The 72,089-nt window shown below is 40.0% G+C and overlaps 2 protein-coding genes across 2 annotated transcripts; both read right to left on the minus strand.

Annotated features, from left to right (window-relative positions):
- Window positions 1–14,468: 14,468 nt before the first annotated feature.
- On the minus strand, window positions 14,469–15,401 carry LOC149452668 (olfactory receptor 11L1-like). Its single transcript, XM_089689328.1, has one exon. The coding sequence runs from the start codon at window positions 15,399–15,401 to the stop codon at window positions 14,469–14,471; it is 933 nt and encodes a 310-aa protein (XP_089545454.1).
- Window positions 15,402–36,372: 20,971 nt separating this feature from the next.
- LOC149452669 (olfactory receptor 11L1-like) lies at window positions 36,373–37,302 on the minus strand. Its single transcript, XM_089689329.1, has one exon. The coding sequence runs from the start codon at window positions 37,300–37,302 to the stop codon at window positions 36,373–36,375; it is 930 nt and encodes a 309-aa protein (XP_089545455.1).
- Between the last annotated feature and the right edge of the window lie 34,787 nt (window positions 37,303–72,089).

Here is a 72,089-nt window from a genome sequence, read left to right on the forward strand (position 1 = left end):
TTCGTGCGGCTGCTCGGCTCCGCCTCCTCACCGGTGATTGGCCGCCAGAACTGTAGCTCAGGAAAGGCACACAGGCGGCCAATCACCGGCGAGGGGGCGGAGCCGAGCGGCCCCGCGAAAATTGAGTGCCGGAGCAGCAGGTAAGTGTTCTGTGTAGAGGTGCTGCTGCAACCACATATGCTGGCTGCAGCAGCACCATACAAGAACAGGGTCAGCAAGTCTCAGTGGGAGGAATAGTGCCCCATCATTGGTGTCACTGATACCAATGATGGGGCACTATTCCTCCCACTGATACCAACGATGGGGCACTATTCCTCCCACTGACACCAACGATGGGGCACTATTCCTCCCCCCCACTGACACCAACGATGGGGCACTATTCCCCCCCCACTGACACCAACGATGGGGCACTATTCCACCCCCCACTGACACCAATGATGGGGCACTATTCCACCCCTCACTGACACCAATGATGGGACACCATTCCTCCCACTGACACCAATGATGGGGCACTATTCCTCCCACTGACACCAATGATGGGGCACTATTCCTCCCACTGACACCAATGATGGGGCACTATTCCTGCCACTGATACCAATGATGGGGCACTATTCCTGCCACTGATACCAATGATGGGGCACTATTCCTCCCACTGACACCAATGATGGGGCACTATTCCTTCCACTGACACCAATGATGGGGCACTATTCCTCCCACTGACACCAATGATGGGGCACTATTCCTCCCACTGACACCAATGATGGGGCACTATTCCTCCCACTGACACCAATGATGGGGCACTATTCCTCCCACTGACACCAATGATGGGGCACTATTCCTCCCACTGACATCAATGATGGGGCACTATTCCTCCCACTGGTGTGCATTGGAAGAGGGGTAGTCTTATACGGCGAGTATAGCCCAAACACTACATTTTAGCAGGAAAAGTAGGGGGGTCGTCTTATACGCCGGCAAATACGGTACTTAAAAATGAAAAGTCCCCCGATAGTAGTACCAGAGAATCCAAATGGTTAAAGAGATCTATTTATATGACTAGATTAATAGGAGGGGAAAGAGAGGATAAGATGAGATTGGACAGGGGTGTGTTGGGGTGGCGTATGTACTCTCCAGCGCCTCAGGATATGCACAGCCAAAAGGGGAGCCAAGGGTACCAGGACAGCGACAACCAAAGGAAATGCTTCAGGGGTGCAGCCCTCCTCAGACGGGGAAATCAGCCACTGGATAGAGAGAAAACAGGTGGTGCACACACCTAGTGCATTATCCAAGGTTTATTGTAGGAGTGAAAGAATAATAAAAACAGACTCACAGACGAAGCATGTATCTAAAAAGCATAGAAGAATGACGATAGCCACAGCGGCAGGCAAGGTGTTCTCACTGTCAGTGCGGTCAAATGGCTGACGCGTTTCGGGGACTAATCCTTTTCCTCAGAGCTGATGACCAACCTGTATGGAGGTCAAGTAGTAAATAACCAGGGCTAGATGCCTTGGGAGTAAAGCTCCACCTCCTCCACTTTTTATAAGATGAGGGGTTGGAGGGGGTTATTTAAAGTGCAATCTTTTGTAGTTTTTATAAACGCATATACAGTGGGGATCAAAGGTTTGGGCACCCCAGCTAAAAATTTGTATTAATGTGCATAAAGAAGCCAAGGAAAGATGGAAAAATCTCCAAAAGGCATCAAATTACAGATTAGACATTCTTATAATATGTCAACAAAAATTAGATTTTATTTCCATCATTTACACTTTCAAAATAAACGAAAACAAAAAAATGGCGTCTGGAAAAGTTTGGGCACCCTGCAGAGTTAATATCTTGTACTGCCCCCTTTGGCAAGTATCACAGCTTGTAAACACTTTTTGTAGCCAGCCAAGAGTCTTTCAATTCTTGTTTGAGGTATCTTTGCCCATTCTTCCTTACAAGAGTCTTCCAGTTCGTTGAGATTTATGGGCTGTCTGTCACGCACTGCTCTTTTAGGGTCTATCCATAGATTTTCAATTATGTTGAGGTCAGGAGATTGTGAAGGCCATGGCAAAACCTTCAGTTTACGCCTCTTGATGTAAGCCCCCGTGGATTTCAAGGTGTGTTTAGGATCATTATCCATTTGTAGAAGCCATCCTCTCTTTAACTTCAGCTTTTTCACAGATGGCATCAAGTTACAATCCAAAATTTCCTGAAATTTTATTGAATCCATTTTTCCTTCTACTCGTGAGATGTTCCCTGTGCCACTGGCTGCAACACAACCCCAAAGCATGATTGATCCAACCCCATGCTTAACAGTTGGACAGAGGTTCTTTTCATTAAATTCTGTGCCCCTTCTTCTCCAAACGTACCTTTGCTCATTCCGGCCAAAAAGTTCAATTTTAACCTCATCGGTCCACAGAACATGTTTCCAAAATGCATCAGACTTGTCTATATGTTCATTTGCAAAGTTCAAACGATGATTTTTGTGGTGAGGACGTAGAAGAGGTTTTCTTCTGATGACTCTTCCATGAAGACCATATTTATACAAGTATCTCTTTATGGTGGAATAGTGTACCACAACTCCAGTGTCTGCCAGATCTTTCTGGAGGGATCGTGCAGTCAAACGTGGGTTTTGAATTGTTTTTCTCACAATCCTGCGAGCTGTTCTGTCTGATATTTTCCTTGGTCTTCCAGATCTTGCTTTAACTTCTACTGTTCCTGATGACTGCCATTTCTTAATTACATTCCAAACAGAGAATATTGACATCTGAAAACGCTTTGCTATCTTCTTATAGCCTTCTCCAGCTTTGTGAGCGTCAACTATTTTCAGTTTCAGTTTTCTAGACAACTGCTTAGAAGAACCCATGGTGCTGATTGTTGGGGCAAGGTCAGATGAGTCTGGGCATTTAAAACCTTTGAGATTGACATAACCTGGTCTTCCCAGACAATGATTGAGAACAATCCATGACACTGGCAGGTCTCAGCTTTGCAAAGGGGGCAGTGCATGCTATAAATTCTGCAGGGTGCCCAAACATTTGCAGACGCCATTTTTTTGTTTTCTGTTATTTTGAAAGTGTAAATGATGGAAATAAAATCTAACTTTTGTTGACATATTATAAGAATGTCTAATCTGTAATTTGATGCCTTTTGGAGATTTTTCCATCTTTCCTTTGCTTCTTTATGCACATTATTACAAATTTTTAGCTGGGGTGCCCAAACTTTTGATCCCCACTGTACATACATATATACACATGCATATACACATATACAAAGATACATACATGCACTAGACAAAGCAAATAAAAAATTATTAAAAATACATAAATATAGACCTGCAAATGTAGATAAATAAAAAAAATTTTCAAAATAAAATGTATAAAAATACTCATAGTAATAACACTATAACAATAAATTTTATTAAAATTTAATAAAAGATACAATGAAAAAAAAAAGTAAATTACCTGCTGATCTTGTTAGCCACTCATCTTTCCCTGTTCTTGGCAGACGTATAGAGCCTTTGCTGCTTTGCCACCACAGTGAGCATGCTCTTCTTTTTTTTACAAAGTAATCCATGTCCGTGGCTTACCAGTAATTCTCCTACTTCCTATGTCTGCATGGCCCAGGTTGGGGAAATTGGACTAAGCTGCTGAGAGTCAAATGCTTTTTCAGGCCCCCCAGGCCATGCAAAGCAGAGCTGTTGGTAAAACATCAGGTCTGCCCCATAGATTTTGCTGATTGTGGGATGGATCAGATGCTCTTTACAGCTCCAATTAGCTCTACATGGTCTACTGGAGAGGTCCTGAAAAAGCATGTGATTTTAAGTGCTTTAACCCCGCCTCTGACGCAGTCCATGACAAGATTAATGAAAGAAAAAAGTCATGTGACCCTGAACCAACAGATTCAATTAATTAAGTGCTTACTCTGTAAACTAACTGAAGGTGATGTACTCTATGCTTGACGTGCTCTATGGTTGAGATGTGGGCAAACAATCACTTTAAGTTCCTGCAGTCTCTCCTGATATGTTTTATCCCTCTGACGTTCACCATATTTTTTTGCCCATCTTTGGATTTGTTCTATCTCATCATAACATTTTGTCATTTTTCAAAGAATATACTATACTATATATGGAATCTCCCAGAAGTGAGTCCACCCCTCACGTTTTTGTAAATATTTGATTCTCTCTTTTCATGTGACAACAATGAAGAAATGACACTTTGCTACAATGTGACGTAGTCAGTGTACAGCTTGTATAACATGTAAATTTTCTGTCCCCTCAAAATAACTCAACACACCGCCATTAATGTCTAAACCGCTGGCAACAAAAGTGAGTCCACCCCTAAGTGACAAGGTCCAAATTGGGCCCAATTAGCTGTTTTCCCTCCCTGGTGTCATGTGACTTATTAGTGTTACAAGCAGGGGCGGACTGACAACTCATGGGGCCCCCGGGCAATAGGGGATCATGGGGCCCCTGTGTCCTTGCCCAAACTCAAAAAAGCCTATGAAAAAGGTACCAGAGGCATCTCATGGGGCCCCCTACTGACCCTGGGCCCTTGGGCAGTGCCCAAGTTTCCAAATGGTCAGTCCACCCCTGGGGATGTATCAGCAAAACTCAGCTTAGTAATCATCTTCCCTTATAACACTGTTCAACAAATTTTTATTTTTTGCCAGTTTTGGAAACAAAAGGATCCATTTCTTAATGAATTTCACATTCTGAGTTCAAATATAACAATGAAATTTGTCAATTGGCTCTAGTTTTTCTGTAAATGGAAAGTTTTCTACTATAGGCGTAATGACTACATAATGCACAATAATTATATAGATAGATGTCTTTCCACAAATATAAAGCAAGTGATATTGACTACATAACAAAGCCTAAATGGCATAATATATTGCATAGGATTACCAAGAAAAATTATAGCCATAAGCTAAGTTGAATCATTTTAATACTTAGGATTCTCACTAGTTTTGTCTTCAGTTTGTGTCGGTTTTGCTTCTCTTGGCTTTTCTCTTGTATTCGAGGAAAGGGCTATCTCTTACAACTGCACGTGACTACACGCTTCAGGTTCTTCCTCACTTGACTCAACCACGAAGGATTCTGGTGCTTTAGGAATTGGTAGCCCCTCTCCATGAGGAACTGAACGTATTGCCGATGGAATATTTGGATAGTGCACAGATAACTTTTTCTTCTTATTTAGCCCTTTTGTTGGAGGCACCATACAAAAGTAACAATTACTAACATGATCTGTTGGCTCTCTCCAAATCATTGGCACAGCGAAAGGCATAGATGCCTTTTTTCCATTCAACCATTGCTCCAGTGCCGTCCCACAAGAATTGCAGCCTATATGTGGTGCCCAGCTCTTGTCCTGATCTCCTATCTTGCAGCCAAAATACAAGTTGTGGGCTTTCTTAATCATTCCTGTTATCCTCCTTTTTTGTGAGATAAAAGTTATTTCACCGCAGATATAGCAGAAATTATCTGCTTTATTCACACAAGTTCGAGGCATTACTGAGTAGCCTATATAAGCATAAAACGAAATGTAAAGACGCTGTCGAACTACAATCAGCTACAGATACTGCAGCTTTTATGCAGTGAAGTGATGCAATTAAAGGCTAATATTGCATCATCTCAGTATACATGCAATTTTCTATTGGTCACCAGTATCAATTGCGCAATATGCAGCTGAAGTTGCATCATAATTTTGAATGGCTTATGTCATTAGATGGGTGAATATATCATGGAAACTAGAGCCAATCAACATTTTTTAGGGTCATTTTCGTTTTCAGCACCCCAAAATTATGTAAGATTAGCTAATTTTATGCCCAAAACTTTTTACCTGTTGAACAGTGTAATCAGTCTTACTACAATTCAACCAGTCCTAATGTGGTGGTAAAATATGGCAGCAAGCTCTGTGGTACAGCATGCACAACCTCAGTATGGGGCTTTCAACTTCCCCTCCTGTTCCATCATCCTTAACAAACCTAAAATGTTTTTAATACCTTGCGAGATATTTATATATATATATTGTTTTATGTTTATGTTAAATAAAAATGTTTAACAAGTATATGTGTTATGTGCCTATAAAGTCCATATTCATTGTCTCTTTCCCTTGAAAATGAATCAGGATGTGGCATGAGATAATCTAATACATGTATCCATGGTGCCACCCAGTGGTTACAATACACAGTAATATAATGCGTGGTTAGCCAAAAGAAATGTCTCCATTCTAGACACCTTACTTTGTTCGCTATGTGTAACATTAAAAATCAAACATTTATGAGCATTTTCCAAAAAAGAAAAAACAAAACAAAAAGGTATACCCTTGCAGCATAGTCCACTCTTACACCAAATAAAATTTAAGATTTCTTTTGTTTGAGAACTCCATCAATCCGTCAACAAAAAACATAAAAAATGCACTTTTCCTCTACTTTGATACAAATTTGGGTTAAAGGTGTTAATGTTATTCTATCATGTTTCTCATCTAAAATGACACTAGAATCGTGACTCTGGTACCAAGCAAAGTTATTTACAGATGAAATAATTTGTTGTTTAATTTTGCACTATTTAGATACTAATAGAATTAATGAAAAAAGCAATACAATTATTTAAATACGATTTACATATTAATGGTTGGAAAATATAAAATAAAAAAAATCTGAACAATAATAGATAAGTTGGTTGTAAACCTTGCAAACCTAAAAGAAGCTGATCATAGCATTATATAATGTGTACCTGCGTTGTGCCATTGTGGTTAATCTCAAAATTAGCCTTGCTCCCATTCTCTAGTGTGCCTGACAACATGGCCTGGCGGTATGGATTTTAGTTTGTTTATAGTAAGGTTTGCAACCATTTTAAGGAGAGACAAAAAAATAATGGGGGCCGATTAGGGAAAACAAAGGAGCAATAAAGGGTTAAATAGAAGCAAATTAATTAAAAAAAAAGTGTTTAAAATTGTTTTGTATTGAAACATGCATGATTATTGTAAAGGTGTTGATGGTATGCATAGCACCACATCCCAACCAATCACTGTCCAAATCCTGTAGACTTCACCTCCACAACATCTCCAAGATACGCCCATTTTTAACCTCGGAATCCACTAAGCAACTTATTCCCTCCCTTTTTATCTCTTGCTTTGACTATTGTAACTCCCTCCTCATTGGCCGACCTCATCGCAGGCTATCCCCTCTTCAGTCCATCATGAATGCTGCTGCCAGACTCATCCACCTTACCAACCGTTCCATATCGGTCATCCCTCTCTGCCAATCCCTCCACTGACCTCCATTCAGTGTCCTCCACCCATCTCTGCCAATCCCTCCACTGACCTCCACTCAGTGTCCTCCACCCCTCTCTGCCAATCCCTCCACTGGCCTCCACTCAGTATCCTTCACCCCAGTTTGCCAATCCCTCCATTGGCCTCCACTCAGTGTCCTCCACCCCTCTCTGCCAATCCCTCCACTGGCCTCCATTCAGTGTCCTCCACCCCTCTCTGCCAATCCCTCCACTGGCCTCCACTCAGTGTCCTCCACCCTTCTCTGCCAATCCCTCCAGTGGCCTCCACTCAGTGTCCTCCACCCCTCTCTGCCAATCCCTCCACTGGCCTCCACTCAGTGTCCTCCACCCCTCTCTGCCAATCCCTCCACTGGCCTCCCATTGCCCAACTAATAAAATTCAAAACATTAACAATAACATATAAAGCCATTTATAACTCTGCCCCAAATTACATCACTGATCTTGTCTATCATAGTCTTCTCCGCTCTTCCCACAACCTCCTGCTCCCTTGTCTCCTCCACCATTGCTTGTCTCCAGGACTTCTCCAGAGCCTCCCGCATCACTAATCTATCCTGCCTTCAGCTGATAACCGATATCTTCTATTTCTCTTATAAGTTCACCATACACAGTTATTACCTTTTGTACCACTAGCCCCTCCCTCTTAGATTGTAAGCTCCAAGGAGCAGGGCCCTCCTATCCCTCTTTTAATGAACTGTATCATTGCTGTATTGTCTCCCTTTATATTGTAAACTGTTGACGCTATATAAATGCTGTATTATAATAATAATATTAATAATAATAATAACATCCCACTTATATTTGAACAGAAAACAGGGAAAAATTTTTAACTTTTCAGGTGCTGTAGCTGCCAGATATAAATGCAAAGATAACACAATCTGTAAAATCAAATCATTTTATTATGTGTGTTGATAAAACAAGTACACACTAAAAATGCACTATAGTCAAAGTGCGTATATATCACCACTTGAAATAATGGAATTTGCACATAAATAACACATTGTGTATAACACCCTACCCCCTAAATATAATCGGCATATACCAAGCAAAATAGCCAAAGCATTTCACAAACAATATCATCTCTCTCCTATAATGGAGGCTGTTAATAAATTTAAATTATGATTCGGCACTTATATTGATGGCAAGCTTGCAAAATATTTGGTTTTTATGATTAGTCATAATTAATATTAATATGTGTAAATGGTCTTTTGACAAATGGTAGTATTAGTATTCTTCAATTAAACTGAGACTGAAAAAGATATGAATAAGTTAAGCTGAGACAGTAAAATAAGACAGGACAGCTAACCAGTAGAAGGTTGAGTATACTATATTTAGGCATAAAGTATCTGGTAGTATATGTCAAGGTTATTAGAAGTGACTTACTATTACATTATGTATTTTAATAGTATCTGTGTGTATTTAGTATACGTTTCTAACATTGATACATATATAGTTTAGTGATTATACATTGATATGTTCTTAAGCTATATTATTCTTTAAATATATAGCTAAGGGTTACATCATTAGTACATCAGCATACATATGTTCCTGTCCATCAAACATCATATGTATAGTATCCCCTCCCTTTTATGAAATGGCTTTTCTAAGCAGTAATAATTTCCTTACAAGGTATTAAGATCACTAACTATGACGTACATTTGCCTCATAAAAGACCATGAGACAACGGACAAGAGGGAACTCTCTCACACTCACTCACACGCTACATGACACTTGCATACACATACATACATGTCTGAGAAGCTGCAACAGGTGCATACTGTTACGAGATCACTTCCGGCTACAATATCGTCACGTCCGGCTTCTTCTTCACAAAGTCATGAGAAGGACAAGGACATGGATAACTGCACATGGCCAGGACAGCCATGACAGATAATGGTGACTTTTTCTTTAAACGTTTGCTTGTTATTTTCTACAGTAGTTTTATCTACATATGAACTGTTCATAATACGCTTTACATTGTTATTTTACACCATTGTGTGATAGAATAAAATCACACTTCATTTTTTATTTCAATGGCTCTTTCATTCATAATCGCCTCAAGACACTAGAAGAAGTATTATGTGTCTAAAATCCAACAGAGGCATAAAGATATGCACCGAAATTGCTAAAGTGCTATCTTGACAAGGGGTTTGGGAGGTACATCACAAAGTGTTTCACAGGAACAAGCTTTACCAGTAGACATCAAAGTGCTGAAAATAGAACATATTCAAGCAATATTATTCTCATTACACAATTTAGAAAGCTATTTATATAATATATTTGAATATAATTACTAATCACATTTTTGCTCACAAAATGGAAAATGCAAACCGTTATATACTCAATTAAAATGTGACGCTGTACGGTACAGAGTTAGGGGTGATAGGAGTGGCCCCAAATGGGAACAGACCTCAGAGGCAAGATAGGAATCTAGGAACTCAGGTCACCAGGCCACCATGTGCTCTACATGTACAGTACAGTGTCCTACATGTAAAATAAGGTTCATGTAATTCAATAGATGATAATTACTAGGGGCCCATTAACATGTACAGAAATGTACATACATAGATATGTGATATGCATAGGGTGAAGCAACATCTCACTGTAAGGAAAGCGTATGGTGTACCAACTGCTTTGCATCAGCAGGAGTATATATAAAGACAATATTAAATGTTATATTTAAGGCCATAGAAAAGCAAAGCTTGAAAAGCATTTCAAAACAAAAGAAGGGAGAGGAAAGGGAAAGCCAAACAAAGCCACAAACACCTCTGTCAAATAGCCTTTTACAGCATATGGAAAAAATGGCCAGCACAAATTATGCCCCAACCTGTATGCCAACCTGCTCCTGTGGTAGGGGAAAGTGGGTGGAGAAGTGTTTTTTTCTTTTTTTTTTTTATCAGGATTTGTCAAAATACCTGTGTCACATACTGCCATGGAACAGGTACATCGATGATGTGTTTATGACTTGGACAGGCTCACAAGGGGAGGAAATCAATTAATTTATGTTATGGTGTGGCAGTAATTATTTTAATTAAAAATTCATAATGAAGTGTGACCAGAAGAAGGTCACATTCCTTGATATTCAAATTGAAGTACAGGATGATGGCCATCTGGCCTCAGCCCTATACAGAAAACACTCATCTGCCAGTACAATCTTTCATGTGTTGAGTGCAGACCCCAGCTCTCTCATTACCAGCATTCATATGGACAAGGTTGAAACAAAACTGTAACAAAGAGGAGGCCTTTCTAGTTCAATCAAGAGAATTACATGATTGCCTGCAACACAGAGGCCATAATAGAAATTGCATAAAAATGGCTTTCCAAAAAACGAAGAGTAGAAATACAAAATCTCTTATTTGTGAACAGAAACATAAATCATCTGTAACTAATACAAGAATCATTATCTGATTCTTAAAGCAGCATTTGTAAACTAAATACAATTTTCAATAGGCATTGGCATCTGCTGACTGAGAACCCCCTAGTAGCCAATACGTAGGAAGCAGGCTTGAAATCACCTTTAGATGGGCAAAATACTTGCGTGATCATCGTACACTGAGTAATTTTTGTGACTGGTTTTTTGAAGGAACATTGGTCCCCGTGCCACTATATTAACTGTCAGATGATTGGGGTGGTGTATTTCATTCTCTGTTTATGCAATGACTTGTATGTAGGCAAGACCAAAAGACCCTTTTGGAAATGTAAACATGTATTTATTATTCAAAATGGCAAGCAGACATGTTGACCTGGTTTGACCCTTCTTTAATAAAATTATATGCATTAGAGCATGTTTAAAGCTCAGAAATAGGGGTGACATTAACAAACAGTTCCTACATCTGGAGATCAAATGGATCTTCAAATTGAAAGGCGCTAAACATTTAGGCCTTAATGGAAACATAAACTTCAAAATATTTCTATAAACAGAACTGTGAAACTAGGAGGGAATTGATTGTCTCACACTGATAGATTTCTGAATTTTACTACTATCTTTGTGAACTGTGACAACATGTTATAATGCATCAGTTCTTTTTACTATCCACATATAATCTGAAAATTATATATGGTTGTTATTGTATATATATGTTGTGTTATGAGACTTATATTTTGGTTATATTATTTTTGAATGTTTTGTTGGATATTTACACTTCATGATTATTTTCATTGATGTTGACGTGGTTGGCCCAGATGGTTTTGGTATCCCCAGGGGGGCTGGATAGACAAACTTGTGGACATGTTGACATCCTTGTGGCCCTTATAGGTTAGATGTTGTTGTCAGGCATTAGGTAGATTGTATAAGTAGCTTATCTTCATGATTTATTGACTCCTGCAATGTGGTAATATTTGGAGATGGTTATATTATAAAGGTTTGATGATTATTTGATGTAGTTACAATCCATCTGCACATGGTTTGGTCGGGAGTGACGCTTCTGTGTTTTGGTTTTCGTTTGGTTATTGTGTTGTGTGGACTGTATGCGGGCCAGAGGTTGGTGATTGATTCTTAGCAGGGCTAGCTGATCTCACCCTCTCCTCCTCCTTGTCCAGCTTGCTAGTTGTCTTGGTGATGGATGAGTCATTTTGCATACTCATGACTGCACATGACATCATCACGCTGGCTTCTAGTCATCATTGGTCATCAATAAATGGGGTGGTGTGAGATGTTATTAAAAGCTAGCATATAGAAAAATGTCACATTTCATATATCATCAGCTGTGTCTAACAGTTGCAAAACTAAAACCTTGGGAAGGGAGAGCGAGAGGAAGAGATAGAACTTTTAGGTCTGCTGTGTCTGTGTGGTAGGTGAATGGCACAGAGCACATTTCAACATTGCAAGCAACATAGCGTCCATGTCAATGGTGACCCCTACAAGTCACCTTGTCCCAATGTTGAAAGAAAATAGCCTCTTACCCACATTTAGTCCCCAAAAATGATTATGGGCTTGCTGTGGACAGACTTACAGGAATATGGAAGCCCTAGTTTTCATAAGTGGTCCCAATATATCCATACACTGGGGGTGGGGGGTGGGGTAAGTATAGGGGTAACTTAATATCAAATAATTTCCTGTAAATTGTATTTTTCATCTGAAAAGGCAGGACTTAATTAGCTCCTTAAAGGATATGTTCACCTTTTGGACAAAAATAATAAATGCACATTTTTTTGCAGGTTAAAAAATGTGCATTTATTGTTTTTGTCTAAAGGAGCCTGGAAAGCATTGCACCAGGGATCAGTAGATTGCAGGAGTAGACCTCCTGCAGACCTGTCAGAATATCTGCGTGCCATACAGGGATGTACAACCAAGCAGATATTCTGACAGGCAGCTTCAATGAACTACCATGGTGCTCCACAGCTCCGTGGTAGTTAATTGAAAACTAAAAGCCCACAGCCGCTAAGGCTGTCGGGACTTGCACTTCATTCGTTCATTTGGCCGTGCTGTATTCAAATCTGATTGTATGGGGAGACGTCTAGTGTGATAAGCCTTCTTAATGGTGCAATAGCAGCCACTACAGCCTCCAGAATGTAATGGCAGCAGTCTCAGATCCTACCATTGACACTAGAATGCGATGCGTGCACTCTCAGCCTCATTGTACGCAGAGATTTTCAAGCCAAAATCTCATAAGCTTTACCATGATTAAGTCACTTGAAGGGCCTATTTCTATATTAAACAATAGCTTTCATGAAAATTACAGCTTGGAAAATTGATATAAAGGTCTATGCTTTGGCACTTTCTGTTAGGGGGTAACAAAGCTCTGTCCCTGTCTCCCACAATCTCCTGCCTTTAGATCACTCTCTTACGTGCTCATCCAAAATAAACTATACATTTCTATGCTGATGCACATTTCCCTTATTGTAAAGGATCTTCAATGAAAAAAGAAGGTCTCCTCTACTGAAACCCCATCCGCCCCCAAAGTCAAATAGTCTGCAAAGAAAAAAAATGCCTAAATCAGTCCTGGCTAACAACCTTCTCCAATAGACACAAGTGGACTTATTAAAATGTCTTTGTAGGTGATCTGACTTTGGGGTTGAGGGCATTTCTATAGAGCAGACCATTTGTTTTAAAGGAAGGTCCATTATAAAAAGGGCCGTGTCAAAAAAAAATTGCAGACAGCAACAATTAGGAAATATGCTCTGTGAAAAAACACATGCAGCGTGTTGTTACTGTAGTACATGTGGACAGGAGATAAAGAGGCTGCAAGACAAATTCTCCAACATGCACAGATTTTTTCTACCCACAGGAAATTCAGTAAGTATTTACATATACTTTAGGAGACCAACCCGTGTCTACTAGCCCAACATCAATCTCTTTTTGTCTTTAACAATCCCTGTGCTTTCCCTATCATAGCTAAAATATATTGTTAGTAGTGAGAGGTCTGGCTTAACTAAAAGGGTTCTTATTGGCCCTTAAAGTGGTTCTAAAGTCTCAAGGTTTTTTACCTTCATTCTATGCATGAAGGTAAAAAACCTTCTGTGTGTAGAAGCCCCCCTAACACTTACCTGAGCCCCATCCTGATCCAGAGATGTCCACGAAAGCCTCGGTTCTCCAAGTAATCTTAAACCTGATTGGCTGAGGCAGCAGCTGGAGCCATTGCTGTCAATCACAGCCAGTGTGTGAATTCACTGGGAGACGGTGACAGCATACATAGAGTAGAGTTGTTTTTTCTACAAGCAAGAGCACTCTTTATGGTGGTGGATGGTCATTGATTTATCATATTTTTTTTTTTATTTACCTTGGTTTGCCCCATCTGTTTTTATGGATATTTACTTTTGACACTTTATATTATTAATATGCTTTAAGTAGTTTATCATTTGTTTAGCACTGCAATTCACGTTTTCTGTGTGTGAATAGACACACAGAGCCACGGCTCTGGAGCATGCCTGCTCGGGTGCCCTCATAGCAAGCTGTTTGCTATGAGGGGCAAACGGCAGGAAAGAGGGGCCAGGAGCGCTGGCGGGGGACCCAAGAAGAGGAGGATCTGGGCTGTTCTGTGCAAAACCAAAAAAAATCCAAGACATTAGTATCACTTTATCCCAGCTGAGCTATGTTCAAAGGCCAAGTAGTGCATTATAGTTATTATGGCAAATTCCTACATTTTTTTGCTTGTTCACAAACTATAAACATGCAAGCTCTACCTCAAATCCAAGGTAGTGGTGGTTCTGAACCTTATCCCTAGTTATTAAAATTTTTACAAAATTTTCATTCTTCTTGGGAGGATTATCTATGCTTCTTGGTGGTGTAAGAAATGATAAAGTCTTTGATGTCTTTATTCCTTAAGCTGTATATGATAGGATTCGTCAATGGAGTTACCGCAGTATATAGAAGAGAAACCACTTTGCTAATAGTTAGGGACAATCCTTTTGTTGGTAGCATATAAGTGACAATTAATGTCCCATAAAATATGCAGACCACAGTTAGATGAGAGCTGCAAGTTGAAAAGACCTTTAATCTGTCAATATTGGAAGACATTCTTAGGATAGCTTTGACAATACACCCATATGATGTTCCAGTTAGAACCAAAGGCAGAACAATCACAAAAACACACAAAAAGACTGACTCCATTTTCACAACAGATGTTTCTGAACAAGAAAGCTGCAAAATAGGATCAAAATCACAGAAGAAGTGATTAATAATATTAGGTCCACAGAAATCTAATGTAAACATGTTTAATGTTGCCACCAATGTAAAAGAAAATCCCAACATCCAGGAGAGAATAGATATTTTCACAAACAATGTCATGTCCATAATGGAAGAATATCGGAGGGGGTTACAGATGGCTAAATACCTGTCATAGGCCATCACTGTTAATATGAAACATTCTGATGCTTCAGAACCACCAAAGACATAAAACTGGGCTATACAGTCAGAAAAGGAAATAACTAGCCCATCTCTCAATATACCAGCAAGAGTTTTTGGGATGATGTTGGTGGTCAGCAGAATGTCACATATAGAGAGTTGTACAAGAAACATGTACATGGGGGAATGGAGGTTCTTACAGAAGGCCACCATTACGGTGATAAGGAGATTCCCGCTAATTGTCATACAGTAAACTATTAAAAGTATAGTAAAGAAAAATATTTTCCAGTCATTCAGACTCTGGAATCCAAGAAGATATATCTCAGTGATATGTGTTTGGTTTTTCTTAAACATTTCCTGAAATAGAAGGAAGAGATGAATGAAGGGAAGAGAAGAGAAGAGAAGAGAAAGGAAGGAAAGGGAGAAGGGAAATTAAGGAAAGGAAGTTAAGGAAGAATAGAAGGGAAATTAAGGAAAGGAAGTTAAGGAAGAAGAGAAGGGAAGGGAAAGGAAGGGAAGGGAAGGGAAAGGAAGATAAGGAAGAATAGAAGGGAAGAAAAGGGAAGGGAAAGGAAGATGAGGAAGAATAGAAGGGAAGAAAAGGGAAGGGAAAGGAAGATAAGGAAGAATAGAAGGGAAGGGAAAGGAAGAATAGAAGGGAAGAGAAGGGAAGGGAAAGGAAGGTAAGGAAGAATAGAAGGGAAGAGAAGGGAAGGGAAAGGAAGATAAGGAAGAATAGAAGGGAAGAGAAGGGAAGGGAAAGGAAGATAAGGAAGAATAGAACAGAAGAAAAAAGGAAATGAAGATAAGGAAGAAGAGAAGTGAAATTAAGTAAAGGACGTTACGGAAGAAGAGAAGGGAAGGGAAGGAAAGGAAGATAAGGAAGAAGGGAAGGGAAGGGAAATGAACGAAAGGAAGATAAGGAAGAATAGAAGAGAAGGAAAGGGAAGGGAAAGGAAGATAAATAAGAAGAGATGGAAAGGGGAGGGAAGGAAATATTATTAGAAATAAAAAGGAAGATAAGGATGAAAGAGAAGAGAACAGAAGAGAAGGGAAAGGAAGATAAGGAAGAAGGGAAGAGAAGGGAAATGAAGGAAAGGAAGATAAGGTAGAAGAGAACGGAAGGGAAGGGAAAGGAAGATAAGGATGAATAGAAGAGAAATGAAGGGAAGGGAAAGGAAGGAAAGGAAGATAAAGAAGAAGGGAAGGGAAGGGAAAGGAAGGAAAGGAAGATAAAGAAGAAGGGAAGGGAAGGGAAAGGAAGATAAGGAAGAAGAGAAGGGGAGGGTAAGGGAAGGGAAGGAAATATTGTTAGAAATAGAAAGGAATATAAGGATGAAAGAGAAGGGAAGGGAAGAGAAGAGAAGAAAAGAGAAGAGAAGAGAAGAAGTGAAAGAAAGGAAGGGAAGGGAAAGGAAGATATGGAAAAAGGGAAGGGAAGGACATTAAGGAAGAAGAGAATGGAAGGGAAGGGAAAGGAATGAATGGAAGATACGGAGGAAGGGAAAGGAAGATAAGGAAGAAGAGAAGGGAAAGGAAAGGAATGAAAGGAAGATAAGGAAGAAGAGATGGGGAGGAGAAGGGAAAGGAAAGGAATGAAAAGAAGATAAGGAAGAAGAGAAGGGGAGGAGAAGGGAAGGGAAGGAAATATTATTAGCCCCTTTACACTGCTTCATTTTGTTAAATATAAAAAAACTTTGTGTACTGAGCTTTATGCATGTCTTGATTTATTTGAAGAGGTTTTGAGCGGAAGGTCAACTGGGCGGTAAAAATGGAACTGTTTATATATTAATAAAAAGTGCCACATCTGATACCTATTGTCCATAATTCAATAAAGTCAAGGAACACTGACTTTATAGGTACCACTTCAACCACATATGTATGCATTATTACACAATGCATAAAATAGTTTAAGTCCTCTTTCACACGGGCGTTCCGTATGTCCATTTTTAATTTGTCCATTTATGGATGAAAAATGGACACCTATGTATTTCTATGGACTAGCGGTTATAAACGGATGATCATCTGTTTACATCCATTAATGTCCACATCTGTCAACATCAGTTTTTTTGAACGGAAGAAACCCCTATTTTTCTACCATTAAAAAAAACTGGAACAGACGAAAAACAGATGTAAACAGACAAAAATGGATGTAAACGGACAAAAAATGGATTTATCAGACACAAATGGATTTAAACGGATAAAAACGGACAAAAACCTGATGATATGGATGTAAACGGATGAAAAACAGATGTAAATGGATGAAAAAAAAAACATAAACTGATGAAAATGTGAACTTAACAGTTTTTGCTTGGAAAAAAATGTGACTGAACTGATGGAAAAAAAAGGGAACACCCGTATGAAAGGGGCCTAATACAATCAGGTACAAATCATTCTTAATTGCACCAGAAGATGATTGGTGGAGAAACTTCCTCGCTATGGAATATATACTTAAGGTTCAAACATTCATGCAGCATAATAGTGGGTGGGGGTTCCACTGTCCTTGCATACTGCTCTGCATGTTTTGCGGTTGCCCACTTTTTTAGGAGCGTAAAAGTGTGCAGTGACAACTTGTAATCTAGACATAAATAAAAGGAACACATGAACCTGGTATACTTATAATATTTCAACATCAATAATAACATTCTCTTATTGTGCTTACTACAATACAATATAATGCTTGACTGAATTGTGTGGTATTATGACAGCAAAAATGATGTCCCTGGGAGGGTGTGGGAGAACAACAAGCTTTTATTAAACTATTTTATATATTCTATAATAAAAATAGTTTTTTAAGAAAATGAATATGTGGTTGCAGTAAAGTCCATGTTCCTCGATTTTATTGAATAAGTGATGTGTCTTTAGTTGGTTAAAAATCAACAAGAAAACATATCAAATTTACAGTCATGATACACTACTATAATACGAGGGGTCTTCAAAATTTTCCACACTTTCATATACTGTATATAATAGAGTTTAAAAAAGCGTGTAAACTTTTTGAAGAATCCTCATACTAGTAAATAGGATAAACCTTATACCAAATCTAAAATCTACACAAAAAAGTTTAAAATGTAGAAAAAAAGAATTCAAATATTATTTTCTAGCAAAAAAATGCATTTAGATTCACAACTTTAAAAAAATTAGCATTCAAAATCTTGCATGAAGGTAACAATATAGCAAAATACATGCGATGTTATGTTGAGACGTTACATACCGGATTCTAGACCTTGTTTTACAGGAAGCTTCCAGTACTGACAGTAAAAGTGTTTCTGTGTTTTGTAATTATTTTATGAGAATATAATGTAAATCGACTCATGAAATAGTCCCACCTTAGAGTCAGCATGTGTAATATGTGCTTAGCTACTCTGTTATATAGCCATGTAGGAAATCTTTTGAGAATAAGTAACCTCTTGCATGCACTGGTAATTGGCCTTCTTGAACAAAGAAAATGAATCCTCAGAAGAATTAAAAAAAAAAAAACAATAAAAACATAAATTAAATAAAAAAAAAATATATATATATATATATATTTCCTCTTTCACTGCCTCCATTTTATTTTTATTTTTTTTGGTGTCCTAAAGCAATGAACCTTTTCTCCCTTATGTGGAAATCACTCTTAGCTTAACCACTCAGTCCCCAGAAGATTTTACCCCCTTCAAGACCCGGAAGTTTTTTTGCTATTCAACACTGCGCTACTTTAACTGACAATAGCAACACTGTACCCAAATTAAATTTATATCTTTTTTTTCACACAAATATAGCTTTCTTTTGGTGGTATTTGACCACCACTTTTTAAATTTAGTTTATTATATAAACAAAAAAAAGACCTCAAATTTTGAAAAAAAACTATATTTTTTTCCTTTTTACTATAAAATGTATTCAGTAAAAAAAAAATTTAAAAACTCAAATTTCTTCAAAAATTTAGGCCAAGATGTATTCTGCTACATATTTTTGGTAAAAAAAAATCCCAATACATGTATATAATGGAATTCAATTTTTTTTTTAAATACAGTGTCAGTGACTTACAACAGGACTGTGAAATTGTGGTGGGAAATCTGACGCTGACTAAAACTTTGTGAGCAATGACATCAACAGTGACATTAATACAGTGATCCGTGCTAAAAATATACACTGTCACTGTACTAAAGACACTGGCTGGGAAAGGGTTAACATCTAGGGGCAATCAAGTGTGCCTAGCAAGTGTTAATATGTTTACAGTGTGCTGCTTTGTACTACAGATCCCTCACTCTGTATGGAGCTCTGTGCTGTTTACTAACATAGAGCTCTAGGCTGTTATTTTGACACAGCCAATCAGCAGGTCCTGGTCATGAATCATTGGCTGAGATCTGTTGATGAACTCTCCTTGCATCAAACCACAGGGGAGTAGCTAGACACAACCTCAGTAACAACTTGAGAGCCATACCTGGGAACCATGCCATGATGATGGCCTGTAATGCTGCTTCAAGCACTGGATCCTGCTCACCTTGGCACATGGTGCAATGCATGTAGTCAGGCCAATAAATACTTTGTTTGTCCAACTTTATATCCCAGCCTGTGAAAACGGGAGACAATACAGTGAAAATACAGTTCAATACAAGAGGGATTTGAGGGCCCTGATCCTTGGAGCTTACAATCTAGGATGGAGGGGCTAGTAGTACAAAAGGTAGTAACTGTAGGGGGTGGACTGGTAGGAGGAGTAGAAGATTCCATTATTAGCTGAGGGCAGGATAGGCTTCCCTGAAGAGATCGGTTTTCATAACATGTAGTTGGCATGAATATATATACTTTGTCCATCTTCAACTGTCAACGCGTTTCACATTTAGCTGCTTCAGGACCGTATATTTGAGGAGACAAAAAATGAATACTGCAGAAAACATAATATACAATAATCTTCAAACCATAAACAATATGTACACGTGAAAACAGAAAAGTGCAAAGCACTATACTGTCCGCGTGTGCAAACAGTATAGTGCTCTGCAGCATGTACTGGAGTGCTGTCTGTGCCGGAACGCTGTGTACAGGAGCGCGAGCATGACGTCGGCACGCAACTGCTGGCAGGAAGCCAAGCACGTTCGTTCAACTGTTTAAAAAAACGTTGTTATTAAGAGTTAGGCAACAAAAACAGTGCAATCTTTTGAGGTACAAAATATCAAAAAAAAATTTTTAAAAGGCACATAGGAAATGGACAGTATTATAAAATACATTCATAAAGATATAAACGCAAGTACATGAATGAGGTAGTCAGTAAAAAATACAAAACAACCAAGCTGTTTAGAGACTCAAACCATGGTAGATCATCAATCAAACAATAGATGTCAATGTGTTTTCCAACCATCCTATTTTCTGTTAAATAAGTGCATCCTATCTAGCAACGTATAGTGTATACGTTCCATGAGCATAACCATATCAACCTTCCTCAAAACTGAGGCCAACGGAACTGTCGGTGGTTTCCAGTGAAGGGCAATGGCCCATAAGGAGGACACACAAATCATGTGGATTAGCCTCATTTTGTTGACTGGAACCCCCAATATAGGAGCACCCAATAAACAGATCTGCAAAGACATAGTTATCGGAGTATCAGCCAAGGCAGAGACCACCACCGAGACTCTATTCCAGATCAAGGAGAGACCTGGACAAGCCCAAAACGTATGCACAAGGGTACCAGCAAGGCTGCAACCCCTAAAACAGAGTTGTGATGTTCCTGGAAACATGATATGCAGTCTAGAGGGGGTATAATACCAACGAGTTAAAATGTTAAGGGCCGTCTCACGGACCAGAAGAGATCTAGATCCCTTCCATATATTATCCACCATGGAGTCCCGTTGATCATTGGAAAAGGTAATATCACAATCAGCCTCCCATTTCTGTCTATACAAGGGAGGAATGGGAAAGATGGCCTCCAAAAAGAAACAATATAAATATGAGATGAGACCCCTACATCTGGGACAGTCATGACAGATAAGCTCAAAAAACGTAATCGGAGATGAAGGTTGCAAACCAAAATGAAAAGAAAAATAGATCTGGCCTTTTAAAAAGTTTAAGACCCATCATTATATGAAGACATGGAGGCCAAGCTCAGGTCAGGTTATACTCTTTCTTAAATGTAAATTGATATTTTAACCCTTCGCCTACAGGGCACTTATACCCCCTTCCTGCCCAGGCCAGTTTTCAGCTTTCAGCGCTGTCGCAATTTGGATGACAATTGCGCGGTCATGCAACACTGCACCCATATGACATTTTTAGAATTTGTTTGAGACAGACAGAGCTTTCTTTTGGTGGTATTTAATCACCTCTGGGTTTTTTTATTTTTTGCTAAACAAACCAAAAACTACTGAAAATTTTGAAAAAAAAAATTTTTTCTTAGTTTTTGTTATAAACGTTTGTAAATAAGTGATTTTTCTCCTTCACTGATGTGCACTAATGAGGCTGCAGTGGCACTGATGGGCATTGACAGGCATCACTGATGGGCACTGAGAGACAGCACTCATATATGACACTGATAGGCGGCACTGTTAGGTGGCACTGATGGGCATTGATAGGTGACACTGATAGGCAGCACTGACTGGCACTGATAGGTGGCACTGACTGGCAGCACTGATAGGTGGCACTGACTGGCACTGATAGGTGACACTGAAAGGCAGCTCAAGTGGACACTGATATGTGGCATTGATGTGCTCTGGTAGGCACGGATATGTGGCATTGATGTGGCATTGATGGGCACTGGCAGGTGGCATTGATGGGCACTGGCAGGTGACATTGATGGGCACTGACAGGTGGCACTTCTGGGGCCACACTGATCATCAGGGCACACTGATCATAAGTGTACATGTCCCCTGCGAGGAATGCTGATTACCGGCTCTCCTCTCCTCTGTCAACGTGACAGCTCGTGAGGAGAGAAATGCCGATAACAAATGTAATAAGTTACATGTGATCAGCTGTGATTGGACACAGCTGATCACATGACCGAGCCACCATCTTCGGCTCTTTCTGTCGATCGGTGATCCGCTGTGTCCGAGGGACACAGCACACCAGCGATCGCCGCGTTGCGTGCCCCCGGAGCCGCGCATGCGCGGTTAGAGTGGGACAATGTCATATGATGGCCTCCCAGAACGAGAGAACCACCTTGCGCCCGTCATTGTACTATATGGTGGGTGGGAGGCGGTTAATCTTGTGAGCAAGTATAACCATCGAGCTTATAGTGAGAAGGGGCCCAAGGAATAAACACGTCCTCCAACCAATTACTGAGTAGTTCAATAAAGCATTAGAGTACATACCTACTCTAATCCATGTGAGCAAGCCCTTAGGGGTGAAATGGGCCTGGAGAGTGTGGTACATTGGGTGCAGACAGACTGTATGAATTCACATTGGCTTAATGGAATAAAACAACATGAAGAATTTAAGATAGAATGTGACTCCCAACCAGGGGCGGACTGACAACTCATGTGGCCCCCGGGCAATAAGAAATAATGGGACCCCTGTGTCCTCGCCAACACTCAAACCACACCCATAAAAGCCTATGAAAGGTATCAGGGACATCTCATAGGGCCCCCTACTGACCCCGGACCCTCGGGCAGTACCCAAGTACTCAAATTGTCAGTTCGCCACTGCTCCCAACTGTTTCTATAATTCTGTGGAAGTGGAGACTGGCTACAAATGTCTGCACCCTAACAGCTCTTAATTGATGAGTGTAAATGGTTGGTGTGGAGTTGAAGATTTTAGATATGTGTTTACTAGACTTTAAAATGTACTGCGCTGAATTTTATGTCACGTAATCCATAACAACTCAGTAACACAGTGGTCAATGTACCCAGATATTAGAAAAATGTTTAACAGCATGTTTCATGCCCTCATTTTTTAGACTGTATATTAAAGAATTGAGCATTGGTGACGCCATCATGTACAATATAGAAAAGACAAAAATAATCCTTTTGCTTGGAGTATATAAATCATAATTAGCATTGGGTGGAGCCTGACGTGATGTCACTACGTTGGGCGGAATTTTCTTTGAGTTCGATCAAGTTTTTCTGCAATTCCATCATAGCTTAATGTCTTCCTGATGCATATAGATTGCAATTGCAATTCTCTTTTTACAATAAATGTACTTTTAGAACATACTACCCTATTAGCCTTTATATATGTTACATGCCACTATTTGGTGGAGAATGCAGTGTTTGTGAGGAGCCAAAGGATTTTAATGCTGTGGGGTCGAACCCTTTAAGCATTTTTTGGCTTTTCATTACGTTGAAGGCCCTACTGCTCCGGTGAGGGTTTACACTCATCTGTGGTAAAGCACTTTGGAGTGTTATTGTATCTTCATGCTTATTGGAAGAGTGGATCCTCCCTTTTTCTTCACTTTGGTGGACATTCACTTATTTTCACGGACTTTAACCACTTCCAGTCCGGACACTTTTACCCCCTTCCTGACCGGGGCAATTTTCAGCTTTCAGCGCTATCACACTTTGAATGACAATTGCACGGTCATGCAACACTGTACCCATATGAATTTTTTACCATTTTTTTGAGACAGATAAAGTTTTATTTTGGTGGTATTTATTCACCACTGGGATTTTTATTTGTTTTGCTATGTAAATGAAAAACTCCAAAAAATTTTTTAAAAAGTGTTTTTTTTAATAAAATTTTGCAAATAAATAATATTTCATCATAAATCTTTGCCAAAATTTATTCCGTTATCTTTTTAGTAAAAAAAAAAAAATCCAAATTAGTTTATAACCAAAAATTATAATTTTTAAACATTTTTTTTTACATTTTTATTTTATTTTTTTTTTTTTTTTTTTTTTTTTACATACTGTCACCCTAGCAGTACAGTGTCACCATGGTGACACTTTACTACTTGTGGGGGGTGATGAAGATTTTTTTTTTTTTTTACACTGATTGCTTTTACACCCATATAGGATGTAAAAGCAATCATTTCTCCTTCTCTCTGGCTGCATTCTTGCACTCATTGAGAAGTACTGATTGAGCTGTGATTGGTCACAGCTTGTCACATGGTACAAGGCTGTTGTGAATAGCGCTGTTGTGAATAGCGCGCACAAGCAGGGGGTGGGGAGGCCGTTTATAAACGGCCATCCGACTCTGCACTGCCACTGTCCGGCTGTTAACATGGACATTTATTTGATCACGGTCGATTGTCACTATTTTTTATGTTTGTCTTATTGTATTTAGCGCTGCACTTTTTTATACTATTTATATTGAGATTTGGTATCTTTGGCTTGTGCCAGCTGCTTGTTTTTCACTTTTGTGTTTGTCTAAGCGCAGAATCACATCGGGTTTGAAATCATAATTAGTGTTCCACAGAAAATGCAGACAATGGTCAAATGAGAACTGCAAATGGAGAAAGATTTCCATCGGTCAAATGGAGATGGCCAATTACACATGCTGCTGAGAGCCTGAGCCAGCCACTCCTGTCCTCTCCACAGCCCGGTGCTCCAGTGAACACTGGAGGGGCAGAGCAGACAGCCGATGATTGACAGTCACCGCTGTCTGCTTACTGAAGGATGAGAACTGAGTGATCAGGGGTCTTTGAATGCTCAGTTCTCAGTCTTAGAAGTGGTAGGGAGCAGAAGCAGCATCAGATTGATGCAGCATTCACCTAGGTGAGCAAATTTTTTTTTTAAACTCTACTTCTCTTTTGAGCACTAGGGGAACCAAAAAATCCTTTTATTGGCATATTTTGGAGTAACCAAAGTGACGGCAATGTAAGCCAGGAAGTTTTTGCAAGGGAAAAGCTTCCATTGCCTGGCAAGACAGGACTATGGATGCGTGTCTGGCAGTTCCTGTTAACCACCTCCCATCCGTCTGGTGGCAGTGCAGGGCTGGGTGGCCATTTATAAATGGCCTCCCCGCCCCCTGCTTGTGCACACTTCCTGGGAGCGCGCAGCACCGCGATCCGGTGCCCGCTGTGTTCCCCGGACACAGTGGAACACTGATCATCGCACGGGACCTCTGTACAAGGTCCCGATCATGTGATCACTGATTGGCCAATCAGTGATCACATGCAGAGTAGTAAGCAATATGTCACTTATGACATCATTGCTTACTACGTGTGAGATCTGCGAATGATTACAGAGATCACATGATACACAGCTCACACAGTAGTTCTCAATGGCTGCAAGAATGCAGCCAGAGAGAAGGAGAAATGATTGCTTTTACAGCTTTTATGGGTGTAAAAGCAATCAATGTAAAAAGAAAAAAAATCTTCATCACCGCCCCACAAGTAGTACAGTGTCACCATGATAGGGTGATAGTATGTAAAAAAAATAAAAATAACATAAATAATAATATAAAAAAAATAAAACAAAAATGTAAAAAAAAAGTTTAAAAATTATAATTTTTGGTTATAAACTAATTTGGGTTATTTTTTTTTTATTAAAAAGATAACGGAATAAATTTTGGCCAAGATGTATGATGAAATATTATTTATTTGCAAAATTTTATAAGAAAAACGCTTTTTTTCAAAATTTTTGGACTTTTTCATTTACATAGCAAAAAAAAAAAATCCCAGTGGTGAATAAATACCACCAAAATAAAGCTTTATCTGTCTCAAAAAAATGCTAACAAATTCATATGGGTACAGCGTTGCATGACCGCACAATTGTCATTCAAAGTGTGATAGCGCTGAAAGCTGAAAATTGGCCTGGACAGGAAGGGGGTGAAAGTGTCTGGACTGTAAGGGGGTGAAAGTGTCCGGACTGGAAGGGGGTGAAAGTGTCTGGACTGTAAGGGGGTGAAAGTGTCCGGACTGGAAGGGGGTGAAAGTGTCTGGACTGTAAAGGGGTGAAAGTGTCCGGACACTTTCACCCCCTTCCAGTCCGGACTGGAAGGGGGGGGAAAGTGTCCAGACTGGAAGGGGGGGCAAAGTGTCCAGACTGGAAGGGGGTGAAAGTGTCTGGACTGTAAGGGGGTGAAAGTGTCTGGACTGTAAGGGGGTGAAAGTGTCCGGACTGTAAGGGGGTGAAAGAGTCTGGACTGTAAGGGGGTGAAAGTGTCCGGACTGGAAGGGGGTGAAAGTGTCCTGACTGGAAGGGGGTGAAAGTGTCCGGACTGGAAGGGGGTGAAAGTGTCCAGACTGGAAGGGGTTAAGAATAGAGATCTGCCCATTAGGGACAATGCAGGTGCAGTGCAGACCCCAAGAAGAGAGGAGTAAAAGGCCAGTGACTGTTATAGCTGCAGTAGACTCTGCTACAATACCTGCTCATTGAAATCCATGAAACCAGAACCTCACTGAAGTCTATTGGGGCAAGTATTGATGATACATTCCAGCCATTTTCAAGGCTAATAGGCCATCTATTATCAAAAAGGCATGGACATTGCCATAAAGGACATCAAGCAAAGCAAATAAGCGTATTAAATATTTCAGTACAGAGGGTCTTATAATACAACTTCAAGAGAGAAATAGAAAAAAATACCAATCGTTTAGATTATCTGCTTGGGAGATTCCTTTGTGTGGTGCTACAGAACAGAATGAATTTTGCAGATAGGAACGCAAACATCTGCTTTCTTCCCCATTCTGATGCTCAGTTTGAACTTCAGCAAGTCATCTTCACCACGTCTAGGTGCCTAAATGCACTGAGTTGCTGTCATGTGATTGGTGGATTAGCAATTTGTGTCACCAAGCAATTGAACAGGTGTATCTAATAACGTGGCCGGTGAGTGTATATACATTTTGGCTTGACAATTGAAGAGCTAGCTTTCGATCAGTTTTTTTGGGCAGATATTGGTCCTTAAGAAGATTTTTGGGCAGGTCTATGCACACAGTCAAGGAAGATAAAATAACGTCCCTCAGCTCCACAATTCAAAAAGCTCAAACATAGCTTGTTAAAATAGATGTAAAAAAAATCTCATACAAGAAATAACATGATAATATCACTCAGAGAGCCTATTTTTATTTTACCCAATATCTTTTATGAAAGTAACACCTAGTGATTGTTATGATGGTCTATGTTTATGGGTGGTGATGGTCTATGTGTTATGGGTTTATAATGTTCTGTCCCTGTATCCCACTATCTCCTGCCTGTAAATCACCCTCTTATGTGCTCACCCTAAAGAAACTATAAGCTTCAGTGTTGATGTTTTTATTTCCCAGATGCATCCATCCATTGATACTGAACAAAAAATGTATTTATATACAGCGCTCAACAGTGACTTAGTCAACAGTGTCCTTCCAAATGTCCAAGTGATCCTTCAAACAAAATCCCAGGCATTTAGAGAAGGATAGGAAGTGAGTTGTTAACAGGAAAAGGAATTGGGTCATAGGAAGAGGAGGAGCAAGTATTGTATAAAAGATAGCCAGAGAAACCGAAACTTCCTGTGTCTAAAGACTTCCAATGGAAGGGGAGAAATGCGTTGGGCGGAGCTTCTACAGTAGTTTCCAGGGATATCAAATCCTGTCCGTGGAACGCACGTGAACAGCAGCGCTCTGACATTGTCCTTACTGTTTTCAAGGCTACTGTTTTTAGTACAATTGTAAGTGCAATACTTGATATAATTTTCGCAATAAAGGCAGTATTACACTATGAGGGCACCCTTTCTCCTTTTGGTTCCCATGAATGTCTAGTACAGTGGTCGGCAAGCCGCGGCTCGCGAGCCACATGCGGCTCTTTACACATTTTAATGCGGCTCTTCTGTGTGCCGGACGCCCGCTCCCCTCCTTCCTCTCGGGCGGCCGAGGACTCTGCAGCTAGCCCAGCAATGATTGGCCAGTCTCGCTGCCACTCACATCCTGATAGCTAGTGATTGGCTGTCAGGATGTGTGTAGGTGGGGCAGCGTGACGAACGTGAGGGGAGCTAGGCTCCTCTCACAGTCCGCCCTGAAGACCGGAACGGCGCGGGGAACACGGCGAGAGGAACGCGCGGAGCAAAGGTAAGTGAATTGACACAGGGGGGACTTGGCTTACTACTTGCTACTTACTTACTACTACTATATGGGGGATGAATTACTATATGGGGGATGAATTACTATATGGGGGATTAATTACTATATGGGGGATTAATTACTATATGGGGGATGAATTACTATGGGGGATGAATTACTATATGGGGGATGAATTACTATGGGGGATGAATTACTATGGGGGATGAATTACTATGGGGGATGAATTACTATATGGGGATGAATTACTATATGGGGGATGAATTACTATGGGGGATGAATTACTATATGGGGGATGAATTACTATATGGGGGATGAATTACTTTGGGGGATGAATTACTATGGGGGATGAATTACTATGGGGGATTAATTACTATATGGGGGATGAATTACTATGGGGGATGAATTACTATGGGGGATGAATTACTATATGGGGGATGAATTACTATATGGGGGATGAATTACTATGGGGGATGAATTACTATGGGGGATGAATTACTATGGGGGATGAATTACTATATGGGGGATGAATTACTATATGGGGAATGAATTACTATGGGGGATGAATTAATATGGGGGATGAATTACTATATGGGGGATGAATTACTATGGGGGATGAATTACTATGGGGGATGAATTACTATATGGGGGATGAATTACTATGGGGGATGAATTACTATATGGGGGATGAATTACTATGGGGGATGAATTACTATATGGGGGATGAATTACTATGGGGGATGAATTACTATATGGAGGATGAATTACTATATGGGGGATGAATTACTATGGGGGATGAATTACTATATGAGGGATGAATTACTATGGGGGATGAATTACTATATGGGGGATGAATTACTATGGGGGATGAATTACTATATGGGGGATGAATTACTATGGGGGATGAATTACTATGGGGGATGAATTACTATATAGGGGATGAATTACTATGGGGGATGAATTACTATAGGGGGGATGAATTACTATATTGGGGATGAATTACTATATGGGGGATGAATTACTATGGGGGATGAATTACTATGGGGGATGAATTACTATATGGGGGATGAATTACTATGGGGGATGAATTACTATATGGGGGATGAATTACTATATGGGGGATGAATTACTATGGGGGATGAATTACTATATGGGAGATGAATTACTATATGGGGGATGAATTATTATATGGGGGATGAATTACTATATGGGGGATGAATTACTATATGGGGGATGAATTACTATATGGGGGATGAATTACTATGGGGGATGAATTACTATATGGGAGATGAATTACTATAGGGGGGATGAATTACTATGGGGGATGAATTACTATATGGGGGATGAATTACTATGGGGGATGAATTACTATGGGGGATGAATTACTATATGGGGGATGAATTACTATGGGGGATGAATTACTATGGGGGATGAATTACTATAGGGGGGATGAATTACTATATGGGGGATGAATTACTATGGGGGATGAATTACTATGGGGGATGAATTACTATATGGGGGATGAATTACTATGGGGGATGAATTACTATGGGGGATGAATTACTATAGGGGGGATGAATTACTATGGGGGATGAATTACTATATGGGGGATGAATTACTATGGGGGATGAATTACTATATGGGGGATGAATTACTATGGGGGATGAATTACTATATGGGAGATGAATTACTATATGGGGGATGAATTACTATATGGGGGATGAATTACTATGGGGGATGAATTACTATATGGGGGATGAATTACTATATGGGGGATGAATTACTATGGGGGATGAATTACTATATGGGGGATGTATTTTCAGTTTTAAAAATGTGGCTCTCAAAATAAATTTCAATCGTGGTTTTGGCGAGATTTGGCTCAGTTGAAAAAAAAGGTTGCCCACCACTGGTCTAGGACATCCAATGTTAAGAATATGATCAAATAAAGGAAAAAGTGAGCACTCTATAAATAGCAGCTATAGAACTAAAAAGGTAACCAATATAAAAACCTCAAATGACAATAAATAAATAAGCACAGCACTAAGAGTATATGATAAAAAATAATAATAATAATAAAAATCATTAATAATGATAAAAAGTCCAGCTGAACATATATCGAACTACAACTGGAGGTATATAATCCGCAAGTGACAGTTAGTGCAGGTATCGGTGCAATAGCAGCAATAAAACTTCTGTGATGGTGCTCCAAATCAGTGGGGTAAGAATACCCACTCACCAGATGCGTAATGTATATACGCATTAAATCAACACAGCGGAGGTCCCCTTTCCAATGTGGAGAGCAAATAGCAAACATGGATGTCTCCCGTGTCAGTGAAGTTTCACTTGTGGCTGTGTCTGAAAATTCAATATGGTCTTGAGCTGAATGCCCTTTCCTGGAGGAAGAGATGACAGTTGGAGCTGAAGTTTCTACGGTTGCATCATATTTAACTTTTAGAGCCCACTCAATCCACTGCATTATCCAGAGGAGGGAGTCCCTGTTCCACTGCGAAAGCAAGGGGTTAATCAAATTGGATGAGTGTGGTCACTAAGGGGATCACTATCAGAAAAGCACCTTTCAAGAGCACTTTTTAAAGAGCACCTGTCACATTATCAGGCGTTTTACGCACAGAGAACTTTGAGAAGAATATGCACACATATTATAAATTGAAAGTTTTTATTTGAGGGTTCACTTGGACATTTGGAAGGACACTGTTGATTAAGTCACTGTTGAGAGCTATATATAAATACCTTTTTGTTTAGTATCAGTGTTACATACTTGAACAGCTGCACCAGTAATTATTGTTTCTTGTTATTTTGGTTCTGTAGAGCCATAGATTGGTTCACATTTTTGGCATCCCTCCATTGTGACCATTAAAGTGGATCTTCAATGATAAAGGAACATCTGCTTAATTGAAAACTCACAACACATTTGGACTATCTACATGCAATCAGAAATTGCTTTCTTTTTTGGGTAAGCTTTTTATTATATTGTTCTCACCTGATTCTTTTACCATATACATAATTTGTATTCATTGGAGGTAAGCTTACAGCTGTTACTTTATTACATACACATAGTGGGTATTTGCTGGGAATGGGTTTCTACAGATACATATTTATAAATTTGGTTTGGGAGAGCCAAATGCCTTTTTTGAGGTTGACCCTATTACTGGCAACATTATTTTCTGAGATATATTTTGAGATCTTTCTCTGGTTTATGATACCCTCTTTTTGGTGGTCTTCCCATGGGCTGGCGGAACTTTTTTGGACAGATTTTCCCACTCCATTGTCATCTTAAGATGTATATATAAACAAATCTGAGCTCTTACAGTCAGGTTCATAAATATTGGGACATCGACACAATTCTAAAATTTTTGGCTCTATACACCACCACAATGGATTTGAAATGAAACAAACAAGATTTGCTTTAACTGCAGACTGTCAGCTTTAATTTGAGGGTATTTACATCCAAATCAGGTGAACAGTGTAGGAATTACAACAGTTTGCATATGTACCTCCCACTTGTTAAGGGACCAAAAGTAATGGGACAATTGGCTTCTCAGCTGTTCCATGGCCAGGTGTGTGTTATTCCCTCATTATCCCAATTACAATGAGCAGATAAAAGGTCCAGAGTTCATTTCAAGTGTGCTATTTGCATTTGGAATCTGTTGCTGTCAACTCTCAAGATGAGATTCAAAGAGCTGTCACTATCAGTGAAGCAAGCCATCATTAGGCTGAAAAAACAAAACAAACCCATCAGAGAGATAGCAAAAACATTAGGCGTGGCCAAAACAACTGTTTGGAACATTCTTAAAAAGAAGGAACGCACCGGTGAGCTCAGCAACACCAAAAGACCCGGAAGACCACGGAAAACAACTGTGGGGGATGACTGAAGAATTCTTTCCCTGGTGAAGAAAACACCCTTCACAACAGTTGGCCAGATCAAGAACACTCTCCAGGAGGTAGGTGTATGTGTGTCAAAGTCACCAATCAAGAGAAGACTTCACCAGAGTGAATACAGAGGGTTCACCACAAGATGGAAACCATTGGTGAGCCTCAAAAACAGGAAGGCCAGATTAGAGTTTGGCAAACAACATCTAAAAAAGCCTTCACAGTTCTGGAACAACATCCTATGGACAGATGAGACCGACATCAACTTGTACCAGAGTGATGGGAAGAGAAGAGTATGGAGAAGGAACTGCTCATGGTCCTAAGCATACCACCTCACCAGTGATCATGGTGGTGGTAGTGTCATGGCGTGGGCATGTATGGCTGCCAATGGAACTGGTTCTCTTGTATTTATTGATGATGTGACTGCTGACAAAAGCAGCCGGATGAATTGTGAAGTGTTTCGGGAATATTATCTGCTCATATTCAGCCAAATGCTTCACAACTCATTGGACGCTTCACAGTGCAGATGGACAATGACCCAAAGCAGACTGCAAAAGCAGCCAAAGAGTTTTTTAAGGGAAAGAAGTGGAATGTTATGCAATGGCCAAGTCAATCACCTGACCTGAATCCGATTGAGCATTTCACTTGCTGAAGACAAAACTGAAGGGAAAATGCCCCAAGAACAAGCAGGAACTGAAGACAGTTGCAGTAGAGGCCTGGCAGAGCATCACCAGGGATGAAACCCAGTGTCTCGTGATGTCTATGCGTTCCACACTTCAGGCTGTCATTGACTGCAAAGGATTTGCAACCAAGTATTAAAAAGTGAAAGTTTGATTTATGATTATTATTCTGTCCCATTACTTTTGGTCCCTTAACAAGTGGGAGGCACATATGCAAACTGTTGTAATTCCTACACCGTTCACCTGATTTGTATGTAAATACCCTCAAATTAAAGCTGACAGTCTGCAGTTAAAGCACATCTTGTTCGTTTCATTTCAAATCCATGGTGGTGGTTTATAGAGCCAAAAATGTTAGAATTGTGTCGATGTCCCAATATTTATGGACCTGATTGTATATTGCAAGGTATATATATATTTAGTTTAATTTTCAGAATTATTTTTATCATTTTTTCTTTTTTTTTCCCTTTCTTTTCTCCTCCCCTCTTTTCCCATCTACTTTTCCCCTACCCCCCTTTCCCACCCACCCCCATTTTTCTTTCTTTCTCACCTCTGTTTCCCCTTTTTTGGGGATAGATGTTTATTCCTATATTTATCATTGTATATAATGTATGTGTAAAAGTGTTGCTCTTCAAGACGTACTATATGTATTAGGTTTTTTTAATTTGTATTTTCCATTACCATTCCAGTGATCGGTTTTGACCATATCAGAGATCTAAGTTCCTGATGAAGTGGGTTATCTCTCAAAAAGCACCTGCTAACATGCAGTGATCTCTAAGGATTCCTATGCAACAGCTCTTCAGCTTATTTATGTGGAAGACAAGTGGTAGACTTGGCATCTGATTATGAATTTTAGATTTTTTTAACTGAAGTGTTTTTTTTTTTTAATTCTATAAAAATTTATTAGCGAGATTCAGAATGGTACAGGAAATATGCGTATGAATCTGATATCAGGCGTTTGACAAAGCATAAAACAAGAAACAGGAAAAAATGGAATGAAATGCAACACTGTGAGTAAAATTAACATGTCGGGTCACGACAAGGATAGGCCTGTAATACTCAGGTGTTATTCTAAAGCGCTATAGAGGATTGAGGCATCGTACCTCCATCAAATATATGTCAATGTGTAAGTCTGTACAGGGAGGGAGGATATATTCGAAACATATGTAAAAGTTATTATTACAACTGTAAGATGATAGAGATATCGGAATGCAAGTGTGAATTGTCGTGAGAGCCGCTAATAAAAATAAGGAAGGTATGCTATTCACCTGCCAAATGTTCCTGTAATGAATAACTGAAATATATATATATATATAGGAATCTGTAAGAGAAGGAAGAAAAGAGAAGAAAAGTTGGGAGTAGGGGAAACACAAAAAAAAGGGGGGGGGGGGAGAGGGGGGAAGGGAGCGGGGTGGGGAGCAGTGGGAGGGGATGAGGTATGGGAGGTGGAAACTTGCGGATTTTGTGTCATCGTCAGTACAGTTGGTAAAAAATGGATGAGCCAATGTGCTAGACCAGGGGTGGGCAAACTTTTTGACTTGAGGGCCGCAATGGGTTCATATATTGGACCCGGGGGCCGGACCAAGAGTAGATGAATGATGTGTATGTGTCATCCATAGTAAGTATAGTAATATTCCCCCATAGTAAGCATAGTAATTAATCCCCCATATAGTAATTCATCCCCCATAGTAATTCATCCCCCATATAGTAATTCATCCCCCATAGTAATTCATCCCCATAGTAATTCATCCCCCATAGTAATTCATCCCCCATATAGTAATCCATCCCCCATATAGTAATCCATCCCCCATAGTAATTCATCCCCCATAGTAATTCATCCCCCTTATAGTAATTCATCCCCCATAGTAATTCATCCCCCATATAGTAATTCATCCCCCATATAGTAATTCATTCCCCATATTAATTCATCCCCCATAGTAATTCATCCCCCACATAGTAATTCATCCCCCATATAGTAATTCATCCCCCACATAGTAATTCATCCCCCATAGTAATTCATCCCCCATAGTAATTCATTCCCCAAAATAATTCATCCCCCATAGTAATTCATCCCCCACATAGTAATTCATCCCCCATATAGTAATTCATCCCCCATAGTAATTCATCCCCCATATAGTAATTCATCCCCCATAGTAATTCATCCCCCATATAGTAATTAATCCTCCATATAGTAATTCATCCCCCATATAGTAATTCATCCCCCATATAGTAATTCATCCCCCATATAGTAATTCATCCCCCATAGTAATTCATCCCCCATATAGTAATTCATCCCCCATAGTAATTCATCCCCCATATAGTAATTAATCCTCCATATAGTAATTCATCCCCCATATAGTAATTCATCTCCCATATAGTAATTCATCTCCCATATAGTAATTCATCCCCCATAGTAATTCATCCCCCATATAGTAATTCATCCCCCATAGTAATTCATCCCCCATAGTAATGCATCCCCCCTATAGTAATTCATCCCCCATAGTAATTCATCCCCCATAGTAATTCATCCCCCATATAGTAATTCATCCCCCATATAGTAATTCATCCCCCATATAGTAATTAATCCCTCATAGTAATTCATCCCCCATAGTAATTCATCCCCCCTATAGTAATTAATTCCCCATATTAATTCATCCCCCATATTAAGTCCCCAAGTCCACCCTGTGTCAATTCACTTACCTTTACTCCGCGCGTTCCTCTCGCCGTATTCCCGCGCCGTTCCGGTGTAGCATGAAAATCTGTCTCCTATGAGGATCTGTCCCCCTCGACGTATCTGCGTATGTGCCAGTTTCAGGCATTAGCAGCCGATCAGCGATCTCCGGCACATGCGCAGATACGTCGAGGGGGACAGATCCTCATTGGAGACAGATTTTCATGCTACACCGGTCTTCAGGGCGGACTGTGAGAGGAGCCTAGCGGGATCCTAGCTCCGCGGGCCGGATTAAAAGGTCCGCCGGGCCGTATACGGCCCGCGGGCCGTAGTTTGCCCATTGCTTTGCTAGACTATCTGAAGTGTTTTTAAATTGATGTAATAAAGATACGTAAATTATTTTTAGCAATCTTTGTTGTGTGCATATTTTACCATTGGAGGGGTATTTAAAGTCCTACTATATGTACTCCTTTTGTGATGCTCCATTGAAAACCCCCCACCCTCAAAGTTAAAAAGACTTCAAAGCAAAAAAAAATACTTACCTCAGCACTGGCTAACAACCCTATCCAATAGACACCCTATGTGACATCAAACATGCCTTTGTAGGTGATGTGACTTTGAGGATGAGAGGTTTTCTATAGAGTAAACCTTCTATTTCAATATAAAATCCACTTTAAAAAATGGACTGCAACAATTAGGAAATATGCTCTGTGAAAAAACACATACAACATGTTGTCACTGTAGTGCATGTGGACAGAAACAGGATGCAAAGATGCTGCAGGACAACTACTCCAAGATACATCGATTTTTTTTTCTACCCATAGAACATTCAGTAAGGATTTACATCTACTTTAAGAGACCAGCCAGTGCCTACTAGACCTACATCAATCTTTTCTTTTGTCTTCAACTCTCCCTGTGCTTTCCCTATCACAGTTAAAGTATATTGCCAGTAGGGTTGATGGGAACCCACCATTTTATAGTGAGAGGTCTGGCTTATTCAAAAGCTTTCTTATTGGCCTTTAAGCCAACTGACATAAATTCAAAGGCCAAGTAGTACATTATAGTTAATATAGCACATTCCTACATTTTTTGCCTGTTCATGAACTATGAATATTCGGGATTCACCTAGTGGTGATCCTAAACCGAACCTTATCCCTAATTATTAGTATTTTTACACAATTAGAATTGTCATTGGGAGCATTATCTATGCTTCTCGATGGTGTAAGAAATGATAAAGTCTTTGATGTCTTTATTCCTTAAGCTGTATATGATAGGATTCATCATTGGAGTTACCGCAGTATATAGAAGAGAAACCACTTTGCTAATAGTTAGGGATAATCCTTTTGTTGGTAGCATATAAGTGACAATTAATGTCCCATAAAATATGCAGACCACAGTTAGATGAGAGCTGCAAGTTGAAAAGACCTTTAATCTGTCAATACTGGAAGACATTCTTAGGACAGCTTTGACTATACAACCATATGACATGGCAGTTAGAACAAAAGGTAAAACCATCACAAAACAACTCAACAGGACCACCTCCATTTTTATAGCAGATGTTTCTGAACAAGACAGCTGTAAAATAGGAGCTAAATCACAAAAGAAGTGATCAATAATATTTGGTCCACAGAAATCTAATGTAAATATTCTTAGTGTTTTCACCAATATAAGAGAAAATCCCAACGTCCAGGAGAGAACAGATAATTTCACAAACAATGTCATGTCCATAATGGAAGAATATCGAAGGGGGTTACATATGGCTAGATACCTGTCATAGGCCATCACTGTTAATATGAAGCATTCTAATGATTCAGAACCACCAAAGATATAAAATTGGGCTATACATTCAGGAAAGGAAATAACTGCCCCATCTCTCAATATACCAGCAAGTGTGTTTGGGAGGATGTCTGTGGTCAGTAGACAATCACATATAGAGAGTTGTACAAGAAACATGTACATGGGGGAATGGAGGTTCTTAAAGAAGGCCACCAATATGATAAGGAGATTCCCACTAATTGTCACACAGTAAACTATAAAAAGTATAGTAAATAAAATAATTTTCCAGTCATTCAGACTCTGGAATCCAAGAAGATGTATCTCAGTGATTTGTGTTTGGTTTTTAGTAGCCATTTCCTGAAAAAGAAGGAAGGGAGGGAGAAAAAATAGAAATAAGGAGAGAAGAAAGGGATGAAGGGAAATATCTATCAAAAGAGAAGAAAAGAAGGGGAAAAAAGAGGTAGGGGAGGTAAATAATCAACAGGGAACAGAAGTGAAGGCAAGGAAAATGGAAAGGAAAGGAGCAGGGGCGGACTGACAACTCATGGGGCCCACGGGCAATAGAGGATCATGGGGCCACTGTGCCCTTGCCCAAACTCAAAAAAAGCCTATGAAAAAGGTACCAGGGGCATCTCATGGGGCCCCCTACTGACCCCGGACAGTTTCCAAATGGTCAGTCCGCCCCTGGGAAGGAGGAGGGGAGAGAAGGGAATGGCAAAGGAAATGGAAAAGAAAAGGAAAAGGAAAGGTGAAGGGAAGGAAAGGTGAAGGAAAAAGGGAAAAAAATAAAGGGAAGGAAAGGGAAATGAAAGGTAATAGGAAGGGAAGGAAAGGGAGATAGAAGGAAGGGGGAAGGGAAGTAGGGGAAAGGAAAAGGAAGGCAAACGGAGGGCAAGGGAAGGGAAGGAAAATGGGAAGGGAAGAGAAAGGGAAAAGAAGGACAATAAGCTCTTTTAGACTGCATTTTTATGCTAAACCAAAAAGAAAACATTGTGAGCTTCATGCATCTCTTGATTTCAATAAATGCCAAGATAAGATATATTGTAATTGAAGTCATTATACACTACTAAAATATTTTACTATTTACTATACTATATTACCATAAGAAACCATTTCCAGAGTAAAACATGTTAGACACTGTGGGTTTATTCATTTCAAATGGTGCCCCAATGCATCTGAATCATTGAGGTGCACTGCATCAGCAATATTCCATGTGTATTTTTTCAAGCATTAAATTGTGCTGCCAGCCCATTCAAAATGGGTAGCTGGTAAGGTGATATGTTAAAGCAAGTGCATTAATGCAATGTGGCCATACATCTATTTTTTATTTTAAAGAAACAAAAACATTACATGCAAACTTATGTAAGAATACAAAAGGAAATAGATAGAAACATTTTGCCTATAACCTTTAGTCACCAACAAACAGAATGTATAGTGTTTGAATGATGCCCTATGTAAGTTTTTAGAACTTATACAGTCTCTTTTTCAGGCATTATATAACTCAAAAAACATACACTAACACTTGGAACAAAAAGGTACAAACAAATACAACCATGCAAGACATATTGCCCAGTACTATTTCATGCTAGGGAAATGGGAGGAACCTAGTACCAAATTTTTAATCTACAAAAAAAAGAAAAAACATAGATTTTATTTCCTAACAAAAAAAATCTCAATAAGATTCCCAACAATCAAAAATTAACAAGAAGGCAAAATGCTTACAATGTTTGATTGTGATGTTACATAAAAGATTCTAAACCTTATGTTACTATTTTTATTTTTATAGGCTAAGAGTACTGACAGAAAAAGTGTCCATGTATTTTTAAATTAATTTATCAGAAAATATTGTAAGTCAGATCATGAAACAGTCATAGATTAGAGTGAATACATATAATTGTTTTTTTAGCTATTTTATTATATAGCCATGTTAAAAAATCTTTTGAGGATAAATAATCTTTTGCATGCATTGGTAATTGGTCTTCTTGGACAAAGAAAATAAATCCTCAAAGGAATAAACAAAATATATAGTAAACATACTAGAATATTAACTGCACTGATTAAAATTAATTAAAAATGTAGTGTATCTCTAATTGAAGGGGGCCATGGCCTGCAGACCCATTGGACTGCTATTTCCTCTTTCACTGCCTTCAGGTTTTTTCTGGTGTCCTAAGGTGACTTTTAGCTTAACTAGTTCATGATTTTATTTCACAATATGTATAGGCTTTGCAAAATGTGTTTTGTACTACTGTAACTAGAGATGAGCGAATTTCTCAAAAATTCGATTCGGCTGATTCGGCGAATTCCAGTATGAAATTCGATTCGATGCGAATTAATTCGCTACGAATTTAACTTATTAAAAGGGTTTCTAGGCTTCAGAGAGCCTTTAAATTAGTGCAGAACACTGTACCTTTAATTTAAATGCCCTTGGAGATGAAAACAATTGGAAACAAATAGATACAATGTTTCAACCGCTGTATGGAGTGAGTGTCCCAGAACTGTCATAAATAGTCTATTTCTGACAGTTCTGGGACATTCACTCCATACAGCGGTTGAAACATTGTATCTATTTTTTTCCATAAATGACATTCTGCAGATACACTTAGAGGAACTCTGCACATACACTTTTTGCCGGCTTGGAATTATTCTTATTTTCATCCTACTTCTTCTTCTTCTTCTTCTTCATCCTCATCCTCTTCTTCTTCTTCTGAGGATGAGGATGAAGAAGAAGAAGAAGAAGTAGGATGAAAATAATATTAATTCCAAGCCGGCAAAAAGTGTATGTGCAGAGCTCCTCTAAGTGTATCTGCAGAGCTCCTCTAAGTGTATCTGCAGAATAGAGGAGCTCTGCACATACACTTTTTGCCGGCTTGGAATTATTCTTATTTTCATCCTACTTCTTCTTCTTCATCCTCATCCTCTTCTTCTTCTTCTGAGGATGAGGATGAGGATGAAGAAGAAGAAGAAGTAGGATGAAAATAAGAATAATTCCAAGCCGGCAAAAAGTGTATGTGCAGAGTTCCTCTATTTCTGACAGTTCTCTGACAGCTTCTTCACATGTACAGCGGTTGAAACATCTGTATCCTAAATGGAAACTAATAGATACAATGTTTCAACCGCTAAACATGTGTTCCTTCTGTCAGAGAACTGTCAGAAATAGCGGAGCTCACTGCAGGGACACTTTTGCCGGCTGATCGGGAAATATTCGATTCGCGCACCCGAAGTAGGCAAAATTTCGGATTCGACGCGAATCGAATATTTCCTGAAATTCGACTCGAATTCCGGTTCGCCTGGTTCGATTCGCTCATCTCTAACTGTAACCAATAATGACTCTTTTGCTTTTATGAGTACTCATACAAACAACCAAACATTGGACAAGAAAAAGGCATTGTTGGTTTATTTTCTAACCTGTACATTATTATATCATATATATATATATATATATACTTATACTATATTGCCAAAAGTATTGGGCTGCCTGCTTTTACACTCACATGAACTTTAATAGCCTCCCAGTCTTAGTCCGTAGGGTTCAATATTGAGTTGGCCCCGCCCTTTGCAGCTATAACAGCTTCAACTCTTCTGGGAAGGCCGTCCACAAGGTTTAGGAGGGTGTCTATGGGGAGGTTTGACCATTCTTCCAGAAGCACATTTGTCAGGTCAGGCACTGATGTCGGGGGAGGAGGCCTGGCTCGCAGTCTCCGCTCTAATTCATCCCAAAGGTGTTCTATGGGGTTGAGGTCAGGAAGTTAGAAAATAGGCACTGAAGAATATCTGGAGTTAAGACTTTCATTCTTCCACACCAGGACATGTCAAACTTTTCCTTTTTGGGTTCTCTGAAAGGAAGCTTAATATTTCCAGTTTAGTTTGAAGAAAATATATTAAATAAATGAAATATTGTAGCTAATCAGATAATGAATGGAATGTTATGTTACTGTAAGTTTAGCAAGGATATTTGCATATATGTGGTCAATTAGACTGATCTATAACTGCAAAAATTTGTGATGTCCTTATTTATTAATATTGGGGAGCAATGAAATGCTCATGTCAAGTGTTTGTCTAGGAAAGAGGCAGGAAGTGGACCTAGCATTTCAGATCTAAGGCACATTGGGCAATTTCCTCATTGGGTTCAAGGCACTACAAGACAGAGAGATCAAATATTGCCTAAAAGTTTTTGAACTTGAAGAACACATCAAGTCCTTTGTTCACTGCCTTGGGCAAAAGAGAGGAGGGGATTTTCTTGAACATAGGTAACAATGTTATCTTTTAGAGTTTCTCATGTATGTTCTCCAAGATGTTTGGAACAGCCTACCTGCCGCATGTTCCTTCAAAAATTGTGGCAAGTCTACCCAGAAGAATTGATCCTAGTCTGAAGGCAAAGGGTGGTCACACCAAAAACATTGATTTGATTTGGATTACTCATATATACAGCGGGGCAAAAAAGTATTTAGTCAGCCACCAATTGTGCAAGTTCTCCCACTTAAAAAGATGAGAGAGGCCTGCAATTGGCATCATAGGTAGACCTCAACTATGAGAGACAAAATGAGAAAAAAAATCCAGACAATCACATTGGTTGATATGGAAAGAATTTATTTGCAAATTACGGTGGAAAATAAGTATTTGGTCAATATCAAAAGTTCATCTCAATACTTTGTTATATATCCTTTATTGGCAATGACAGAGGTCAGACGTTTCCTGTAAGTCTTCACAAGGTTGGCACACACTGTTGCTGGTATGTTGGCCCATCCTCCATGCAGATCTCCTCTAGAGCAGTGATGTTTTGGGGCTGTCGCTGGGCAACACGGACTTTCAACTCCCTCCAATGGTTTTCTATGGGGTTGAGATCTGGAGACTGGCTAGGACACCCCAGGACCTTGAAGTGCTTCTTACGAAGCCTCTCCTTCGTTGCCTGGGCGATATGTTTGGGATCATTGTCATGTTGGAAGACCCAGCCACATTTCATCTTAATGCCCTTGCTGATGGAAGGAGGTTTGCACTCAAAATCCCACGATACATGGCCCCATTCATTCTGTCCTATACATGGATCAGTCGTCCTGGTCCCTTTGTGGAGAAACAGCCCCAAAGCATGATGTTGCCACCCCCATGCTTCACAGTAGGTATGGTGTTCTTTGGATGCAACTAAGCATTCTCTCTCCTCCAAACACGATGAGTTGTGTTTCTACCAAACAGTTCTATTTTGGTTTCATCTGACCATATGACATTCTCCCAATCCTCTTCTGGATCATCCAAATGCTCTCTAGCAAACTTCAGACGGCCCGGACATGTACTGGCTTAAGCAGGGGGACACGTCTGGCACTGCAGGATCTGAGTCCCTGGCGGCGTAGTGTGTTACTGATGGTAGCCTTTGTTACGTTGGTCCCAGCTCTCTGCAGGTCATTCACTAGGTCCCCCCGTGTGGTCCTGGAATTTTAGCTCACCGTTCTTGCGATCATTTTGACCCCACGGGGTGAGATCTTGCGTGGAGCCCCAGATCGAGGGAGATTATCAGTGGTCTTGTATGTCTTCCATTTTCTAATTATTGCTCCCACAGTTGATTTGTTCACACCAAGCTGCTTGCCTATTGCAGATTCAGTCTTCCCAGCCTGGTGCAGGTCTACAATTTTGTTTCTGGTGTCCTTCGACAGCTCTTTGGTCTTCACCATAGTGGAGTTTGGAGTGTGACTGTTTGAGGTTGTGGACAGGTGTCTTTTATACTGATAACAAGTTCAAACAGGTGCCATTGATACAGGTAATGAGTGCAGGACAGAGGAGCCTCTTAAAGAAGAAGGTACAGATCTGTGAGAGCCAGAAATCTTGCTTGTTTGTAGGTGACCAAATACTTATTTTCCACCATAACTTGCAAATAAATTCTTTCCAAATCAGCCAATGTGATTGTCTGGATTTGTTTTCTCATTTTGTCTCTCATAGTTGAGGTCTACCTATGATGCCAATTTCAGGCCTCTCTCATCTTTTTAAGTGGGAGAACTTGCACAATTGGTGGCTGACTAAATACTTTTTTGCCCCACTGTATATATATATATATATATATATATATATGAGATTCCTTTTCTTGCTGTTCTTGCTGGACAAATTATATAGATTGGAGTAGGAAGTTTCAATCTTTGCAGGAACCTGAGTGAAGTGTTTGATTTCCTGCAATATTTCAGACAACTAGGACCATTGAGAAAAATAGTCATTTAGACTATAGTATTCAAAAAGTGAGTGCTCAATACTGATGGGTATTTCCCCAATAAAATGGTACCTATACCCTAGTATGAATCTACAAAAATAATGGGAGCAAGGGAGCAGCAGGGTTTCCTTGGTACCAGCAAGGACATAACATTATTCTAAATGGTTAAAACCACATAATTTGTATTGTTACAAATCACAAAAAAGTTTTTAAAAAATGAATAATAATTAAAAAGTCACTCTTATTTGGCTGTACTACAATCACACCAATAGTGCTAGCTCACTCCAAAGAGATATTAGTCCTTGATGTAGAACAATCTCGACATGTTTTGCAGACTCCCACTTCTTCAGGAGTATAATGAGGGAGTACCGTTCTTCAGAAAAACAAAAAATACACAAAACAATACAAATAATCGCAACAATTATTATAGATTTATCCAAGAAATACTTTTTAATTATTTTAAAAACACTTTTTTGTGATTTGTAACAATTAAAGTTATGTGGTTTTAACCATTTAGACTGATATTATGTCTTTGCTGGTACCAAGAAAACCCTGCAACCCCCTTGCTCCCCGTATGTTCGTACATTTAGACTACAGGATCAACATTTTGCAGCAGAAGGGACCAATACCCTTTCAAAGGGCTGTTACTTAGATAGGGACAGTCATATAGATTCAGTCTGCTGTAAACATTGTGTATTTTGGGATAGTAATTGAAAGTTTTAATTTTAAGTTTCACCTTTTTTGGGCTAATTTAATGGTTTAGGAAAACCTTAGGTTCCTTCTTTATGAATAATTACCAATAAAGAATTCTTGCAATACCTTTTAGGTATTGGGTAGTTTCACGACCAATCATTTATGTTAATGATCTCTGTTAGAATACAGAGATCCAGTAGATACAGAGAGATACAGTAAAGTTTTTTTTTAAAAAAAACTGTGGAGACACCCTTGGATTTTAAGCCTAAAATTGGGGTTTAAAAGTGATGGAGCTAACACTTGTTATTAGTGGTCAACAAAACTGCCCAGTTTGATTTGTCAAGGGTTTGGAGTATCTTGTTCAAATCTCTGTGAACTTAAACTTTGAGGGGAATCCTAATGAAATCTATGAGGCTAATTTTGGTCAAAAGAGGTATGGGAAGCTGGGCACTGCCATAGAAAAAATGTACTGATAGAGATTTAACAAAAAAAAAAAAATTTTGAACAATGGGGAAAGTGTATTGTTATTGGAATGCACGTGGGCCATTTGCATGTGCGCATGCTTCTTCGCTCATAAATATGAGCATGTGAGCAATGCATATGAATATGAGCATAAGTCTTTACTGGTTCTCTGGTGCTAGAACTTCAGTTTCTCTTATAAGGCCTGATTGGTGGAGTGCTACAGAGATGGTTGTTCTTCTGGAAGGTTGTCAGGGCTCCGGGTATGACCAGAGGTGTGTGGACTGACACAGGGAAACGCAGGCTTCAGATAAAGTATAAACAATATCATTTATTTAAGACTAAACAATACATAAAGGCAGTGCAAGACTAAACATAAACACAGTGCAAACAAACCAAACCAAAACCCCCAACAGATAACAAAAGAACAATACTAAGCGTAGTCGGGCAGGCCGGGTCGGTAGCAAACGGGCAGGCAAGGTACAAAGGAGCAGGCAGAGCGTAGTCAGATGGGCCGGGTCAGGAACAATCAGGCAGACAAGGTACCAAAGTAGCAGACTGGAGAGTGGTCAGGAATAGCAGAGGTCAGGACAGGCGGAGTTCAATCAGAGTCAGGGATCAAGCAGGATCAGACAGGAAGCAGACAGGATGCAGGTACAGGGGCTCTTGGGAAACATACACCAAGGCCCTGATTGCAATTCTGTCCATTCCTTATATGCACCTCCTGCAATCAGCCTCAGGTGTTTTGGCTGACTGCAGGAGTGAGCCTCTGGTTGCTGAGAGCACCCGCTGGCCAGTCCTGGTACTGCAACCCACAAGGCAGGTGAGTCCCACCACTATTGGCGAGTCCATTCCTGACAAAGGTTCTCCTCTTTCCCCAGATAAATGCTGGAGCTCTTTCAGAGTGACCATCGGGTGCTTGGTTACCTCCCTGGCTAAGCCCTTTCTCTCTCAATCGCTCATTTTGGCCGGGCGGCCCGCTCTAGGAAGATTCCTGGTGGTTCCAAACTTCTTCCATTTATGGATGATGGAGTCCACTGTGCTCATTCGGACCTTCAATGCTGCAGAAATTTTCCTGTACCGTTCCCGAGATCTGTGCCTTGATACAATCCTGTCTTAGAGGTCTATGGACAATTCCTTGGACTTCATGACTTGGTTTGTGCTCTGACATGCACTGTTACCTGTGGGATCTTATATAGACAGGTTTATGCCTTTCCTAATCATGTGCAATCCACTGAATGTCCCACAGGTGGACTCCAAGCTACTGAATTTCCCACAGGTGGACTCCAATCAAGTTGTGGAAACATCTCAAGGATGATCAGTGGGAACAGGATGCACCAGAGCTCAATTTTGAGTGTGATGGCAAAGGTTCTGAATACTTATGTACGTGTGTTTGTTTTTTTTCCATTTTTAATTTTTAATAAATTACAAAGATTTCAAAATGAACTTCTTTCACATTGTCATTATGGAGTATTGTTTGTAGAATGTTGAGGGAAAAAACGAATTAAATCTAGTTTGGAATAAGGCTGTAACATAGCAAAATGTGGCAAAAATTAAGCGCTGGGAATATTTTCTGGATGCACTGTAGGTTACAGGTTTTTTTGTGAATGAGTAGAGGTACAATTACTAGGGATACTCTTCCACAAGCACCTGGCCAGGTTTTAGGGGAAGAGATCCTTGTCCCAACGTGCTTATTCTTTGCCCCCCCCCCCCCATGTTGAAGGGGAAAAGGATTAAATGGGTTGAATGAAGCGGACAATACTAAAAGAGGACTGGCACAGTACTGAACAGTAGCGGATCTACTATACATGGGGACAGCACAAGGCATAGAGTGAATAAAGTTTTGTAGTGGGAGCTGCTTTTTTAGTTTAAACTCCATGGCCTATTTATTTTTCAGAAAAAATGTATAATCTTCATATGAATTGGGTCAGCATTTTACAAAGTAATACATATTTTTAAGTTCAAGTAGGTTTTTATATGCTGGCAGGGGCGGTTATGATAATGAAGGGGATGTTCAGGCACTGTCATGGGGGAATGTAGGCCAGGCTCAAAAGTAAGGGATAATAATAATAATAATAATAATAATAATACTATTTTTAGAACTAATATAAGAAGTAATGTTTATTACATTATTTTTATATAATAAATGTTTAAAGGTCTAAGAAAAATCTAAAACTGAATGAAGGGGTCCAACCAGAGCGGACTAACAACTCATGGGGCCATCGGGGGATCATCGGGCCACTGTGTCCTTGCCCACACTCAAAGCACACCCAAAAAAGCCTATAAAAAGGTACCAGGGGCATTTCATTGGGCCCCTTACTGACCCTGGGCTCTCGGGCAGTGCCCGAGTGTTCAAATGGTCAGTCCGTCGCTGGGTCCAACTCTAATTAAATGATTCTTTGAGCACAGGTCATTCGTGACCATCTGCTCGATACTATAGTTTGTGCAGTATTTATTTTATTTTTTCTATTCTGATCCTACAATTATTGTATAGATGTATAGATGTACTGTATATGGGAACACTGAATTGTAATTCACTTATTAGTTTAATTTTGTTTGGCTGCAATAGTTTATCAATGTAAAAAGCCAACATAATGATTAGAATCATGAGAGGAGATAACAGAATTGTGTCAGTGTTACACTTTGCAGGACTACCATTGTAGAGTTTAAATAAATATTGATGTATTGAAGTTTTAGGAAGACTATTGTGTTGTATTGATACTCAGAATTACATTTTTATTAGTGTTTTATCAATAAAAAAGTTTTAAAGCCTCTATACAAACAATTCATTTAGTCAGAAATCTGAATTTCCCGGTAAAACAAGAGAAAGGTGCTGTGGGAAATGAGACTGTATGAGATAATGAATGCCATGAGTCTCATTGTTCATACAAAGCCCAGGACACCTCATCAATACAGACGAAGGACAATTTGCTGCACCTGACTCCACAATAAACAAGAGAGCCTGCAGGTCTCATTGCTGGGAATATCTGTCCGCAATGAGTTTAGTGAAATTAAAGGAAAATAACAAACTTAATGGCGGAGATTCCCCAGGTGTTTAATTAGACTTCTCTTAATGAAACATCTAAAATAATGACCAGTGTGCCTAGGATAATAATGCAGCAGACGTTACATCATCACATACACTATTTTTATTTCTATTTGCTGTGTTTATTGTACAAAAGAGACCTATTTGTATTCATTAAAATCAATGTATTATTGTCACACATACAATTTACTTTAGATGTCTTAATTAATTCCATCAGGGCATCTCTGTGCCGTAACACCTGCAAAACAAACTCTAATTAGGTGAAGGCTTATATCATTATTAACTTTACTGACGAGCTGATGAAGCAATCCTTTATATTAGCTTTGTAATGTTTCCATGGGGAGTCTTATAGATCAGCTAACACAATGTACAGAATTGTATTTCCTGAACTGTTTATCTACAAAGACAAATTGAAATGTGTCAAATCTTGTACATGATAGATAGATAGATAGATAGATAGATAATAGATAATAGATAGATAGATAGATAGATAGATAGATAGATAGATAGATAGATAGATAAATAGATAATAGATAGATAGATAGATAGATAGATAGATAGATAATAGATAGATAGATAGATAGATGATAGATAGATGATAGATAATAGATAGATAGATAGATAATAGATAGATAGATAGATAATAGATAGATAGATAGATAGATAGATAGATAGATGATAGATAATAGATAGATAGATAGATAATAGATAGATAGATAGATAATAGATAGATAGATAGATAGATAGATAGATAGATAGATAGATAGATAGATAATAGATAGATGGATAGATAATAGATAGATAGATAGATAGATAATAGATAGATAAATAGATAGATAGATAGATAGATAGATAGATAGATAGATAGATAGATGGATAGATAATAGATAGATAGATAGATAGATAGATAGATAGATAGATAGATAATAGATAGATGGATAGATAATAGATAATAGATAATAGATAGATAGATAGATAGATAGATAGATAGATAGATAGATAGATAATAGATAGATAGATAGATAGATAATAGATAGATAGATAGATGGATAGATAGATAGATAGATAGATAGATAGATAGATAGATAGATAATAGATAGATAGATTATAGATAGATGGATGGATGGATAGATAGATAGATAATAGATAGATAGATAATAGATAATAGATAGATAGATAGATTGATAGATAATAGATAGATAGATTGATAGATAGATAGATAGATAGATAGATAGATAGATAGATAGATAGATAGATAGATAATAGATAGATAGATTGATAGATAGATAGATAGATAGATAGATAGAAAAAAAACATAATATCTAATAAGGTAAATAAATTATCTGAAATAAAATAAATATAATAGCTAAATAAAAAGACATAAATAACATTCTTCCTAACAGACTGGGATGATGCTACAAGAGTCTACAGACACTGGTTCATTTCAAGGATGTCCCCTGTTCAGGGGAGGACTGACAACTCATGGGCCCCCTGGCAATAGGGGATCATGGGGCCCCTGTGTCCTTGCCCAAACTCAAAAAAGCCTATGAAAAAGGTACCAGGGGCATCTCATGGGGCCCCCTACTGACCCCGAGCCCTCGGCAGTGCCCGAGTTTCTAAATGTTCAGTCCGTCCCTGCCTCTGTTCATCAGAGTGGAATGTTTATTGGAGAATGCAATAGTGAAGGAAGGTGAGGTTTAAAACCCAGATATCCTCAAAACATGAAGAGTCTCAAAACACCAGGCTAAGCTCAAATCTCTTCTAAACCCCTACCTCTGACAAAGTCTTGCTTTATTTACCATCTGGCAGTCTATGCAGGCTGAATATTTACATAGTTATGGGTCCTGGCAAGCATTACCTCAGTCTTTTTGTTCCAAGGCAGGTCAACATGAAAAGGTTTCTGTGTATACTTCTCCTGCAACCAGTTACTCTCCATGACTCTTTTATGGAGGGAAGTTACAGCTTGTTCTCCCAAAGCCAGAAAGACTTAGACTCAAGCAACCATCATTTTCAGGGATATCTCTTCATGGGGGACAATATCGTTTTCTTCCACCCCACAGACCCAATGGCCAGGAGAGGGAGACAGATCTTTCTCAGTACTCCAGAACAACATGCTCAAAGAGGAGCTGGACATTTTTAGAGGTGAAAGTGTAGGCAGATGAAGGAAACTTCAAACAATCCCAAAAACTCTGGTGAAGGAGCTCCTTCACAGCATGGCTTCCTTCAATGAGCACCCAACATTAGCTCATTATGTCAACATGAAAAGGTTTCTGTGTATACTTTTCGCTCAACCAGTCACTCTTCATGACTCTTTTATGGGGGGAAGTTACAGCTTGTTTTCCTAAGGCCAGAAAGTCTTAGACTCCAGCAAGCATCGTCTTCAGGGATAACTCTTCATAGGAGATGATCTCGTTTTTTTCCACCCCACAGACCCAATGGCCAGGAGAGGGAGGCAGATCTTTCTCAGCACTTCAGAACAAAGAGGTACTGAAAACTTTGAGAGGTGAAAGTTTAGTCAGATGAAGGAAACTTCAAACAATCTCAAAAACTCTGGTGAAGCAGCTCCTTCAGAGCATGGCTTCCTTCAATGGGCACCCAACATTAGCTCAAACCATAAAAATACAGAAATGAGTGAGAGACCAAAATGGGGTAAAAGAATCAAAGATAATTTTAATTGTTGATAAAAAAAAAAATATCAGCATATGACTTTTTTAAATCAACAATTAAAATTATCTTAGAATCTTTCGCCCGGTTTTGGTCTGACATGCCTTTCTTTATTTTTATGACCTTTCACAGTGACATTCACCTTGGGCAGGAGCTCATTATGTAACAGGGAGAACAGGAAGAGTACGGAATGCTTCACAGTTCTCCAGCATGCATTTCCGGGCCCTGAAACCTGCTGATTGCTTAGGTCAGTAAATATTCACAACACAGAATGATACCTCTCCAGCACACCCTACTAGAGTAAAATCAAACAGCATGTGGCAAAGAAAATGCACTTAATGGGTAAACATCACCACTTAAGGTATAGATAGGCTGAAAGGAGCATGCTGCTTCCTACAAAATCACAAAAATGCAAAATGGAATTTACCAAACATATTACATCCCTACAAGTTTTCTGTACTTATTTGTAGTTAATATACAGTATATAGTATATCATACTATTGTCCATGGCAAGTGAGATCTCTGTTTAACCCCCCTGGCGGTATTCCCGAGTGTAGCTCGGAGTAAACTTTCAGTACCACAAGCGGTAACCCCCCCGAGCTACACTCGGGAATACACTGCAGCGTTACTCAGGGATTCCCTGCAGCACTTAACTTGTCCTTCACTCCCGCAATGTCCCCCCTGCAGCGTCTCCGGCCGAGCCGGCATCTGTCTTCCGGGTTCAATTCCCTGCGAGCGTCGGGACGTACGGCGGACGGAACTGGCTTGAAGTTCAAAAATTTTTAAAGTGACATTCACTCAATACACTAAAATCACATAGTATTCCATTCCTGTATCAAACCATTTCACATATATTTTGTCCCGAGTGCTTTGTCCGGCGCCCTGCCTTCATTTTTACTGTTCTTTCTGCCTGGAAACTGAGAAAAGTCCATGGCGTCCAAAAAGCATCCCTTTAGGTCAAAAGCGGTTTTAGACCGGCTAGAGAACAGCGATAGTAAATCAGAACCACTTGCAGAATTGAGTGATAATAATTCGTGGGGGAAATTCCTCATCAGACACTGAAAACGATTCTGCGACTGAGCTCAGCAATGTGCGAACTTGGAGCTATATTTCACATTTCAGTGTTTTTGCTTTGATTATATTATTGAATTACCGTATTTTTCACTCCATAAGACGCACTTTTTTCCCCAGAAAATATGGGGGAAAATGTCTGTGCGTCTTATGGAGCGAATACTGACAGTCCTCCACCTGTCACTGCCGCCAAGTTAGGGCCAGCGGCTGTCCCCTCCCACTGCAGCCTGTCACTGACGTTCTCCCTACCATATCCCGTCTCTCAGCGGGCTGTCCCCGCAGCTCTTCATAGTAGGCAGTCCCCCGCCGAACCCAGCTCTGCCGCTCCGCCCTGCAGGTGTGGCCTGTCCTCGGAGCTCCTCCCCGCTCCTGGCATGTCTGTGTACTGCTCTCTGTGCTCTGCAGTCCGGTCCGCAGGTGTGGCCTGTCCTTACAGCTCCTCCCCTTTCCTGGCATGTGTCCATAGTGCGCTCCCTGCTCTGCAGTTTGGTCCTGTCTGCTGGTGTGGCCTGTCCTCGGAGCTCAGTTCACCCCCTGCCTTCTGTAAGTTAAAAATGACATGCTGGGAGTTGTAGTCCTTTTCCTTGATGTATGGTGTTAGATCATTTGATATTCTGGGTGGAGGGGCCCTGTAGGGACTTTATATGATGTAGTATGTCCGCAGTCTCTGGTCATCTCCTGTACTGTGTCCGCAGTCTCTGGTCATCTCCTGTACCGTGTCCTCAGTCTCTGGTCATCTCCTGTACTATGTCCGCAGTCTCTGGTCATCTCCTGTACTATGTCCGCAGTCTCTGGTCATCTCCTGTACTATGTCTGCAGTCTCTGGTCATCTCCTGTACTGTGTCCGCAGTCTCTGGTCATCTCCTGTACTATGTCTGCAGTCTCTGGTCATCTCCTGTACTATGTCTGCAGTCTCTGGTCATCTCCGGTACTGTGTCCTCAGTCTCTGGTCATCTCCTGTACTGTGTCCGCAGTCTCTGGTCATCTCCTGTACTGTGTCTGCAGTCTCTGGTCATCTCCTGTACTATGTCCACAGTCTCTGGTCATCTCCTGTACTATGTCCGCAGTCTCTGGTCATCTCCTGTACTATGTCTGCAGTCTCTGGTCATCTCCTGTACTATGTCCTCAGTCTCTGGTCATCTCCTGTACTGTGTCTGCAGTCTCTGGTCATCTCCTGTACTGTGTCTGCAGTCTCTGGTCATCTCCTGTACTGTGTCCGCAGTCTCTGGTCATCTCCTGTACTATGTCCGCAGTCTCTGGTCATCTCCTGTACTGTGTCCTCAGTCTCTGGTCATCTCCTGTACTGTGTCCGCAGTCTCTGGTCATCTCCTGTAATGTGTCTGCAGTCTCTGGTCATCTCCTGTACTATGTCCGCAGTCTCTGGTCATCTCCTGTACTGTGTCCTCAGTCTCTGGTCATCTCCTGTACTGTGTCCGCAGTCTCTGGTCATCTCCTGTAATGTGTCTGCAGTCTATTGGTTCAGAATATTTTTTTTCTTGTTTTCTGCCTCTAAAACCTAGGTGCGTCTTATGGAGCGAAAAATACGGTACATTTATTATTATTATATTATTATTTTTTATGATTATTTATTATATTATAATTTATAATTTCATGTTTCAAATTTTATCCTACCCGGGATGTTTACTAGACTCTTGTTCGGACAGATTTCAGTGAGTTTTATATAAATATATATATATTGAAATACCGTATTTCGCGCTCCATAAGACACACCTAGGTTTTAGAGGTGAAAAACAAGAAAAAAAATATTCTGAACCAATGGACTGCGGACACAGTACAGGAGATGACCAGAGACTGCAGACACAGTACAGGAGATGACCAGAGACTGCGGACATAGTACAGGAGATGACCAGAGACTGCGGACACAGTACAGGAGATGACCAGAGACTGCGGACATAGTACAGGAGATGACCAGAGACTGCGGACACAGTACAGGAGATGACCAGAGACTGCAGACATAGTACAGGAGATGACCAGAGACTGCGGACACAGTACAGGGGATGACCAGAGACTGCAGACATAGTACAGGAGATGACCAGAGACTGCAGACACAGTACAGGAGATGACCAGAGACTGCGGACACAGTACAGGAGATGACCAGAGACTGCGGACACAGTACAGGAGATGACCAGAAACTGCGGACATAGTACAGGAGATGACCAGAGACTGCGGACACAGTACAGGAGATGACCAGAGACTGCGGACATAGTACAGGAGATGACCAGAGACTGCGGACACAGTACAGGAGATGACCAGAGACTGCGGACATAGTACAGGAGATGACCAGAGACTGCGGACATAGTACAGGAGATGACCAGAGACTGCAGACATAGTACAGGAGATGACCAGAGACTGCAGACATAGTACAGGGGATGACCAGAGACTGCAGACATAGTACAGGAGATGACCAGAGACTGCGGACATAGTACAGGAGATGACCAGAGACTGCGGACATAGTACAGGAGATGACCAAATGCAAATTAATTAAATACTTGTGAGCCACTAGAAGTTTTCTTACTTTTAGAGCAATTAATTCCTTGTGTAAAAAAATTTATAAATGATAAATTATGTGAACTGCTAATTAATTAATTACGTGCTTAACTAGATATTAGATCGCCATGGTACTTATTACACCCTCTCCAGGTGTATGGATGTTAACTTTATATATCAATATTGTACCGCGCTCCAATATATATAACTATGAGTGCTATGATAAATTATAAATAGCTGAAGTGTAACACCAATAATTCAATAATATTCTAAATCCATAATTGATATAAATAAATTAAAAAAGTAATCAATTAATATTTCTAACTGAGTGCAAAACACTAATGAAAAGTGAAAATATATAAATGACAAAGTGAAATAGAAAAAATAAAATAAAATAAAAAGAATGAAAAAATTAGAAAAAATTAAAAAATTAGAAAAAATTAAAATGGGAATGACAGTTCAGTTCATACGAATTGAGATGGTATTGTAGTTCAATCTAATCTGCGTAGTAGGTCAATGTTCATGGCATGAACCTCTCTCTCCTTCCTCCTCTCCTTTCTCTTCAATACAGCTTTCTCAATAAGAACTTTCTCCTCTAGCTGCGTGACTTATTCCTCCATAGCCGATACATACAGAGAAGGGGAAAAAGAAACATAGTGTCTTATCCTGGGTAACAATTGTTTATTGAGCTTCTGATCTCCCACTCACATGGTATAAGTAAAAGTAGCGCTTTGTATATAATGTATCCAAATCCTCCTGCAAACAGCCTTGCAGGTGTGTGTGTGTTCACTCGATATACTCGCCGTTCCTCTGTGGATGCGTGATGACGTCACCGCCCCCTCCTTGTGTCAGGGCCCCAGCTCCGGTGACATGCAGCTTCCATACAGCTCGGCACACCGTTCATTTTTAATTTATTTATATATTTATATCAATTATGGATTCAAGTATTATGGATTTAGAATATTATTGAATTATTGGTGTTACACTTCAGCTATTTATAATTTATCATAGCACTCATAGTTATATATATTGGAGCGCGGTACAATATTGATATATAAAGTTAACAGGAGATGACCAGAGACTGCGGACACAGTACAGGAGATGACCAGAGACTGCGGACAGTACAGGGGATGACCAGAGACTGCGGACATAGTACAGGAAATGACCAGAGACTGCGGACATAGTACAGGAGATGACCAGAGACTGCGGACATAGTACAGATGACCAGAGACTGTGAACATAGTACAGGGAAAATGCCAGGGACTGCAGACATAGTACAGATGACCATAGACTGCAGACAGTACAGGGGATGACCAGAGACTGCGGACAGTACAGGGGATGACCAGAGACTGCAGACATAGTACAGGGGATGACCAGAGACTGCGGACATAGTACAGGAGATGACCAGAGACTGCGGACACAGTACAGGGGATGACCAGAGACTGCGGACACAGTACAGGGGATGACCAGAGACTGCAGACACAGTACAGGAGATGACCAGAGACTGCAGACAGTACAGGGGATGACCAGAGACTGCGGACACAGTACAGGAGATGACCATAGACTGCGGACACAGTACAGGGGATGACCAGAGACTGCGGACATAGTACAGGGGATGACCAGAGACTGCGGACACAGTACAGGAGATGACCAGAGACTGCAGACAGTACAGGGGATGACCAGAGACTGCGGACACAGTACAGGAGATGACCAGAGACTGCGGACATAGTACAGGGGATGACCAGAGACTGCGGACACAGTACAGGAGATGACAAGAGACTGCGGACACAGTACAGGGGATGACCAGAGACTGCGGACAGTACAGGAGATGACCAGAGACTGCGGACACAGTACAAGGGATGACCAGAGACTGCAGACAGTACAGGGGATGACCAGAGACTGCAGACAGTACAGGGGATGACCAGAGACTGCGGACCTTTGGGGAGGGAGAGCGGGTACCTGAAGTTGTCCTTTCTTTAGTGTGGGTACGCTGACTTCTTCCCACGCCGGCTTCTGTGACACTCGGGTGCCCACTGCGCATGCGCAAGAAGCGGTGTGCTTTGTGAATGGCCCGGCGTGTTCTGGGACCTGTCATGGGTCCCAGAAGTCGCCGAGCCATTCACAAAGCACAGCGCTTCTCGCACATGCGCAGTGAGCACCTGGCTGTCACAGAGACCGGCGTGGGAAGAAGCCGGCACGGGAAGGCTACATTGCCGACAGAGGAACAGGTAAGGTCCTGCAGGAGAGAAGAGTTGAGCAGCCGGCCCGATATTCTGACATGGTGGCGGCGGCAGAAATACCGGACCGGCCGCTCCATATTCGCTCCATAAGACGCACTGACATTTCCCCCCCTTTTTTTGGGGGAAAAAAGTGCGTCTTATGGAGCGAAAAATACGGTATATTGAATACGGCCAAAATCGTAACATTTCAAATATATGCCAATATATTTGGGAAGAATACTTTAAAAATGTATTTCAAATATTTTTTTCTTCCATGCTGGTAGAAACACAGTGGAACTGCCCAGAAGGGCAGTGGCCCTTCAAGCTGGGAACGTCTCCTGGACAAAAATCCCTGCTGCTCCAAGTCATATACTATTTATGCGCTCCTTAGCCACCTACTGGACACACTCCCCCATGAACTTGCTGGGACCACATAAATATTCATTTTCTAGTGTTAATATGTGGTAACACCCCTTTATCACCTGATAGATAAATGCATGCACAGGCTATTGGGATTGGAGCACGGGTATGTCTTGTTTGTTGTATTGTGAGTCAGTAGCCAGACCTAAACCTCGTAGCTCCCCCATTTTTTGTCTGTTTGCCCCATATTGGCATTGTGTCCACAGTAGCATTTGCGTAGGCAGAGCAGAGTAGGACTGGCCATAGAGGGATGACTTTGATGCAGCTGGCCAGCTTAAGCATATATTGCAATATGTGTGAACTAAATATCCCCATTTTTTATTGCAAAGTGTGCTGGAAAAGATATATACCAATGTGCTGAGGGTTCCTCCAGGATTTCTAGTGTTAATATGTGGTTATACCCTTTAGCACCTGTACAGGCTACTGGGGTTTGAGTACGGGTATATCTTAGTTTTTTCCATAAATATTCAGGCTGATCATTTGAGTCTTCAAGCCCACTACATTCCAGAATCCTCCAGAGGGTGCTACACAATGACAGGTCCACATTGGTGCATCTCATACACCTAACATTTACTTATCAGCCGTATTCTATCTATCTATCCATTCAGTTGTAGCCAGCCCTTCGTAATTGCATGGACTGTCACTCGGAAGTGACTTTTTCCATGAATTCTCTTGCAAATTCTCATAATTATTTTTACAGGATAGGTTGCCAGGTCTTTCCCCAACCACCACCATGCAGGAGATCCCACATGGCCAGGGATGAAACTAGGACATTTTAGACAGGAGCCAATTAACCTACCAGCATGTCTTTGGAGTGTGGGAGGAAACCAGAGTACCCAGAGGAAACCCATGCAACCACAGGGAGAACATACAAACTCCATACAGGAGGTGCCATGGTTGGGAATTGAACCCATGACCCATTTACTGCAAGGCAGGTGTGCTAACCACTAAGCCACCCCGTTTGCCCTATATTGGCATTATGTCTACAGTAGCATTTGCATTGGCAGAGTAGAGTAGGACTGGCCATAGAGGGATTACTTTGATGCAGTTGCCCAGCTGAAGCGTATATTGCAATATGTGTGAACTAAATATCCCCGTTTTTTATTGCAAAGTTTGCTGGAAAAGGTATATACCAATGTGCTGAGGGTCCTTCCAGATTTTGGGTGTTAATGGGCAGCACAGTGGCTAAATGGTTAGCACTTCTGCCTTGCAGTACTAGGGTCATTGGTTCAAATCCCAATCATGGCACCCCCTGCCTGGAGTTTGCATGTTATGCCTGTGTGGGTTTCCTCCAGGTACTCTGGTTTCCTCCCACACTCCAAAGACATGCTGGTAGGTGAATTGGCTCCTGTCTAAATTGGTCCTAGTATGTGTATGTATGAATGTGAGTTAGGGACCTTAGATTGTACGCTCCTCAGGGGTGGGGACTGATGTGAATGTACAATATATATGTAAATTGATGGTGCTATATAAGTACCTGAAATAAATAATAAATATGTGGTTACACCCCTTTAGCACCTGTACAGGCTATTGGGATTTGAGCACTGGTATATCTTGTTTGTTTTTCCCCATAAATATTCAGGCTGATTATTTGAGTCTCCCAGCCCACTTCATTCCAGAATCCTCCAGAGGGTGCTACACAATGACAGGCCCACCTTGGTGCATCTCATACACCCATTTACTTATCAGCCATATTAGTTGACATTAAATGCATGAAACAATTCAATGTTCAATAATTTATGATTTCGTGTTTCAAATTTTATCATCCCCGGGATGTTTACTAGACTCTTGTTCGGATAGGTTTCAGTGAGTTATTCCTAAAAATTACAGGCCTACAATAAAAAAACTACATATTTCCATGCAAAAAAATGTACCGCTTTGAGCACAGAAATACTGACATAGTCAGACCGCTAGGGAGGTTAATGTCACTTGTTTTTTGCTTACTTTTATGCGTGGTCGCTCTAGTCCATTCACTAGGACTTCTAGGAATATAGCAATGTTTAGTGGCATGAGTGACGGGGAAGGTAAATACAGTTGTGTTCAAAATAATAGCAGTCAGACATCACTAACCGGATCAATCTCTGTTTTTGGTAGAAATGATATTTCTACATGGCAAATAATTTCCTAGCAGGTGTAGTAGAGTAATAGAAATCCAACAGACCCAACAGTCAAGACATGCATGCTGCTGATTCTGTGTAATTGAATCACTCATTGAAAGGGGCGTGTTCAAAATAATAGCAGTGTGGAGTTCTATTAGTGAGGTCATTCATTCTTTGAAAAACAGGTGGCAATGATTGCCCTTATTGAAGGAAGGAAGGCAGCAAATGTTGGACATGCTGGTTACAGTGCATTTCTCTCTGAAATTCTGAGGAAAATGGGTCGTTCCAGACATTGTTCAGAAGAACAGCGTACCTTGATTAAAAAGTTGATTGGAGAGGGGAAAACATATAAAGAAGTGCAGAAAATGATCGGCTGCACAGCTAAAATGATCGCAAATGCTTTAAAATGGCAACCAAAACCTGAAAGACGCGGAAGAAAGCAAAAAACTACCATTCAAATGGATAGCAGAATAGCCAAAATGGCGCGGACTCAGCCAACAATCAGCTCCAGGAAGATGAAAGAAGGTGTGATGTTCCCTGTGAGGACTGTTACAATTAGAAGACGCCGATGTGAAGCCAAGCTATCTGCAAGAAGTCCCCGCAAAGTCCCACTGTTGGGAAAAAGACGTGCTGAAGAGGTTACAATCTGCCAAAGAGCACATTGACCGGCCTAAAGAGAAATGGCGCAACATTTTGTGGACTGATGAAAGTAAGATTGTTCTTTTTGGGTCTAGTGGGCGGAGACAGTTTGTCAGACGACCCCCAAACACTGAATTGAAGCCACAGTACACTGTGAAGACAGTGAAGCATGGTGGTGCAAGCATCATGATATGGGGATGTTTCTCATACTACGGTGTTGGGCCTATTTATCGCATACCAGGGATCATGGATCAGTTTGAATCCATCAGAATACTTGAAGAGGTCATGCTGCCTTATGCTGAAGAGGAAATGCCCTTGAAATGGGTGTTCCAACAAGACAACGACCCCAAACACACCAGTAAACGTGCAAAATCTTGGTTCCAGACCAACAAGATAGACGTTATGGAGTGGCCAGCCCAATCCCCAGATCTTAATCCAATAGAAAACTTGTGGGGTGACATCAAAAATGCAGTTTCTGAGGCAAAACCAAGAAATAGAGAAGAACTGTGGAATGTCGTCCAATCATCCTGGGCTGGAATATCTGATCACAGGTGCCAGAAGTTGGGTGACTCCATGCAACACAGATGTACAGCAGTTCTCAGAAACAGTGCGACTACAACCAAATATTCATGAAGTCATTCAAAGGAAAGCAAAATCTCCAAACATTTCTCAGTTTATATAGTGAATGTTTGAGTTTGTAATAAAGAATACAAACACTGCGATTTTTTTGAACCGTCTAATATTCACTTTTCTTTAATTTTTTTAGAGGAACAACACAAATTTGATGTATTTTTCTTCATGTTTTGATTTGGAATAGAATGTGTCGTGTTCCCAATGCATTTGTGTGGATGGAAATAAAAGCTATTAGAAGGATTTTCCGCTTTATTCACTTTTTTCAACACACTGCTATTATTTTGAACACAACTGTATATACAACCCTTCATTTGCAGGTTATGAATATCTGCATATCACAAATACATGACAAAGTTATATTAAGTATAATTGTATATAACTTAGCTTCTAAAAGCTTGAAACTTTCTTATTTGTTGGCCAAAAGCGCACCTTATCTCCTGGCTCCTTAGGCTATAGACGATAGGGTTAAAAAGTGGGGTGATTAGGGTATAAATTAAGGATAGGCTTTTGTTAAGTTTGGCAGAGTAACCGCTAGATGGGGCCCCATATACAGAGAGGAGAGAACCATAAAAGACAGTGACTACAAGAAGGTGGGACGTGCAAGTAGAGAAAGCTTTCTGTCTTCCTGTTGGGGTTGGACTATGAATGACGGTGACGAATATACAGACATAGGTTAAAAATATGAATGCAAATGGGAAAAGTGTGACTGTCATTGAAACTATTAAATCTTGCATTTTTACAGCAAAATTGTTTGAGCAGGAGAGTTCCAGAAGAGCAATTGTATCACAGAAGAAATGGTCAATGATGTTGGCTTTACAGTAGCATAGCATGTAGATTTGGGCAGCTAAATTTATGGAGGACACGGTTCCTAAAAACCAAGACCAGAAGATAAGATGATGCTGAAGTCTATCGTTCATGATTGAGCTAAAACGCAAAGGGCAGCAGATTGCCAAGTAGCGATCGTAGGACATCACTGTGAGTATAAAACACTCAACGGTCTCAGAAACACAAAAGAGAAAAAGCTGAAAAATGCAAGGACCTAAGGAAATAATAGAGCCATCCTTTTTTATGACATTGAGCAGAAATGGTACAATACAGACTGAAACCAATATGTCGGTTGTAGCAAGATGGCCAAGAAAGAAGTACATTGGAGAATGAAGTTGAGGACTTGTGGAGACCAACCCAACAATCAGGAAGTTTCCAACCAAAGTCATCAAAAAAATCCCAAGAACTAAACAAAATATGAGGTTCTTAGAGGTGCCAAGGTTTTGGTATCCTAAGAGAAGAAATTCTACGCTCATTGTTTCATTCCATGAATATTTACACTGAAGTCATGAAAACGGGAATAAGAATGTTACAAATACATAAAAAGTACTGAACATGCATTTTCAAATATCTTAACTCTTAATTTCAAATGTGAAGAAAACAAAGTACAAAAGTGGAATAAAGGAACCCTGGGAGATTGTTCCTAGAGGTGCCAATACAGTTTTAATGCTATCCCCCGAAAAGGCCCATTGAGTAGTCCCAAGATTCTTTTCTCAAGCTGGTGTATCAGCAGCCACGCACACAGGATCAGTCACTCTTCTGGCTCAGTGAACACTCTAGGGGTACCCTTTTTTGATGCTTTATTATAATTTGAACTTGGGCAGAGTATAGGGAAACTGTGTGAAACTTCAGCAGCACAAGATAGTAACATGAGGACACTTCTCAAACTTCTTAAAGTTTCTTAGCACAGTCTTTGCAGACTAGGGGACTGATCTATACTGGGAAACCATAGATAATGCCAACATTTTGTGCAAAAGGTAGCAATGAACACTGTCACTAAGATCTCTCACACAGGTTCCTGAATGCTGTGATTCCTCCTTCCAATATCTGCCAGACATTACTCCCTTGACCTCTCCAGACCAGATCCATGGCAATACCCCTCAATCAGTTCCAGCAGGGTTCAGTAGAATAGGCCACCCAGCTCTAACACAGCTGGGATCTCGATGAGAACTAGAACAGCCCCCCAGCTTAAGCAAAGCTGGGACCTTGCTGAACAAGTGTACCCATATGGAACAAAAATATATTTAAAATATATTATTTAAATATGCTTCCCAAATATATTGACATATATTTGAAATGCTACAATTTTGGCCATATTCAATATATCTAAAAAAAAATATATATATATATATATATACATACTGCATGTTGAAATGCATTTTTATTACAAAATATATAATAAATATTTTTAAAAATACATTTCAAATATACTGTATGTCTTTAAAAATACAAATCTACATTTTTGGAATGAATGTACAAAAATATGAAAAATATATGACTTTTTTACGTGTTAAAAAAAACCTGAAGAATATATTTAAAAAATATATATATGTGTTATATATTTTGTAATATATAAAAACGCATCTCAGCATGCAGTATATATATATATATATATATATATATATATATATATATATTGAAATATATAGAATATGGCCAAAATTACATATGGCCAAAAATACATATTATATATATATATATATATATATATATATATATATATATATATATTGAAATAAATATAGAATATGGCCAGAATTGTAACATTTCAAATATATGTCAATATATTTGGGAATAATATTTTAAAAATATATTTCAAATATATTTTTCTTCCATGTGGGAAGAAGCACAGTGCAACTGCCCAGAAGGGCAGTGGCCCTTCAAGCTGGGAACGTCTCCTGGACAAAAATCCCTGCTGCTCCAAGTCTTATACTATTTATGCACTCCTTAGCCACCTACTGGACACACTCCATCATGAACTTGCTGGGACCACATAAATATTCAATTTCTAGTGTTAATATGTGGTGACACCCCTTTATCACCTGATAGATAAATGCATGCACAGGCTATTGGGATTTGAGCACAGGTATGTCTTGTTTGCTGTATTGTTGGGTCAGTAGCCAGACCTAAACCTCATAGCTCCCCCCCACTTTGTGTCTGTTTGCCCCATATTGGCATTGTGTCCACAGTAGCACTTGCGTTGGCAGAGCAGAGTAGGACTGGCCATAGAGGGATGACTTTGATGCAGCTGGCCAGCTGAAGCATATATTGCAATAGGTGTGAACTAAATATCCCTGTTTTTTATTACAAAGTTTACTGGAAAAGATATATACCAATGTGCTGAGGGTTCCTCCAGGATTTCTAGAGTTAATATGTGGTTATACCCTTTAGCACCTGTACAGGCTACTGGGATTTGCATACGGGTATATCTTAGTTTTTCCCATAAATATTCAGGCTGATCACTTGAGTTTCCCAGCCCACTATATTCCAGAATCCTCCAGAGGGTGCTACACAATGACAGGTCCACCTTGGTGCATTTTGTACATCTAACATTTACTTATCAGTAGTATCCAACCCTTGGCGATTGCATGGACCGTCACTTGTAAGCAACTTTTTCTATGAATTCTCTTTGCAATTATTTTACAGGGTAGGTTGCCAGGTCTTTCCCCAACCCCCACCATGCAGGAGATCCCACATGGCCAGGGATGAAACTAGGAGAATTTAGACAGGAGCCAATTAACCTACCAGCATGTCTTTGGAGTGTGGGAGGAAACTGGAGCACCCAGAGGAAACCCACACAAGCACAGGGAGAACATGCAAACTACATGCAGGAGGCACCATGGTTGGGAATTGAACCCATGACCCATTTACTGCAAGGCAGATGTGCTAACCACTAAGCCACCCATCAGCCATATTAGTACATTCACATCAGTCCCTAACCCTCAGGGGCCTACAATCTAAGGTCCCTAATTCACATATAAGGGCCAATTTAGACAGGATCCAATTAACCTACCAGCATGTCTTTGGAGTGTGGGAGGAAACCAGACTAAATCCACACAGGCACAGGGAGAACATGCAAACTCCAGGCAGGTGGTGCCATGGTTGGGATTCAAACCAACGACCCGAGTACTGCCAGGTGGAAGTGCTAACCATTTAGCCACTGTGCTGCCCACAGTTGACACTAAATGCATGAAACAATTCAATGTTTTTATGAATAAAATTGCCGTACGATTTGACACTATTAGTTTCCTTTCTCTTCCTTTATGAGTTATTTTGATGTCAAGAAGAGTTTTACGTTCATTGAATCGCTTCCCAATTGCCGGTCATCAACCTGCAGATCGTTGCTCCCAGAGCGAACGCGTGTGTGCTGGTTTATAATCTGACCAGCATGTTGCTCTGAGGAGTTCATCCAATTTATCTGGTGGTGGATTTTCCTGCACGGTGTTTTGGTTTATTTCATGAGCTAAAAGTTTGGAGTATTGAAGTTCAAGAATATGTATATTTTTCACAATCAAGTTGTACACTTAAGGGCGTGACGGTACACTTAAGGGAAGTGACGTTGCCCGGACCCGGAAGTGACGTTGCCTGGAACCGGAAGTGACGTTGCCCGGGACCGGACTTGACATTGCCCGGACCCGGAAGTGACATTGCCCGGAACCGGAAGTGACGTTGCCTGGAACTGGAAGTGACGTTGCCCAGAACCTGAAGTGATGTTGCCCAGAACCTGAAGTGACGTTGCCCGGAAGCGGAAGTGACATTGCCCAGGACCGGAAGTGACGTTCCCCGGAACCGGAAGTGACGTTGCCCGGAACAAGAAGTGACATTGCCCGGACCCGGAAGTGACATTGCCCAGGACCGGAAGTGATATTGCCCAGAACTGGAAGTGGCATTGCCCGAGACCGGAAGTGACATTGCCCGGAACCAGAAGTGACATTGCCCGGAACCAGAAGTGACATTGCCCGGAACCGGAAGTGACAGTGCTCGGGACCAGAAGTGACATTGCCCGGGACCAGAAGTGACATTGCCCGGAACCGGAAGTGACTTTGCCCAGAACCGGAAGTGACGTTGCCCAGAACCGGAAGTGACGTTGCCCGGAACCGGAAGTGACGTTGCCCGGAACCAGAAGTGACATTGCCCGGACCCGGAAGTGACGCTGCCCGGAACTGGAAGTGGCGCGGCGGCATCAGTGAACAGTAATCCGGAGGTGGTGAGAGCACCCAAGGTCTTCCGTCACTCCAGGCTTATTCAGTAATATGATAATGGGATTTTTACAACTGTTTGCTTGTGAGTAATGTCCATTCGGATTAATAAAGGATCTTGGTTTTAATACCACACCATTGGAGCGCCTCTCTGCTTTTTGTTTTCCATGGTGATCGTGGGAAAGAAAAATATCCTGCTTGTATGATACATAAGCATTGGAATGTATGGAATCCTTAATAGTTTGAACCATTATACCTCCATGATGGTTGTACCCCATTGGTTATAATCCGCTTATATTTGGAGAATTATTCTTTGAAGCCTGTTTTGCTAACCAGGAAAGTGGGAGGCAACAACTATCGGTGAGCGCACATCCGTGTGGGGGACACTTTGAGGCACCTGGTTATTATTAGACAGCACGTGGTGGATTCCAGAGAAGGAGGAACAATTTCTGTGGACTTTGAATTATTATACATAATTTTTGTATTCACAGCAATTCACTGATATCATTTTATTGATTTATTCACATTTCTTTGTGTTGTACTCATTATATTATCTATTACTGATACTTCTATATCGCTGTCAATTTACGCAGCACTTTACATATATATTGTACATTCACATCAGTCCCTAACCCTCAAGGGGTGTACAGTCTAAGGTCCCTACTTCACATTCATACATACACATACTAGGGACAATTTAGACAGGAGCCAATTTACCTACCAGCATGTTTTTGGTGTGTAGGAGGAAACCGGAGTACCTGGAGGAAACCCACGCAGGCACAGGGAGAACATGCAAACTCTGGGCAGGTGGTGCTGTGGTTGGGATTTGAACCAATGACCCTAGTACTGCCAGGTGGAAGTGCTAACCACTAAGCCACTGTGCCACCCTATAGTACCCCATCACTATTGATTTTGCGCCTCTATAACACTTTATGTGTTGTTTTATTCACTCAAGTTGTACACTTTATTCGTTTGATGATAAAAGTTTTTTATATTTTTTCTGCACATAAGGACACATTTATTGGACACTTTTTCATTTGTGGAGTATTGTATTTTAAGAATATATATATTTTTTTCACAATTATGTTGGACACTTTATTCATTTGATGAAATAAGTTTTTTATAATTTTTATTTTATGAGCTAAAAGTTTGGAGTATTGAAGTTCAAGAATATATACATTTTTCACAATCAAGTTGTACACTTTATTTGTTTGATGAAATAAGTTTTTTTATAATTTTTTTCTGCACATAAGATCATATTTATTGGACATTGTTCCATTTATTTTTAATTCTTTCCTTTTTTTGCACTTGACATAGATTTTCATTCACAGTTTGATGATTGATTTGTATTTATTATTATTTATTATTTGTTTAGAGCGCTGCCTTGTTTCTGTTTTGTCATGTTTTGACCAGCATGTTGCTTCTGGTGAGTTCATTTAATTTATCTGGTGGTTTATTTTCCTGCACGGTGTTTTATTTTCTTAGCTAAAAGTTTGGAGTATTGAAGTTCAAGAATATATATATTTTTCACAATCAAGTTGTACACTTTATTTGTTTGATGATAAACGTTTTTAATATTTTTTTCTGCACATAAGGACAAATTTATTGGACACTTTTTCATTTTTGGAGTATTGTATTTTAAAAAAAATTTTTTTTCATGATTAACCAATTCAATACCGGGCAATTTTCCCCCTTCCTGCCCAGGCCATTTTTCAGGTTTCAGCGCTCTCACATTTTGAATGACGATTGCGCGGTCATACAACATTGTACCCAAACTAAAATTGTATCATTTCTTCACACAACTAGAGCTTTCTTTTGGTGGTATTTAATCACCGCTGGGGTTTTTATTTTTTGCTAAATTAACAAAAAAAGACCAAAAATTTTGAAAAAATAAAACACGTTTTTCTTTGTTTCTGTTATAAAAGTTTACAAAGAAATTATTGTTCTTCATAAATTTAGGCCGAGATGTATTCTGCTCCATGTCTTTGGTGAAAATAACCCAAATTAGGATGTATTATTTAGTTTGTATGAAAGTTATAGAGTTCACAAACTATGGGATAGTTCTGAATATTGATCAATCCTGAAGTACTGACAGCCAATCTAATTTCTTCAGGTCCAAGAATGTCAGAACAGTACAGATATCCCCCAAATGTCAGGACAGTACAGATATCCCCCAAATGTCAGGACAGTACAGATATCCCCCAAATGTCAGGACGGTACAGATATCCCCCAAATGTCAGGACGGTACAGATATCCCCCAAATGTCAGAACAGTACAGATATCCCCCAAATGTCAGGACGGTACAGATATCCCCCAAATGTCAGAACAGTACAGATATCCCTCCAAATGTCAGAACAGTACAGATATCCCCCAAATGTCAGGACAGTACAGATATCCCCCAAATTTCAGGACAGTACAGATATCCCCCAAATGTCAGAACAGTACAGATATCCCCCAAATGTCAGGACAGTACAGATATCCCCCAAATATCAGAACAGTACAGATATCCCCCAAATATCAGGACAGTACAGATATCCCCCAAATGTCAGAACAGTACAGATATCCCCCAAATGTCAGAACAGTACAGATATCCCCCAAATGTCAGAACAGTACAGATATCCCCCAAATGTCAGAACGGTACAGATATCCCCCAAATGTCAGAACAGTACAGATATCCCCCAAATGTCAGAACGGTACAGATATCCCCCCAAATGTCATAACAGTACAGATATCCCCCAAATGACCCCTTTTTGCAAAGTAGACAGCCCAACGTACTTCATAAGAGGCTTGGCGAGTTTTTTGAAGTTGTATTTTTTTTGTCATAATTTAAAAAAAAATGAAAAAATAAAAAAAATTATTTTCACTATTTATTTTTTACATACTGTCACCAGTGCAGTACAGCGTCATCATATAACTGGCATGGCTGTGATCAGGGACACTGACTGGTGACAGTGTGAAAAAAAAAACATTTTTTAAAAATTTGTTTTATTATTTTACATTTTTTATTACATTTTCTTTTCTTTTTTTTAAGATTTTTTTTTCATATTTCACTATGACCAAAGTAGTACAATGTTACCATAGTAACATTGTACTACTTTGGGGAAGTGATCAGTAATTTTTTTTTTTTTTTTTACACAATTTGCTTATAGCAAAGAATTACTTTGCTATAAGCAAGCATTTACCTGAATGACATCGATTCATTCAGGTTTTTTTTTTTTTTTGGTGCTTAGCTATGATTTGGCCACAGCTAATCACATGACATGTGCATGTGATTAGCTGTGACCATTCACAGCTAGACACTAGTATACAATGGATGGCATGAATGAAGCCATCCATTGTATACAACTGTCATGTGACCTGCTGTGATTGGTCACAGCAGGTCACATGGTAACGGCAACGGGGGCCAATACTCAGATCTGTCATCGGCTGTGTCCGAGGTACATGGCCGGTGACAGATCGCGCCGCTGCGCGGCTCTGCAAGCGCACTAACTGCGCATGTGAGGGAGTACGCCATATGGCGGCCTCCCGGAAAGCTAGTGCATTTTTGCGGACGCCATACGGCTATTGGCCGGGCGTCAAATGGTTAAGTTGAACACTCTAATAAATTGATGAAATAATTTTTTTAGCATTTTTTCTGCATATACGATCATATTTATTGGACATTGTTCCATTCATTTTTTTTCTTTCCTTTTTTTGCACTTGACATAGATTTTCATTCACAGTTTGATGATCGATTTGTATTTATTATTCATTATTTGTTTAGAGCGCTGCCTTGTTTCTGTTTTGTCATGTTTTGACCAGCACATTGCTTCTGGTGAGTTCATCCAATTTATCTGGTGGTGGATTTTCCTGCACAGTGTTTTGGTTTATTTTATGAGCTAAAAGTTTGGAGTATTGAAGTTCAAGAACATATACATTTTTCACAATCAAGTTGTACACTTTATTCGTTTGATGATAAATGTTTTTAATATTTTTTTCTGCACATAAGGACAAATTTATTGGACACATTTTCATTTTGGGAGTATTGTATTTAAAAAAAAATATTTTTTTTTTCACGATTAAGTTGGACACTCTATTCATTTGATGAAATACATTTTTATCATTTTTTTTGCACATAAGATCATATTTATTGGACACTTTTGTATTTGTGGAGTATTGTATTTTAAGAATATTTTTTTTTTCACGATTAAGTTGGACACTCTATTCATTTGATGAAATACGTTTTTTATAATTTTTTCTGCACATAAGATCATATTTATTGGACATGGTTCCATTTATTTTTTTTCTTTCCTTTTTTTGCACTTGACATAGATTTTCATTCACAGTTTGATGATTGATTTGTATTTATTATTATTTCTTTAGAGTTCTGCATTTTTTCTGTTTTGTCATGAAACAATTCATGGCGGTTTTATGGGAACTTTTCAAACAAACTTCCAGTTTTCTTCATTCTCCTTGTAACAGGGTGGTTGAGTTGGAGAAGCCTGAATGAAGTAGACGCTTGTGGTGTCCACAGGCAGCTGCGACTTTTTCATCTTAGCCTTAAATACCTATACATTTTTAATTTCGATGACTATTCATTTGCTTGGTCATATGTCGGCATACAATTTCTTTTAACCACTTCCCGTCCAGCCGCTGTATATAAACGGCCAGACGGTGGCAGTGCAGGGGCGGGTTGCCTTTCATAAACGGTGCCCGCCATTTTTGATTGTGCATGCTCCCTGGGAGAGCACGGCACCGCGATACGGTCCCCGCTATGTCCGGAAGACACAGCTGAACACCGATCACTGTACAGGACCTCTGTGTGAGGTTCTGATCATGTGATCACTGATTGGCCAATCAGTGATCACATGAATAGGTGTGACATCACTTGTGACATCTGTCAGGGATCCGGTATGACCAGAAATGTGTGGACTGACACAGGGAAGTAGCAGGCTTCAGGAACACAGGCGTAGTCAGGGCAGGAGAGGTGGAATGGTCAGGCAGGCCGTAAGGTACTGTCAGGCACCGCCCCGCGGGATCTCTAGTACCCACAGAATGGGATTCCCCAGGGCGCGGAGTCTAAGCCCCAGTCTGCCTTTTCACCAGAGCCCCTGATGGTGAGGATGGACTTGGCGCAGGACTGAGACCAGGTCGCAGCCCCTGAGTGCACCCAACTGTGGTAGAGGGGTCCGCCGAGGGTATGTACCAGGGAAAAGCCTGATGTGAAGGGGCTGGCAGGTTCAGACAGTAGTGACTGGATCCATGCGGGATGGATGGATGACAGTATGGAGTGTAGCGTAGTCAGACAAGCCAGGTCGGTAACAGTGGAGGCAGATCAGTACAGAGCAGCAGGCAAAGAGTAAACAGGTCACAAGCCAAGGTACAGCAACAGGAGGTCAAACAGCATAGGAGCAGGCAGAAGAATAGTCAGGGATGAGCCAGGAGTCAGAGCAGGAGATGGTCAACAGGAATCAGGATCAAGCAGGGTCGGCAACAAGGTATCTTCTCTCAGGAACAGATGCACAGGGAACAAGATACAGGGGCTCATGGGAAACAACACCAAGGCCCTGACTGCAGGCCTGGCCACTCCTTAAATACACCTCCTGCAATCGCCTCAGGTGATGGCTTGATTGCAGGAGTGATCTTTTGGCTGCTGAGAGCACCCGCTGGCCAGCCCTGGTACTGCAGCCCACACGGCAGGTGAGTCCCACCACCAGTGGAGAGTCCATTCCTGACAACATCATTGCTTACTACGTGTGAAATCTGTGAATGATCACAGAGATCTCATGGTACAGGGCTATTCACAACAGTCTTGTACCATGTGACAAGCTGTGACCAATCACAGCTCTCACAGTATTTCTCAATGGCTGCAGGAATGCAGACAGGGAGAAGGAGAAATGATTGCTTTTACAGCCTTTATGGGTGTAAAAGCAATCAGTGTAAAAAAAAAAAAAACAATCTTCATCACCCCCCACAAGGTACAGTGTCACTATGGTAACACTGTACTGCTAGGGTGACAGTATGTTAAAAAAAAAAAAAACAAATATAAAAAATAAAATAAAAATTTAAAACAAATTTTTTTTTAAAATTATAATATTTGGTTATAAACTAATTTGGGTTATTTTTTTTTTTTACTAAAAAGATAACTGAATACGTTTTGGCCAAGATTATGAAGAAATATTATTTATTTGCAAAATTGTATAAGAAAAACACTTTTTTCAAAATTTTTGGACTTTTCCATTTATATATATAAAAATAAAAATCCCAGTGGTGAATAAATACCACCAAAATAAAGTTTTCTCTGTCCTAAAAAAATGCTAAAAAATTCATATCGGTACAGTGTTGCATGACCGCGCAATTGTCAAAGTGTGATAGCGCTGAAAGCTGAAAATTGGTCTGGGCAGGAAGGAGGACTTGAAGTGGTTAATAAAGCAGACCTTGAATTACTAGCTGTCAAGAAGGGGGTATGTTCCTCAAAATGCGTCAGTTTACATCCGTGCATTACATGGCTAGATGACCTCACTTACGTCTCCCTAGCGGTCTGATTATGGCCATATTTCTGTGCTCAAAGCGGTACTTTTTTTGCGTGGAAATATGTAGTTTATTTATTGTAGGCCTGTAATATTTAGGAATAACTCACTGAAATCTGTCCGAACAAGAGTCTAGTAAACATCCCGGGTAGGATAAAATTTGCACCATGACTGTTCACTTTTTTCTTTCGAGTGACGGTCTGATCATCTCTCAGTTTGGATACTAAATCACCTTTGGAGTGGACTTTCAGCTTTGCAGCACATCATCTGTTGGCGTTCATCCCTCATTTCTTCAGTGTTGCTGTCACCATATTATTTATTGCTCCCAGAGTAACAAGTACTATAGGCTGGTTTTTCAACAATCAGCATATTACTCTGGGGAGTTCTATTTAACCATTTTTGGTGGTGGATTCACTTGGTGATTAATTATTTTGGACATTATTGATTATTTGAACTTTTGGACTTTTTCATTTTTGCTGGATTTTACTTTGATTTAAAATATTGTATTATTGTCTTGTTACATTTTTTGTTACACTTTTGTATGCATTTAAGCGCAACCTATTTTTTTGAAGTTTATGATCAAATTTGAAACATAAAATCATAGATTATAATTTAATCATAAAAAATAATAATATAATAATAATAAATGTAATTCAATAATATAATCAAACCAAAAACACTGAAATGTGAAATAGAGCGCCAAGTTCGCACATCGCTGAGCTCAGTCGCAGAATCGTTTTCAGTGTCTGATGAGGAATTTCCCCCACGAATCATTATCACTCAATTCTGCAAGTGGTTCTGATTTACTATCGCTGTTCTCTAGCTGGTCTAAAACCGCGTCTGACCTAAAGGGACGCTTTTTGGACGCCATGGACGTTTCTCAGTTTCCAGGCAGAAAGAACAGTAAAAATGCAGGCAGGGCGCCGGACAAAGCACTCGGGACACAATGTATGTGAAATGGTTTGATACA

Source organism: Staurois parvus, unplaced genomic scaffold, assembly GCF_062004578.1.
Source record: "Staurois parvus isolate SC_StPar_1 unplaced genomic scaffold, SC_StPar_1.0 ptg000470l, whole genome shotgun sequence".
In the NCBI taxonomy this organism is placed as follows: Eukaryota; Metazoa; Chordata; class Amphibia; order Anura; family Ranidae; genus Staurois; species Staurois parvus.

Bases quoted from the DNA above. Each gene is read 5' to 3' on its own strand.
- LOC149452669 (XM_089689329.1), bottom strand. From the start codon at position 37,302: ATGGCTACTAAAAACCAAACACAAATCACTGAGATACATCTTCTTGGA.
- LOC149452668 (XM_089689328.1), bottom strand. From the start codon at position 15,401: ATGTTTAAGAAAAACCAAACACATATCACTGAGATATATCTTCTTGGA.